At 49.9% G+C, this 72,089-nt stretch overlaps 1 protein-coding gene across 1 annotated transcript; it reads left to right on the top strand.

Annotated features, from left to right (window-relative positions):
• The first annotated feature begins 20,448 nt into the window (after positions 1–20,448).
• Positions 20,449–64,044, top strand: LOC140411502 (heme-binding protein 2-like). Its single transcript, XM_072500587.1, has 4 exons — positions 20,449–20,580; positions 42,484–42,613; positions 62,612–62,786; positions 63,747–64,044. The coding sequence occupies exons 1-4, from the start codon at positions 20,449–20,451 to the stop codon at positions 63,910–63,912; spliced, it is 603 nt and encodes a 200-aa protein (XP_072356688.1). The 3' UTR covers positions 63,913–64,044.
• Positions 64,045–72,089: the final 8,045 nt, after the last annotated feature.

Here is a 72,089-nt window from a genome sequence, read left to right as displayed (position 1 = left end):
CCAAAGTGAATCACCTCACACTTCTCTACATTAAACTCCATTTGCCACCTCTCAGCCCAGCACTGCAGCTTATCTATATCCCCCTGTAACCTGCTACTTCCTTCCACACTATCGACAACACCACCGACTTTAGTATCGTCTGCAAATTTACTCACCCACCCTTCTGCGCCTTCCTCTAGGTCATTGATAAAAATGACAAACAGCAACGGCCCCAGAACAGATCCTTGTGGTACTCCACTTGTGACTGAACTCCATTCTGAACATTTCCCATCAACCACCACCCTCTGTCTTCTTTCAGCTAGCCAAATTCTGATCCACATCTCTAAATCACCCTCAATCCCCAGCCTCCGTATTTTCTGCAATAGCCTACCGTGGGGAACCTTATCAAACGCTTTGCTGAAATCCATATACACCACATCAACTGCTCTACCCTCGTCTACCTGTTCAGTCACCTTCTCAAAGAACTCGATAAGGTTTGTGAGGCATGACCTACCCTTCACAAAGCCATGCTGACTATCCCTGATCATATTATTCCTATCTAGATGATTATAAATCTTGTCTCTTATAATCCCCTCCAAGACTTTACCCACTACAGACGTGAGGCTCACCGGTCTATAGTTGCCGGGGTTGTCTCTGCTCCCCTTTTTGAACAAAGGGACCACATTTGCTATCCTCCAGTCCTCTGGCACTATTCCTGTAGCCAATGATGACATAAAAATCAAAGCCAATGGTCCAGCAATCTCTTCCCTGGCCTCCCAGAGAATCCTAGGATAAATCACATCAGGTCCCGGGGACTTATCTATTTTCAGCCTGTCCAGAATTGCCAACACCTCTTCCCTACGTACCTCAATGCCATCTAATCTATTTACCTGGAGCTCAGCATTCTCCTCCACAACATTATCTTTTTCTTGAGTGAATACTGACGAAAAATATTCATTTAGTATCTCGCCTACCTCTTCAGACTCTACACACAACTTCCCATCCCTGTCCTTGACTGGTCCTACTCTTTCCCTAGTCATTCGCTTATTCCTGACATACCTATAGAAAGCTTTTGGGTTTTCCTTGATCCTTCCTGCCAAATACTTCTCATGTCCCCTCCTTGCTCGTCTTAGCTCTCTCTTTAGATCCTTCCTCGCTACCTTGTAACTATCCATCGCCCCAACTGAAACTTCACACCTCATCTTCACATAGGCCTCCTTCTTCCTCTTAACAAGAGATTCCACTTCTTTGGGAAACCACGGTTCCCTCGCTCGGCACCTTCCTCCCTGCCTGACCGGTACATACTTATCAAGAACACGCAGTAGCTGGTCCTTGAACAAGCTCCACTTATCCAGTGTGCCCAACACTTGCAGCCTACTTCTCCACCTTATCCCCCCCAAGTCACGTCTAATGGCATCATAATTTCCCTTCCCCCAGCTATAACTCTTGCCCTGCGGTGTATACTTATCCCTTTCCATCCTTAACGTAAACGTCACCGAATTGTGGTCACTGTCCCCAAAGTGCTCACTTACCTCCAAATCCAACACCTGGCCTGGTTCATTACCCAAAACCAAATCCAATGTGGCCTCGCCTCTTGTTGGCCTGTCAACAAACTGCGTCAGGAAACCCTCCTGCACACACTGTACAAAAAACGACCCATCTAATGTACTCGAACTATATCTTTTCCAGTCACTATTTGGAAAGTTAAAGTCTCCCATAATAACTACCCTGTTACTTTCGCTCTTATCCAGGATCATCCTCGCCATCCTTTCCTCTACATCCCTAGAACTATTTGGAGGCCTATAGAAGACTCCCAACAGTGTGACCTCTCCTTTCATGTTTCTAACCTCAGCCCATACTACCTCGGAAGAAGAGTCCCCATCTAGCATCCTCTCCGCCACCGTAATACTGCTCTTGACTAGCAGCGCCACACCTCCCCCTCTTTTGCCTCCTTCTCTGAGCTTACTAAAACACCTAAACCCCGGAACCTGCAACATCCATTCCAGTCCCTGCTCTATCCATGTCTCCGAAATGGCCACAACATCGAAGTCCCAGGTACCAACCCATGCTGCCAGTTCCCCTACCTTATTTCGTATACTCCTGGCATTGAAGTAGACACACTTCAAACCACCTACCTGAACACTGGCCCCCTCCTGCGACGTCAAATCTGAGCTCCTGACCTCTATACTCTCATTCTCCCTTACCCTAAAACTACAATCCAGGTTCCCATGCCCCTGCTGCATTAGTTTAAACCCCCCCAAAGAGCACTAACAAATCTCCCCCCCAGGATATTTGTGCCCCGCAGGTTCAGATGTAGACCATCCTGTCTGTAGAGGTCCCACCTTCCCCAGAAAGAGCCCCAGTTATCCAGAAATCTGAATCCCTCCCGCCTGCACCATCCCTGTAGCCACGTGTTTAATTGCTCCCTCTCCCTATTCCTCATCTCACTATCACGTGGCACGGGCAACAACCCAGAGATAACAACTCTGTTTGTTCTAGTTCTGAGCTTCCATCCTAGCTCCCTGAAAGCCTGCCTGACATCCTTATCCCCTTTCCTAACTATGTCGTTAGTGCCAATGTGGACCACGACTTGGGGCTGCTCCCCCTCCCCCTTAAGGACCCGGAAAACACGATCCGAGACATCACGTACCCTTGCACCTGGGAGGCAACATACCAAACGTGAGTCTCTCACGCTCCCACAAAATCTCCTATCTGTGCCCCTGACTATAGAGTCCCCAATTACTAATGCTCTGCTCCTCTCCCCCCTTCCCTTCTGAGCAACAGGGACAGACTCCGTGCCAGAGGCCCGTACCCCATGGCTTACCCCTGGTAAGTCCCCCCCCCCACAAGTTTCCAAAGTGGTATACTTGTTTCTCAGGGGAACGACCGCAGGGGAACCCTGCACTGACTGTTTTTTCCCAGTCCCTCTTACTGTTACCCATCTATCTCCAATCTTTGGTGTAACTAATTCCCTGAAGCTGCTATCTATGACCCCCTCTGCCTCCCGAATGATCCGAAGTTCTTCCAACTCCAGCTCCAGTTCCCTAACTCGGTCTTGGAGGAGCTGGAGATGGCAGCACTTCCTGCAGGTAAAATCAGCAGGGACACTAACGGCATCCCTCACCTCAAACATCCTGCAGGAGGAACATTGCACTCCCTTCCCTGCCATTCCTCTAACTTTCTGCCAAGATCTGGCTAACAACTAAATTAAATTTTTTTAATATAAAAAAAAATATTAATAACAATAATAAAATATGGTACTTACCCCACACCAATGGGTTTTATTATTAGGTTAGAGGAGGAGGGCGGGTGGGAGACACTACACGTGTAGTGTCTCGGGTTTCCTCTCCACCAAGCACGGAAAGCTTCATCCACCCCGATACGATAAGGCGCTGCTCCCTCGCGGTACACCCCGTTACCCAGAGAATCTCCCTGGCCTCTGGATCCCATTCCGTGGAAATCCGGGGGTACTGCATCGACACCCACACCATCCAGGGCGTAGAGTTCAGCAACTTCCGCCTCTATGTCCTCCCTAACCTCTGCGCTGCCCTATTACTCGGCCTGAACTTCCAGTGCAACCTCCAAAGTCTAACCCTGAAATTCGGCCGGCCCCTACAACCCCTCACCATATGCGGCCTCACGGCCCTTAAGGTCGACCTGCCTTCCCCGTTTGCAAACCTCACCCCGGATTGCAAACCCGTCGCCACCAGGTGCAGGTGGTACAGTGCCCAGGACAGGACCTTCCTCAGGTCTGAGATCCAGCGGCTGCTGCGGGAAGGCATCATCGAGGCCAGCAACAAGCCCTGGAGAGCCCAAGTGGTAGTAGTAAAGACTGGGGAGAAACACAGGATGGCCGTTGACTACAGTCAGACCATCAATCGGTACACGCAGCTCGACGCGTACCCCCTCCCACGCATATCTGACATGGTCAATCAGATTGCACAGTACCGGGTCTTCTCCACAGTGGATCTGAAATCTGCCTACCACCAGCTCCCCATCCGCAAGGCGGACCGCCAATACACTGCGTTCGAAGCAGATGGCCGCCTTTACCACTTCCTTAGGGTTCCTTTCGGCGTCACTAACGAGGTCTCGATCTTCCAATATGACATGGACCGAATGGTTGACTGGTAAGGACAGCAGGCCACCTTCCCGTACCTAGATAACGTCACCATCTGCGGCCATGACCAGCAGGACCACGACGCTAACCTCTTCAAATTTCTCCACACCGCTAAACTCCTTAACCTCACGTACCAAAAGGAGAAGTGCGTGTTCCGCACCAACCGCTTAGACATAGAAATCATAGAAATCATAGAATGTACAGTGCAGAAGGAGGCTATCTGGCCCATCGAGTCTGCACCGGCTCTTGGAAAGAGCACCCTACCCAAGGTCAACACCTCCACCCTATCCCCGTAACCCCACCCAACACTAAGGGCAATTTTGGACACTAAGGGCAATTTATCATTGGCCAATCCACCTAACCTGCACATCTTTGGACTGTGGGAGGAAACCGGAGCACCCGGAGGAAACCCACGCACACACGGGGAGGATGTGCAGACTCCACACAGACAGTGACCCAAGCCGGAATCGAACCTGGGACCCTGGAGCTGTGAAGCAATTGTGCTATCCACAATGCTACCGTGCTGCCCACATCCTTGGCTATGTTGTGGAAAATTGAGTTCTAGGGCCTGACCCTGACCCGCCCCCTCATGGAACTCCCCCTTCCCCACTGCCCCAAGGCGCTGAAACAATGCCTGAGGTTTTTCTCCTATTATGCCCAGTGGGACCCGAACTATGCGGACAACGCCCGCCCACTCATTCACTCCACAGTTTTTCCCCTGACGGCTGAGGCCTGCCAGGCCTTTAACCGCATCAAGGCAGACATCGCCAAGGCCACAATGCATGCGGTCGATGAGACCCTCCCCTTTCAGGTTGAGAGCGATGCATCGGACGTCGCTCTGGCCGCCACCCTCAACCAGGCAGGCAGACCCGTGGCATTCTTTTCCCGCACCCTCCATGCCTCCGAGATTCGCCACTCCTCAGCCGAAAAGGAGGCCAAGCCATCGTGGAAGCTGCGCGGCTTTGGAGGCATTACCTGGCCGGCAGGAGATTCACTCTCCTCACAGACCGACGGTCGGTTGCCTTCATGTTTGATAATATACAGCGGGGCAAGATTAAAAATGATAAAATCTTAAAGTGGAGGATCGAGCTCTCCACCTACAATTAGGAGATTTTGTATCGCCCCGGGAAGCTCAACGAGCCCCCCGATGCCCTATCCCGAGGTACATGTGCCAGTGCACAAGTGGACCGACTCCGGGCCTACACGATGGTCTCTGTCACCCAGGGGTCACCCTGTTCTTTCACTTCATAAAGGCCCGCAACCTGCCCTAATCCATTGCGGAGGCCAGGGCTGTCACCAGAGACTGCCAGGTCTGCGCGGAGTGCAAACCAGACTTCCGGCCAGACCAGGCGCACCTGGTGATGGCCTCCTGCCCCTTTGAACGCCTCAGCATGGACTTCAAAAGGCCCCTCCCCTCCATCGACCGAAACATGGTACTTCCTGAACATGGTCAATGAATACTCACGATTCCCCTTCACCATCCCATGCCCCGATGTGACATCTGCCACGGTCATTAAAGCACTCAACAGCATCTTCGCCCTGTTCGGTTTCCCGGCCGACATCCACAGCGACCGGGGATCCTCCTTTATGAGTGATGAGCTGCGTCAGTTCCTGCTCGGCAAGGGCATCGCCTCGAGCAGGACGACCAACTACAACCCCCAGGGAAACGGGCAGGTGGAGAGGGAGAATGGGTCAGTCTGGAAGGCCAACCTGCTGGCCCTGCGGTCTAAACATCTCCCGGTCTCCCGCTGGCAGGAGGTCCTCCCCGACGCGCTCCACTCCATTCGATCGCTACTCTGCACTGAACTAATGAAACCCTCCATGAACGTCTCCTTGCCTTCCCCAGGAAGTCCACCTCCGGGGTTTCACCCGCCCTCCTCCGCAAACACGTGCGGCTCCACAAGGCGGTCCCATTGGTCGAAAGGGTACAACTACTTCATGCGAACCGCAGTACGCCTATGTGGCGTACCCCGACGGCTGCCAGGACACAGTCTCCCTCAGAGACCTGGCACCAGCTGGATCCCCACCCACGGCCCACCACCACCTGATTCCCCCCCCCCTCCAATTGCCCCGGCGCCACTCACCCTCCCCCCAGCGCACCTCACTACAGCCCCCGCCCCAGGAGGATCCGTCCTCCCACTAGTTCCACCCGGGGATGAAGATGAGGACAGCACGCTCCTGGAGTCACAGGCGACCAAGTCGGCGCCTGTATCACCACCGGGACCGAGGCGCTCACAGCGGAGGATCAAAGCACCCGACCGGCTGAATTTGTAAATTTTCACCAGACCGTAAACTTAAAATTTTCACAAACTTGTAAATTTTTTTCATCCAGCCCCGCTGGACTCTTTTTTAACAGGGGGTGAATGTGGTAGTCACCACTGATTGTATAATAGTTGTTATTAGAGGTAATACAGTAAGGCTCCTGTACTACAGGGTAGATCCCTGCCTGCTGGCTCCACCCAGTAGGTGGAGTATACATATGTGTGCACACCGAGCTGCTCCCATTCTGGTAGCAGCTGCAGGAGGCCACACATCTCTGCTTAATCTCTGCAGCACGGTAGCATTGTGGATAGCACAATTGCTTCACAGCTCCAGGGTCCCAGGTTCGATTCCGGCTTGGGTCACTGACTGTGCGGAGTCTGCACATCCTCCCCATGTGTGCGTGGGTTTCCTCCGGGTGCTCCGGTTTCCTTCCACAGTCCAAAGATGTGCAGGTTAGGTGGGTTGGCCATGATAAATTGCCCTTAGTATCCAAAATTGCCCTTCGTGTTGGGTGGGGTTACTGGGTTATGGGGATAGGGTGGAGGTGTTGACCTTGGGTAGGGTGCTCTTTCCAAGAGCCGGTGCAGATTCGATGGGCCGAATGGCCTCCTTCTGCACTGTAAATTCTATGATCTAATAAAGCCTCAATTACTCTCTACTCTCATCTCGTCGTAATTAATAGTGCATCACAGTTGTAAGGCATTTTGATATTTTGTGTATTCCTGGCATGCTGGGAGACCTTTCTTTGCTTCTCTTCAATATGTAAAACACTTGTGTTAAATTGTAATCAGTTGTGAGGTGGACCAATGCCCTGAGCTCCAAACCGAGAGGGAGGAACACGGAGTCCGGGACAAAGGGAGAGGAATTCTGAACAATGACATTAACACTGAAGATTATATGGAACTTTTAAAAAATAAACACTGAACAATGGTATCGTCGGAGACACAGACATATCAGGACATGTCACTGGGGCATCACCAGACACCATGTCTACACAAACTGACCAAGAACAATTGCCTCTCAGGTATGTGGCCTGTAACATCCGGCTAGCAGCGGGAAGCAGTGGGCCACCGGTTTTAAACGAGAAATAAGCGCATTTACCTGCAACAGGGTGGATACTCAGAGGCTTTTTCCAAGGGTGGAAGTGTCAATTACAAGGGGGCACAGGTTCAAGGTGAGGGGGAACGTTTAAGGGAGATATGTGGGGTAGGTTTTTCATGCAGAGAGTGGTGGGTGCCTGGAACGTGCTGCCAGAGGCTGTGGTGGAAGCAGATACATTTGCAACATTGAAGAGGGATCTGGATGGATACATGAACAGGGAGGAAATAGAGGGATATGGGAAGATTATTTTTTTAGTTAGGGCATCATGATCGGCACAGGCTTGGTGGGCCGAAGGGCCTGTTCCGTGCTGTGCCTTTCTTTGTTCTTTTATCTTTCATTCTTTTAAAGTAATTTAAATTTTTTGTGATTAAAGGTGATTATTTATAAGTGGACATTGGTTTGGTTATTTGTTTTAAATCTGTGAAACTATTTAAATCCGCTCTATATTATTAAGTAGCTTCACACGTGGTATGCTTCATGTTTTAATTTAAGATTATAGTCTTAAGATTTTAAAAGCGCCCCAGAGTTTTTTGGTGTCGATGTCCTTGTAACATTATGTTTATAGAATCACTGTAGATGGAAGCCATTCGGCCCATCGAGTCTGCACTGACACTCCGAAAGAGCACCCTACCCAGGCCCACTGTCCCGCCCCATCCCCATAACCCACCTAACCTTTGGACACTAAGGGGCAATTTAGCAAGGCTCATCCACCTAACCTGCACATCTTTGGACTGTGAGAGGAAACAGACACACCCGGAGGAAATGGCAGCGGCACGGTGGCACAGTGTTTAGCACTGCTGCCTCACAGCGCCCAGGACCTGGGTTCAATTCCGGCCTTGGGTGACTGCCTGTGTGGACTTTGTACTTTCTCCACATGCTGCATCGGCTACCTCAGGGTGCTCTGGTTTCCTCCCACAGTCCAAAGGTGTGCAGGTTAGGTGGGTTGACCATGCTAAGTTGCCCCTTAGTGTCCAGGTATGTACACGGCAGCATAATCAAAGAACCCTCCCAGCCAGGTTATTCACTCCCCCAAACTCTTCCAACGTGCAGGAGATACAAAAGTCTGAGAACACGGACTAACATATTCAAACACAGCTTCTTCCCCACTGTTACCAGACTCCTGAATGACTCACCTATGGACTGAACTGATCTCTCTATTGAGTAGTACTATGTTCCGTATGCTTCACCCGGTGTCTATGCATTCACATTGTGTATTTATCCTATGTTATATGTTTTTTCATGTATGGGATGGTCTGTCTGGTCTGTACGCAGAACAATACCTATCACTATACCTTGGTACACATGAGAAGAAATTGTTGGGGGACATTTTCTGATACCGGACTATGATATAAATTAGAGTTGGCTCTGTAACTACATTTCTGCTCCTATATTACTTTTGGATGGTTCTGCTGAGACAAAAGGTACGCATTGGCTTAGATGCCTGTTTAGAAGAGGCAATTTGTAGGAATAGATAGTGTATACACAATGCTCGTTAATATCAGAAAGGACACAAAATGGCTGTTTGCTAAGATAGCAATACTAAAGACACAAAATGGTTGAACCAGCCCATTCCTGCACAATCCTTAGCTGGGTTAAGTTACAAACTGTGCGCATTAAATGAGAAACAGATGTGAGTATTTTTAGGGAGGGTTTCACCCTCCCTGATAACAGCTTCACAGGACAAAGAAATCTTTACTAGCTCAAGGTCTCACGACATAACCTTATGTTAGTTTTGAATGACTTTGGTATGAAGTTAGGGGCGGGTAGGACAACACCCACTTTAACCATATATGTGATGAACTGGGATGCTAAGAAAATTGATTGACTGCATGAAATGAATTGTGATGCGAATATAGTTGATTGATTGTATGTGAATGAGAATGCAACTAATTCAGCCCCTTGAATCTATATATTAGCCCAATGCGAAGCTTAGCTCAAGTGAGAAAGAGTATTGCGAGGCTGCGGAGTCTCTAAATCTTTCTCCCAGAGCTCTGATATAATAAACTGCTTCTTTACTCATCCAAAAAGGCCTACGTGTGAATAATTTCACCTCTATCAAATGGCGTAGTCTGGCAGGAGGTTGCTGAGCCGGACGCCAATCGAGCCGGTGGACAAGACGAGTAGTCAAACCTTTGACCGCTAGAAATTAGAGTCACACGGCGAGACGGATGGACGATGAAGCAACATCCAACGAATCTGGTATCAAGGCCAAGTGAGTAAAAGACTCAGTTTCAAATTTTTTGTTTTATTGATCTGCTATACCATTTAATATAGTAATAATTGGCTGCTCAAGGACCCATGCTGAGCCTGAATTAAGGGAGCAATTGAGCTCTCACGTGAAGGCCAGAGTTAGTTGGGAATCCGAGACGCACAGACTATTGAGTGTTAACGGTCGCGGAATTTGCCGTGACACAGTAACAAGCCAGGCCCGCCACCCTAAGGGTGTGGAAGATAGGTACAAGCCTCTGAGCACAGTCACCTAGTACACCGGATACGCGGTTGATAGAGACAACACTGTTAACACATCATGGAAACAAGAGGCACAAGGCCGCTTTTCACTGAGTCTGGCGTATGGACAAGAGCAAAATACTCTGGTACAAAAAAACCCCAATGATCAGAGATGGGTGGGATCCCGACGCAGCCCCCGTAGAACAAAGAAACTGGTGGGATAAACAAAAGCGATATATGGCAAAAAAAAATAAGGCAGGAGTCATCTTAGTTCACCAGTTAGAAGAAAAAATGACAGTAATTAAGTGCGCCCCCGTGCAGCGTTACGCTAATAATGTAAATGACAGAAAGAAAGCCTTCACACCGTTAGAAAAACAGGCTAAATTAAAGGAATTGAGCTCTCACTCTCCTACATTCACACAAAATCATTTTATGCATAGAAATAAAGCGAGAAAAGATAGCGGCAGTACAGATTGTGCCAACCGAAAGCTGAATCACAGGAAACTGTTACAAATATGGCTAAGGACTGTAGGGTAAAGAAAGGGAACTGTAAATATTGTGGCAAATCAGGCCCAGTCATAGTTGCTGGCATAAGAGAATGCGGGAAATCTAACTCAATTAGCCCAAACGGTCACGCAGCATTCTTCGAATGGGTCAAGGAGAGGGGAAAGAAACAGGCTCCCTGGGGAAGGACATTTTAAATTAACTAAAATTTAGACATGTCAAAAGGAAAAGAAAAAAAAATCAAATAAAGTAAAATCCAAAAGGTCAGAATTCGTGGTCATTGAGGAATGAGGAGGAGAAGGTACAATGTCCCTTTTCCTCACCCAAAAGCATTGCAACCCAATTGATAAAATGTGGAAGCCGGGTGGATTTCAATAGACACTCTGCTGCACAGTACCAAAAAAAAGAGTAAAGTAAATACAAAATTAAGGTTAGAAACTTAACAAATGGGTTCTTGTCTAGAAGAACTTCAGATCGTTTCAAATTTGCGAGATGGGATTTCAGTTTGAGATTAAGCCATTCAAACCGTCCAGATAAACTCAGCAGAAATTCAATTCATTTGAGTTAAAAAAACACCAGTAAGATCTCTTTCAAACACAGATTAAATAGCGAACATTGAAAATTGAAATCAGTTTAAAGAACAAGAATGACATTTGAGTAAAATTAAAGGAAAGAATAAATAAAGTTAGATCACGTAAAAGATGCAAATGGCATCATTCCAAGTTCTCCGCCCACTATAGAACCCTAGCCCTAAGCCTAGAACCCTTCGGTTCTGTACAAAATTTAACAGCAAGCAGTTGATCTGTAAAACCATATACGTCTCGAAGAATAGCTAATGCCTATAAAATCAATCAGTGGAAATTGACTTAGAACATAGAGAACATAGAACAATACAGCACAGTACAGGCCCTTCGGCCCACAATGTTGCACCGAAACAAAAGCCATCTAACCTACACTATACCATTATCATCCATATGTTTGTCCAATAAACTTTCAAATGCCCTCAATGTTGGCGAGTTCACTACTGTAGCAGGTAGGGCATTCCACGGCCTCACTACTCTTTGCGTAAAGAACCTACCTCTGACCTCTGTCCTATATCTATTACCCCTCAGTTTAAAGTTATGTCCCCTCGTGCCAGCCATTTCCATCCGCGGGAGAAGGCTCTCACTGTCCACCCTATCTAACCCCCTGATAATTTTGTATGCCTCTATTAAGTCTCCTCTTAACCTTCTTCTCTCCAACGAAAACAACCTCAAGTCCATCAGCCTTTCCTCATAAGATTTTCCCTCCATACCAGTCAACATCCTGGTAAATCTCCTCTGCACCCGCTCCAAAGCCTCCACGTCCTTCCTATAATGCGGTGACCAGAACTGTACGCAATACTCCAAATGCGGCCGTACCAGAGATCGGTACAGCTGCAACATGACCTCCCGACTCCGGAACTCAATCCCTCTACCAATAAAGGCCAACACACCATAGGCCTTCTTCACAACCCTATCAACCTGGGTGGCAACTTTCAGGGATCTATGTACATGGACACCTAGATCCCTCTGCTCATCCACACTTTCAAGAACTTTACCATTAGCCAAATATTCCGCATTCCTGTTATTCCTTCCAAAGTGAATCACCTCACACTTCTCTACATTAAACTCCATTTGCCACCTCTCAGCCCAGCTCTGCAGCTTATCTATATCCCTCTGTAACCTGCTACATCCTTTCACACTATCGACAACACCACCGACTTTAGTATCATCTGCAAATTTACTCACCCACCCTTCTGCGCCTTCCTCTAGGTCATTGATAAAAATGACAAACAGCAACGGCCCCAGAACAGATCCTTGTGGTACTCCACTTGTGACTGTACTCCATTCTGAACATTTCCCATCAACCACCACCCTCTGTCTTCTTTCAGCTAGCCAATTTCTGATCCACATCTCTAAATCACCCTCAATCCCCAGCCTCCGTATTTTCTGCAATAGCCTACCGTGGGGAACCTTATCAAACGCTTTGCTGAAATCCATATACACCACATCAACTGCTCTACCCTCATCTACCTGTTCAGTCACCTTCTCAAGGAACTCAATAAGGTTTGTGAGGCATGACCTACCCTTCACAAAGCCATGCTGACTATCTCTGATCATATTATTCCTATCTAGATGATTATAAATCTTGTCTCTTATAATCCCCTCCAAGACTTTACCCACTACAGACGTGAGACTCACCGGTTTATAGTTGCCGGGGTTGTCTCAGCTCCTCTTTTTGAACAAAGGGACCACATTTGCTGTCCTCCAGTCCTCTGGCACTATTCCTGTAGCCAATGATGACATAAAAATCAAAGCCAAAGGTCCAGCAATCTCTTCCCTGGCCTCCCAGAGAATCCTAGGATAAATCCCATCAGGTCCCGGGGACTTATCTATTTTAAGCCTGTCCAGAATTGCCAACACCTCTTCCCTACATACCTCAATGCCATCTATTCTATTAGCCTGGGGCTCAGCATTCTCCTCCACAACATTATCTTTTTCCTGAGTGAATACTGACGAAAAATATTCAATATGGCGAGTATGTCTTCTCGCCTATCTCTTCAGAATCCACACACAACTTCCCATCCCTGTCCTTGACTGGTCCTACTCTTTCCCTAGTCATTCGACTATTCCTGACATACCTATAGAAAGCTTTTGGGTTTTCCTTGATCCTTCCTGCCAAATACTTCTCATGTCCCCTCCTTGCTCGTCTTAGCTCTCTCTTTAGATCCTTCCTCACTACCTTGTAACTATCCATCGCCCCAACTGAAACTTCACACCTCATCTTCCACTTCCTTGGTAAACCACGGTTCCCTCGCTTGACGCCTTCCTCCCTGTCTGACCGGTACATACTTATCAAGAACACGCAGTAGCTGATCCTTGAACAAGCCCCACTTATCCAGTGTGCCCAACACTTACTTCTCCACCTTATCCCCCCCAAGTCACGTCTAATGGCATCATAATTGCCCTTCCCCCAGCTATAACTCTTGCCCTGCGGTGTATACTTATCCCTTTCCATCATTAACGTAAACGTCACCGAATTGTGGTCACAGTCCCCAAAGTGCTCTCCTACCTCCAAATCCAACACCTGGCCTGGTTCATTACCCAAAACCAAATCCAACGTGGCCTCGCCTCTTGTTGGCCTGTCAACATATTGTTTCAGGAAACCCTCCTGCACACACTGTACAAAAAACGACCCATCTATTGTACTCGAACTATATCTTTTCCAGTCAATATTTGGAAAGTTAAACTCTCCCATAATAACTACCCTGTTACTTTCGCTCTTATCCAGAATCATCTTCGCCATCCTTTCCTCTACATCCCTAGAACTATTAGGAGGCCTATAAAAAACTCCCAACAGGGTGACCTCTCCTTTCCTGTTTCTAACTTCAGTCCATACTACCTCGGAAGAAGAGTCCCCATCTAGCATTCTCTCCGCCACCGTAATACTGCTCTTGACTAGCAGCGCCACACCTCCCCCTCTTTTGCCTCCTTCTCTGAGCTTACTAAAACACCTAAACCCCGGAACCTGCAACATCCATTCCTGTCCCTGCTCTATCCATGTCTCCGAAATGGCCACAACATCGAAGTCCCAGGCACCAACCCATGCTGCCAGTTCCCCTACCTTGTTTCGTATACTCCTGGCATTGAAGTAGACACATTTCAAACCACCTACCTGAACACTGGCCCCCTCCTGCAACGTCAAATCTGTGCTCCTGACCTCTATACTCTCATTCTCCCTTACCCTAAAACTACAATCCAGGTTCCCATGCCCCTGCTGCATTAGTTTAAACCCCCCCAAAGAGCACTAACAAATCGCCCCCCCAGGATATTTGTGCCCCTCAGGTTCAGATGTAGACCATCCTGTCTGTAGAGGTCCCACCTTCCCCAGAAAGAGCCCCAGTTATCCAGAAATCTGAATCCCTCCCACCTGCACCATCCCTGTAGCCACGTGTTTAAATGCTCTCTCTCCCTATTCCTCATCTCACAATCACGTGGCACGGGCAACAACCCAGAGATAACAACTCTGTTTGTTCTAGTTCTGAGCTTCCATCCTCGCTCCCTGAAAGCCTGCCTGACATCCTTGTCCCCTTTCCTACCTATGTCGTTAGTGCCAATATGGACCACGACTTGGGGCTGCTCCCCCTCCCCCCTAAGGACCCGTAAAACACGATCCGAGACATCATGTACCCTTGCACATGGGAGGCAACATACCAAACGTGAGTCTCTCACGCTCCCACAAAATCTCCTATCTGTGCCCCTGACTATAGAGTCCCCAATTACTAATGCTCTGCTCCTCTCCCCCCTTCCCTTCTGAGCAACAGGGACAGACTCCATGCCAGAGGCCCGTACCCCATGGCTTACCCCTGGTAAGTCGTCCCTCCCACAAGTATCCAAAGCGGTATACTTGTTTCTCAGGGGAACGACCGCAGGGGATCCCTGCACTGACTGCTTTTTCCCAGTCCCTCTTACAGTTACCCATCTATCTCCAATCTTTGGTGTAACTAATTCCCTGAAGCTGCTATCTATGACCCCTTCTGCCTCCCGAATGATCCGAAGTTCTTCCAACTCCAGCTCCAGTTCCCTAGCTCGGTCTTGGAGGAGCTGGAGATGGCAGCACTTCCTGCAGGTAAAATCAGCAGGGACACTAACTGCATCCCTCACCTCAAACATCCTGCAGGAGGAACATTGCACTCCCTTCCCTGCCATTCCTCTAACTTTCTACCAAGATCTGGCTAACAACTAAATTAAATTTTTTCTAAAAAATAATAATATAATAAAATATGGTACTTACCTCAGACCACTTAAATGGAATAAAATAGATAAAGTTTTATGATGAAGGAGAATGGAGGATCTTGTTCAGTATTTTAATTAAGCAATTGTGAAATTGCTGTCTCTTTGAGAATCTGTAGCCATGAGAGAGGGCTAACAGTTAACTCTGATATTTGTGAGCTGTGAGAATGTGTGTTTGGTTTGTGAATGTTCATATATCTCTGTTAAGATTTATCTTCTGAGAAGTAACCTTGAGTTTACAATTTGGAACCTTAGAATAGGAACCATGAGGATTTTTATCTAACTAATTTTGGTTAAAGCACTGGAGTGCTAGGTTTTCTTTGTGAGCGTGGTGATATTTGTGTATCGTTTGACATTGTGATTTAAAGATCATAGTTTGAGTGGTTTGAGTGTAATTAACAAATTTTTCTTTTCAAAAGTTATCATTGACATTTCCAGAGTAATTTTGATACACGAGGAATTTTAATCAGGATACAAAATCACATATGTAAGAATAAGAAAATATATGTTTTAAAGGGTTCATTGGAAGTTAGGATAGTTGAAATACTTATGACCGATCTAGTGTTGGATTTGTCCAGGGTTATAACTTCCCTGACACAACGCAGATGTATTAATTCTGAGATTGCAGAATGAAGTGTAAAGGACAGGTGAAAAATAAAATATGTCCATGATCATGTTTTTTGTTTAAGCAAAAGGGTGGTGACAAAATGACATCTGGTAGAGAACTCTTACTCCACCCCTTTTCAAACAAGCAGAGAATTGACCCTTGCTTGTTCATGCCTGGATCTGGTATGTCTCTCTTGTGGGGACCATGAATTGGATTCAATTTGAATGTTTTTTGGGGGCAGGCAAGGAGCTGGGTTAGGGGTTTGCCCCTGTCCACACTCTGAGCTCAGACTTTGTAATTCTGATAAAGTAATTTTAAAAACAGCTGAAGATGTATTTTTAATAGGGAATTACAAATCTTAAATTTTGAATTGTCAGATATATCCAGATTAGTTAACCCACTCTGTCCCAAGCAGAGTGGATCTTTTGTGTTTTACTTGACAAATACCTGCAAGTGGAACAATATTTGCAGTAGCTTCAGGAATTTGACATAGTTGAGTTATTGCAAATTGGCTAACTAAACAGGCACAAGCAGATCAGGGTCAGGTTCAAGCGCAACAGAATCAGGTGCGTAACCACAAGGAAAATAGACATGAAAAGCTTGTAAAATATGAGAACTACTAACACCTGATAACAGACATGTTCGGCCCATACAGGAAAAGCTTTATACGGCCAACACCTAACACCTGGTGACAACCAGGACACTTTTCCACTTTTCCTTTAAATTTTTAGATTAAACGTTCAAAAAAGACTGGAACGACAGCAGCAGCTGTCCCGTAGGGAGACCGTATCTTGCCATCCGTCTTGGTGCGCGACGTAGGCGTACTGGGGGTTGGCGTGCAGCAGCTGGACCCTCTCGACCAGGGGGTCGGTCTTATGGCTCCTCGCATGCTTCCGGAGAAGATCAGGTCCCGGAGTTGTCAGCCAGGATGGAAGCGAGACACCGGAGATGGACTTCCTAGGGAAGACAAACAAACGGTCGTGAGGGGTCTCGTTCATGGCTGATACTGGACTGTGATATAAATTATAGTTGGCTCTGTAACTAAATTTTTGCTCTTATATTACTTTTGAATAGTTCTGCTGAGACAAAAGGTACTCATTGGCTTAGATACCTGTTTAGATGAGGCAATTTGTAGGAATAGATAGTGTATACACAATGCTTGTTATAACAGAAAGGACACAAAATCTAGCTGACATAGCAATACTAAAGACACAAAATGGCTGAACCAGCCCATTCCTGAACAATCGTTAGCTGGTTTAAGTTACAAACTGTGCGCATTAAATGAGAACCAGGCGTGGGTATTTTTAGGGAGAGTTTCACCCTCCCTTATAAAAGCTCCACAGGGCAAAGAAATCTTTACTAGCTCAAGGTCTCAGGACATAACCTTATGTTAGTTTTGAATGACTTCAGTATGAAGTTAGGGACGGGTAGAACAACACCCACTTTAACCAGAAATGTGATAAATGGGATGCTAAGAAAATTGATTGACTGCATGTAATGAATTGTGACGCGAATATAGTTGATTGATTGTATGCAAATGAGAATGCAACTAATTCCGCCCCTTGAATCTGTATATTAACCCAATGCGAACCTTAGCTCAAGTGAGAAAGAGTATTGCGAGGCTGCAAAGCGTCCAAATTAACTCCAGATCCAAAGGTTAGGAGGGATTATGGGGAGGTTGGCCTCCGGCGTAGGCAAGATGCTCTTCCAGAGCGTCCGTGCAGACTCAATGGGCCGAATGGCCTTCTTCTGCACTATAGGGATTCTATGCATGGTCATTGCCCCTTTGCCTGTCTTTAGTTTCTCAAATTGCTGGGAATGGATTCTTATATTAAAAAAGAGGATGATGCATCACAACATGTAGTGTCATAAAATCATGAGAGATGGAGAGGAGCTGGCCTATAATAATAATCTTTATTGTCACAAGTAGGCTTACATTAACACCGCTCTGAAGTTACTGTGAAAATCCCCTAGTTGCCACATTCCGGCTCCTGTTTGGGTACACAGAGGGAGAATTCAGAATGTTCAGTTCACCTAACAGAATGTCTTCTGTACTTGTGGGAGGAAACCGGAGCACCCGGAGGAAATTCAAGACACGGGGAGAAGGTGCAGACTCCGCACCGACAGTGACCCAAACCTGGAATCGAACTTGGGACCCTGCCGCTGTGAAGCAACAGTGTTAACCACTGTGCTACCGTGCCACCTAGTGGTGTTGTTACTGGACTAATAATCCAGAGACCCATGGTAATGCTCTGGGGACCCGGTGTTCAAATCCCACTCTGGCAGGTGGTGAAATTTGAGTTAAATTTATAAAAATCTGGAATTTAAAGTCCAATAATGACCATTGCCGATTGCCATAAAACCCCATCTGGTTCAGACAGCGATGCAGTTGACTGACTCTTAAGTGCCCCCCACTGAAGTGACTGAGCAAAAATGGCCGAGCAAGCTACTCAGCTCAAGGGGAATTAGGGATGGGCACCAAATGCTGGCCCAGCCAGTGACGCCCACATCCCAAGAATTAATAAAGAGAAGACTGGAGCTGGACCATGTGGTGATCTGCCTGTGGGCAATATCATAGATGGATGGTGTGCGACATCCAAACAGCAGGTGGTGGTGCAGACACACCATGCAGTCTCAAGACCATGGTCATGGGACCGCTACTCCCATATAAGGGGAGACACATCCGGCATCAGCAGATGGTTGCAGATAGTAATAAGACATATAGGTGAACAGCCGGTGCTAGGTGTAGTTCCAGAGGAGTAAAAAGGAGACTCTATGATAACGCGCTCTGTAACAGATTGCTATCTTACCACACGAGACTCAATGAAGATCCTGGTCTGCACAAGTCAAGATGTTTGGGGATTCCAAAAGGTGTTTGAAGACCAAACACAACAGAATAGATCATTCGGCCCCTCGAATCTGCTCCATCATTCGGTTAGATCATGACTGATCTGATTGTGGCCTTAACTCCACTTTCCTGCCGTCCCCATAACCCTCGACTCCCTTTCCCACCAAAAATCCATCTGACTCAGGCAGAGAGATCAATCCTGAGTGTGTGCACTGAACTCAGAAGTGAACTAGCTGCCCCGGGCTGTTCAGATTGCCCAGAAACCAGCACTCACAGAGTTAATGATTTCTAAATTCAAGGCTGGGACCAGGAAACATTTCCATAGTTAACTAGCTGGGGCATTTCTTCAACATCTAGAACATAGAACATAGAACAATACAGCGCAGTACAGGCCCTTCGGCCCACGATGTTGCACCGAAACAAAAGCCATCTAACCTACACTATGCCATTATCATCCATATGTTTATCCAATAAACTTTTAAATGCCCTCAATGTTGGCGAGTTCACTACTGTAGCAGGTAGGACATTCCACGGCCTCACTACTCTTTGCGTAAAGAACCTACCTCTGACCTCTGTCCTATATCTATTACCCCTCAGTTTAAAGTTATGTCCCCTCGTGCCAGCCATTTCCATCCGCGGGAGAAGGCTCTCACTGTCCACCCTATCCAACCCCCTGATCATTTTGTATGCCTCTATTAAGTCTCCTCTTAACCTTCTTCTCTCCAACGAAAAGAACCTCAAGTCCATCAGCCTTTCCTCATAAGATTTTCCCTCCATACCAGGCAACATCCTGGTAAATCTCCTCTGCACCCGCTCCAAAGCCTCCACATCCTTCCTGTAATGCGGTGACCAGAACTGTACGCAATACTCCAAATGCGTACCAGAGTTCTGTACAGCTGCAACATGACCTCCCGACTCCGGAACTCAATCCCTCTACCAATAAAGGCCAATACTCCATAGGCCTTCTTCACAACCCTATCAACCTGGGTGGCAACTTTCAGGGATCTATGTACATGGACACCTAGATCCCTCTGCTCATCCACACTTTCAAGAACTTTACCATTAGCCAAATATTCCGCATTCCTGTTATTCCTTCCAAAGTGAATCACCTCACACTTCTCTACATTAAACTCCATTTGCCACCTCTCAGCCCAGCTCTGCAGCTTATCTATATCCCTCTGTAACCTGCTACATCCTTCCACACTATCGACAACACCACTGACTTTAGTATCGTCTGCAAATTTACTCACCCACCCTTCTGCGCCTTCCTCTAGGTCATTGATAAAAATGACAAACAGCAACGGCCCCAGAACAGATCCTTGTGGTACTCCACTTGTGACTGTACTCCATTCTGAACATTTCTCATCAACCACCACCCTCTGTCTTCTTTCAGCTAGCCAATTTCTGATCCACTTCTCTAAATCACCCTCAATCCCCAGCCTCCGTATTTTCTGCAATAGCCTACCGTGGGGAACCTTCAGCTTTGCTGAAATCCATATACACCACATCAACTGCTCTACCCTCATCTACCTGTTCAGTCACCTTCTCAAAGAACTCAATAAGGTTTGTGAGGCATGACCTACCCTTCACAAAGCCATGCTGACTATCCCTGATCATATTATCTGATGTTCCTGTAGCTAAACTTTATTCAAAATCATCTCCCGAAAACAGTCTAAAAATCTCTGAGCTCTCTGCTCAAACTGCAGATCGAGCTGAAGGTGCTGAGAGTCATTCAGTGGATTCACCAGTGATCTGAGCCGACACCAAGATGCTGAGAATCTTCTTAACCGTGTCTGTCCTCTTCTGGAACCAACTCGCTGCACAGAATGCGGTAAAAGAGATGATCGAACTCTGTGAACAAGATGACTGCCCTGAACCCGCAGTAGTCATTGAGGACAAGGTCAGTATAGTTCAGAGTTTACTGCATTCTGTAATGTTTGTACCAGTGGAAATGATTTAATGCCTGTATTTTTGGGAAGAAAACCCTTTGCCCTCTTTACTGACAAAAATATGTCTGATTCAAGCAGGGAGGGTTGTCAATCCGGAGTGTGTGAACTGGAATTGATGCACTATCAATTACGACGAGACGAGAGTAGAGAGTAATCGAGGCTTTATTACACAGAGATGTGTGGCCTCCTACAGCTGCTGCCAAATTGGCTGCAGCTCGGTGAGCACACACATTTATGCCCCGTACCTGTAGTACAGGAGCCTTACCCTATTACATCTCATATGTGTACAATACACAAACAGTGGTGACTACCACATTCACCCCGTTAAAAAAAGAATCCAGCGGGGGTGGTGGAGCATTTTTGTAAGTGAGCATTTTTAAAGTGTACAGTTCTGGAAAAGTTCACAAATTCAACCGGTCGGGTTTTCACAAATTCAGACGGTCGGGGCCTTGATCTTCCGTTGTGAGTGTCGCAGTCCCGGGGGCGATGCAGGCGTCAGCTTGGTCACCGGTGACTCCGGGAGCGTGTAGTCCTCATCTTCATCCCCGGGTGGAACCAATGGGAGGACGGATCGTCCTGGAGCGGAGGCTGTGGTGAGGTGTGCTGGGGGGAGGATGGGTGGCGCCAGGCAGATGGGGATGGGAGGGACCCAGCTGGTGCCAGGTCCCTGAGGGAGACTGTGTCCTGGCAGCCATCGGGGCTAGGCGTACTGCGGGTTTGCATGGAGTAGATGTACCCTCTTGACCAACGGGTCTGCCTTGTGGAGCAGCACGTGCTTGCGGAGGAGAATGGGTCCTGGAGCTGCCAGCCACGTTGGGAGCGAAACCCCGGAGGTGGACTTCCTAGGGAAGGCAAGGAGACGTTCATGGGGGGTTGCATTAGTCGCAGTGCAAAGTAGCGATCGGATGGAGTGGAGGGCGTCGAGGAGGACCTCCTGCCAGCGGGAAACCGGGAGATTTTTAGACTGTAGGGCCAACAGGACGGCCTTCCAGACCGTGCCATTCTCCCTCTCCACCTGCCCGTTTCCCCGGGAGTTGTAGCTGGTCGTCCTGCTCGAGGCAATGCTCTTGCTGAGCAGGAATTGACGCAGCTCATCACTCATAAAGGAGGATCCCTGGTCGCTGTGGATGTAAGCGGGGAAACCGAACAGAGTGAAGATGTTATTGAGGGCTTTGATGACTGTGGCAGACATCATACCGGGGCATGGAATGGCGAAGGGGAATCTGGAGTATTCATCGACCACGTTAAGGAAGTACGTGTTTCGGTCGGAGGAGGGGAGGGGCCCTTTGAAGTCCATGCTGAGGCGTTCAAAGTGGCGGGAGGCCTTCACCAGGTGCGCCTGGTCTGGCCGGTAGAATTGCGGTTTGCACTCCGCGCAGACCTAACAGTCTCTGGTGACGGCCCTGACCTCCGCAATGGAGTAGGGTAGGTTGCGGGCCTTTATGAAGTGAAAGAACCGGGTGACCCCTGGGTGACAGAGACCATCGTGTAGGGCCCGGAGTCGGTCCACTTGTGCGCTGGCACATGTATCTCGGGATAGGGCATCGGGGGGCTCGTTGAGCTTACCGGGGCGATACAAAATCTCGTAATTGTAGGTGGAGAGCTCGATCCTCCACCTCAAGATCTTATCAATTTTGATCTTGCCCCGCTGTGTGATATTGAACATGAAGGCAACCGACCGTTGGTCAGTGAGGAGAGTGAATCTCCTGCCGGCAAGGAAATGCCTCCAATGCCGCACAGCTTCAATGGAGGCTTGGGCCTCCTTTTTGACGGAGGAGTGCCCAGTTTCGGAGGCGTGGAGGGTGCGGGAAAAGAATGCCACGGGTCTGCCTGTCTGGTTGAGGTTGGGGCCAGAACGACGTCTGATGCATCGCTCTCGACCTGAAAGGGGAGGGTCTCGTCGACCACGTGCATCGCGGCCTTGGCGATGTCGGCCTTGATATGGTTGAAGGCCTGGTGAGCCTCGGCCGTCAGGGGGAAAACGGTGGAGTGAATGAGTGGGCGTGTCGTGTCCGCATAGTTAGGGACCCACTGGGCATAGTATGAGAATGACCCCAGGCATCGTTTGAGGGCCTTGGGGCAAAGGGGGCGGGGGAGTTCCATGAGGGGGCACATGCGATCGGGGTCGGGCCCTAGAACTCCATTTTGCACCACAAAGCCAACGATGGCTAAGCGGTTGGTGCGGAACACGCACTTCTCCTTGTTATACGTTAGGTTCAGGAGTTTGGCGGTGTGGGGAAATTTAGAAAGGTTAGCGTCGTGGTCCTGCTGGTCATGGCCACAGATGGTGACGTTATCCAGGTACGGGAAGGTGGCTCGCAGTCCGTACCGGTCAACCATTCGGTCCATCTCCCGCTGGAAGACCGAGACCCTATTAGCAACGCCGAAGGGAACCCTAAGGAAGTGGTAAAGGCGGCCGTCTGCTTCGAACGCAGTATATTGGCGGTCCGCCTTGCAGATGGGGAGCTGGTGGTAGGCAGATTTCAGGTCCACTGTAGAGAAGACCCGGTACTGTGCAATCTGATTGACCTAATAAGATATGCGTGGGAGGGGTTATGCGTTGAGCTGCGTGTACCGATTGATGGTCTGACTGTAGACAATGACTATCCTGTGTTTCTCCCCAGTCTTTACAACTACCACTTGGGCTCTCCAGGGGCTGTTGCTGGCCTCGATAATGCCTTCCCGCAGCAGCCGCTGGACCTCCGACCTGATGAAGGTCCTGTCCTGGGCGCTGTACCGTCTGCTCCGGGTGGCGACGGGTTTGCAATCCGGAGTGAGGTTCGCAAACAGGGAAGGTGGGTTGACCTTAAGGGTCGTGAGGCTGCATATAGTAAGGGGTGGTAGGGGCCTGCCGAATTTCAGAGTTAGACTTTGGAAGTTGCACTGGAAGTCCAGGCCGAGTAGCAAGGCAGCGCAGAGGTTGGGGAGGACGTAGAGCCGGATGTTGCTGAACTCTACGCCCTGGACGGTGAGAGTGGCGGTGCAGTACCCCTGGATCTCCATGGAGTGTGTTTTTGAAAAGTCACCACTATTCTTAGAATTCCCCCTATACCAAAAAGGGCCAACATTCTAAATGGTGATCAGGGATTCTCACTCCCCGAATCCGATACAGGCTTCAGTGGTTGCTATTCAGGTCAAACTATGTTTTCAAGTTATCCCCCTGTATAACCCATACCTTCACCGAAGATTTCATCTACTTACCACTTAGTAGCATCGATCCTGGTCCCGCATTGCTAAGTAAGTAAAGTAGACTAATAACCACTGTTTCAGGTTAAAACTTTTAAGTTATTTTATTGTTCTATATTTTTTTCTCTTTTTAAAAGATGCAATCACTGTCTTTACAGAAAAGTAAAAAGATCTTGCTCCTGGATCCTTCTGGTTGGTTGAAAGGACCTTCAGGCCCAACTTGACAATCAATCTTCTTTAAAGTCTGGTCTTCTTTAGATGTATTCACTGGTTAGCTCAGTTGCTGTGTCCTATCTTTCCCATGTACAGAGCTGTGAGAGCTATCTCTGAGCTGACTCTGAGCTGAATCTGGCTACTCTTTAAATTCTAGTCTTCCTTAGATGTACTTAGCTATTTTAGCTCTGCTGCTCAGCCCTGTCTCTTTCCCATGGCCGAGCTGACTGTAATCTGACTCTGAGCTGCTTGTATCTTTCTGCTTCTCTCTCTCTCTCTGAGTTCTGGTTCTGGTTGCCCTGGTCTCGAGGTTTATATTCTAACAGTTACGTTTTTATGACGTTATTGTAAAGTAACTCTTATTTTCTTTGATTGTAAAAAGTATCTTTTGATCTAAACCTTCTAATCCAACTAAGTATTCATTTTGACATGACTTCATCTCATAGATCTGATTACATTGTGTCCTTTGTGATGTTCAAAATGCTTTGACTTCAAGGGGTGTTACTTTTAATTCCTGTCATTTCTATAGTTTTATTTTCCAATTGTGTCCTCAGCTCATAATTTTGACTTTGATTTTGGCTTTGAATTATGTTTCTCGTAGACTGATAGCCTCCAGTTTTCTTTAATTTACCTGGTATTAGCAAATTTTCACACTTAGAATTCTCACCAAATTCTACTGAACCTCATCCATTCTTTTCCAGATCCTTACTAAGTTAGTTACTTTCAATGAAGGTGTGAGCCATTGTTTTTGGCTTCATTCAAAATCCTGTTTGTCTTGTTTGCTAAGCCTGCTTGACCAAGGCTATCTGCATTTTACAATCCTTCCCTGGCAGCTGCTGTTAACCCTTTGTGGGATCTTTCCCTGTATTCTCTCGTGTTTCTCTCAGACCAGATATTGCCAGACTTCCATGTTTCAAATGACACATCTTTCCATATTTTCAATAACAAGTGGGATCCGGAGGCCAGGGAGATTTGTTAGATAATGGGGTGTACCGCGAGGGAGCAGCGCCTTACCGTATTGGGGTGGATGAAGCTCTCCGTGCTCCCGGAGTTGAGGAGGCAAGGTGTCTTGTGGCCATCGACTTTCACCGTCATTGTCGTGGTTGCGAGGTTGTGTGGCCGGGACTGGTCGAGCGTGATGGAGGCGAACTGCGGCTGGTGTTGGTGGGCCCCAGGCTGGTCAGCGGCGGTTGCGGGCTGTGAGTGGCCTAATGAGGTGCCCGACGAGCAGGGGTCCTGAGGCGCCGTCAAAAATGGTGCAAGGATGGCGGCGCCCATGGGGCGCACGTGGCGGGCGGCCTTAAAGATGGCGGCACCCACAGGCCGCACGAGGTCTGATGGGGGGGAGAAGATGGCGGCGCCCACGGGCCGCACGAGGTCTGATGAGGGGAAGATGTCAGCACCCACGGGTCGCACGTGGGGGTGCTGGAACAATGGGGCTGGTTACAGCGGCGATCGACCGGGCCTGGCATCGGTACCGCAGCAAAATGTCCTTTCTTCCCGCAGGCCTTGCAGAGCGCACTCCGCGCCGGGCAGCGCTGGTGGGGGTGCTTTGTCTGCACACAGAAATGGCACTTGGGCCCCCCGGGGTTGGCTGGCTGCCGCGCGGCACAGGCTTGAGGTTGGCTGGGGGCGGTCGCTGGTGGGGCCCACGGTGTCCAGGATGGGGGTCGCCGTGCGGTCGGGGGCATACGCTTGTACATTACAGGAGGCTACCGTTAGCAAGGTCGCGAGTTTCTTGATCGCCGTGAGGTCCCCTTCTAAGAGGCACTGGCGGATGAACGCCGACCCTATGCCCGTAACGAAAGCGTCCCTGATTAGGAATTCGGAATGTTCAACGGCTGAAACTGCCTGGCAATCACAGTTCTTCACCAGGGCGCGCAGGGAATGCCAGAAATCTTCCAATGACTCACCGGGGAGTTGTTGCCGCGTAGATGGCTGGTGCCTGGCAGAGAGTTTGTTGATCGGCCGTGTTTGGTTCTTTTTCAGGAGCGCCATGGCCACAGTGTAGTTGGGCGCATCCCGGATAAGAGGAAAAATATCGGAGCTCAACCGTGTGTACTGGATTTTGAGTTTCTGTGCCTCTGAGGGTTGTTCTGTCGCTGATCCGATGTAGGCTGCAAAGCAAGCTAGCCAGTGGTCGAAGGCCGACGTGGAGTTGTCTGCTTGAGGGTGCAGCTGCAGGCGATCTGGCTTGATGCGAAGGTCCATTGTTGTAAAATCTCTGCGTAATAAATTGATGCACTATCAATTACGACGAATAGAGAGTAATCGAGGCTTTATTACGCAGAGATGTGCTGCCTTCTACAGCTGCTGCCGAAATGGCTGCAGCTCGGTGAGCACACACATTTATACTCCGCCTACTGGGCGGAGCCAGCAGGCAAGGATCTACCCCCGTGTCTGTAGTACAGGAGCCTTACCGTATCACATCTCATATGTGTACTATACAGAAACAGTAGTGACTACCACAGGAATAAATAGTGAAATAACTGCCCCGGGCTGTTCAGACATCCTGGGGACCGACACTCACAGAATTAATTTTTTCCAAATTCAAGGTTGGGACAAAGAAAGAATTCTGAGGGGCAGAATATATCTGCACTTTAGACACGGATTAATCAGGGATAGTCAGCATGGATTTGTGAAGGAAAGGTCTTTCTTGACAAAGGTAACCAGGAGTGTTGTTGAGGATAATACATTTGAAGTGGTCTATATGGACTTTAGCAAGGCTTTTGATAAGGTCCCTCGTGGCAGACTGATCAAGAAAGTCAGGGACCAGGGACCATGGGATCCAAGGCAAAGTGACACATTGGATCCAAAATTGGCTGAGAGGCAGGAAGCTGAGGGTAATGGTCGAGGGATGATTCTGTGACTGGACGGGCTGGATTCTCCATCTGGGATGCCTGAATGTGTTCTCTGAACGGATGGAGAATCAGGAGTGAACAGGTTCCACGCCGCACGCCAGGAAGAGCAAGTACATAAATGAAAATTGGTCGATGACCCATGTGCTCCGCCCTCCCATGATTCCCTGGTCCCCGCGGTCGGGAGTCACATAGGCGCGGTTCACTTGTGGCCTCTACAATTGTGGCCCTGGTGTGCTGGATCTCACAGTGGGCCAAGGGGGCAATGGTTGCCATGGCAGCCGTTGATACCATTCGAGTATCTTCTGCCTGATCCGCCGTTGAGAACTCGTTTTAAATTGCGCTTTGTCTGGTTCCTCCCACCCAACCTTATCATCATGGGTGACCCTGTCAGGAGCTTAAGACGCCCGATGACATTGCTCTTGTGATTAACAGAATGTTCAAGCCTCTCCACTACTGCAAGGAGCAATCCAAGGACAGGAGTGCGAGAATCCTGGAGTCTTGTTCCAATTTGACAAGTCTTTGCTGAGACCACACCTGGAGAATTGCGGGCAGTTTTCATCTCCTTGTGTAAATTTCTCTGATTCGCGGCAATGGAAACACGAACAGGGCTCAGCCAGACAATGGGCGTCCAGCCAAAATCGAGGTCAATTCGGGGGGGATACTCCGCTCCTTCGCTGGTGGCGATTTACTGCAGGTATTTGCAAACAGGGACTGTGTGCCATGTCTACTGAAGGGGAGAGAGAAGGTAAGCAAAGTTGGAAAAACTGTTCAACATTGTACCACTTGCTGGGGGGTGTAGGGGAATAGCAGGACCGACTTCCTGACAGCTCCGTGGATTTGGGGTGTCCCCCTCGGGATCGGGGTGGCCTGGCTCAGGCCGCCATTGCTGCAGTATTTGTTTGAAACGCACCCATTTGGTACAAGTTCCAGGCCCCTGGCTGCTCACTCTGCTGACTGCTCACTCTGTCCTGTAAATGTTCACAGAGCCTCGGGTCATTTGGGAGCCCACCCAGGCCACCCCTCTGGAAACCCTCAGACCCCAGCTGACCCGTCACCGGGATGGGCGTGGCCAAGCTCAATCAGTGTCACACCAGGTGATGTGACCATCAATTCACATGAAACCAGGAGTAGAAGTAAACTGTGGCTTTAATCGAATAGAACCGTGCCTGTCTGTGACTGATCTGTTAGTGGGAGCCGCCTACAGGGTGACTGCTCTTTATACCTCCCCTCAAGAGGTGGAGCAAGGTGCGGAGCCCTCACAGGCCCCAACATGCTACATCATAGGTAATACCTTACAATGGTCCATAGGTGGAGCCCACATGGGCAACAGCGTAATACAGATATGCACATGGTGAATTGTTACAGCAATACATTCACCCCTTGTTAAAAAAATGAAGTCCAGTGGGGGCGAAGGGTTCATAAGTTCAGCCTGTACAGCGCACGGATTGTGCACTGTGATCGCCGAAGCTCTGGTATCACAGCTGGCCCGGGCGTGAAACTCAACCGTGCTGGCATGGGTAGTGAAGTCGCCGGTGCGGGCACAGACGGGGACTCCGGGGCGTGTCTTCTGGGGCTTCATTCCTGTGGGTCGGTGAAGGGGGAATGCTGGGCGGGAGGGGGTGCGGGTGCCATGTAGGTTGGGCAGGGTAAGATGGGGTGGCGGTGGCAGTGGAACCTGCGGGTGCCAGGTCCCAGAGGGAGACCGTATCCTGTCGGCCGTCGGGGTGTTCGATGTATGCGTACTGGGGGTTGGAGTGTAGGAGGTGGATCCTCTCGACTAGGGGACTTATGGCTCCTGACGTGTTTGCGGAGCAGGACGGGCCCCGGTGTCTTCAGCCAGGGCAGAAGCGAGGCCCCGGGGGTGGATTTCCTGGGGAAAACGAATAGGCGAACATGGAGCATCTCGTTTGTGGCCGTGCAAAGTAGGGACCTAATAGAGTGGTGCGTCGGGGAGGACCTCCTGCCAGTGGGGAACTGGGGGATTCCTAGACCGTAGGGCCAGGAGGACGGTCTTCCAGACCGTATCGTTCTCCCTCTCCACCTGCCCGTTTACCCGGGGGTTATAACTGGTAGTCCTGCTCGAGGCGATGCCCTTACTGAGCAGGTACTGACGCAGTTCGTCGCTCATGAACAACGAGCCCAGGTCACTGTGAATGTACGTGGGGAAACCAAACAGGGTGAAGACACTATGTAGGGCTTTAATGACGGTGGCCGCGGTCATGTCGGGGCAAGGGTTTGCAAAGGGGAAGCGGGAAAACTCATCGATGATGTTGAGGAAATATGTGTTGCGGTTGTTGGAGGGGAGGGGCCCTTTGAAATCGATACTGAGGCGCTCAAAGGGCCGGGATGCCTTTACCAGTCGATAGAAGTAAGGCTTACGCTCCGCACAGATCTGGCAGTCCCTGGTCATGGCTCGGCTCAGTGGAGTAGGGCAAGTTGCGGGCCTTGATGTAGTGGAGAAGCCGGGTGACTCCCGGGTGACAGAGGTCATTGTGGATAGCCCGGAGTCGGTCATCTTGCGCGCTGGCGCATGTGCCGCGGGACAGGGCATTTGGAGGTTCGTTGAGCTTCCCAGGACGATATTTTCTTTATCGTAATTATTGGTTGGAGAGTTTGATCCTCCACCTCAAGATCTTATCATTCCTGATCTTGCCTCGCAGTGTATTATCGAACATGAAGGCTACCGATCGTTGGTCGGTGACGAGGGTAAAACTCCTACCAGCGAGGTAGTGCCTCCAATGCCGCACGGCTTCCACAATTGCTTGGGCTTCCTTTTCGACTGAGAAGTGTCGAATTTCAGAGATGGTGAGAGTTCGTGAAAAAAACGCTACTGGCCTGCCTGCCTGATTGAGGGTAGCGGCGAGGGCGACCTCTGATGCGTCGCTCTCCACCTGGAAGGGGACGGACTCGTCCACCGCACGCATCGCGGCTTTGGCCTGTCGGGCCTCAGCCGCCAGTGGGAAGATGGTGGCTTTGATTAGTGGGCAGGCTTTGTCCGCAAAGTTGGGGACCCACTGGGCGTAATATGAAAAGAACCCGAGGCACCTTTTCAGGGCCTTGGGGCAGTGGGGAAGGGGGAGTTGCAGGAGGGGGCGCATACGGTCGGGGTCGGGTCCGAGAACCCCGTGTTCCACGACGTAGCCGAGGATGGCTAGTCTGGTTGTGCAGAAAACGCATTTCTCCTTGTAAGTGAGGTTAAGGGTTCGGGCGGTTTGGAGAAATCTCTCGAGGTTGGCATCGTGGTCCTGCTGATCATAGCCGCAGATGGTGACGTTGTCCAAGTACGGAAATGTGGCCCGCAGCCCGTACTGGTCCACCATTCGGTCCATCGTTCTTTGGAAGACCGAGACCCCGTTCGTGACGCCAAAGGGGACCCGGAGAAAGTGGAAAAGGCGGCCGTCTGCCTCAAAAGCCATGTAGTGGCGGTCCCCCGGGTGGATTGGGAGCTGGTGGTACTCAGACTTCATATCCACCGCGGAGAACACCCGGTAGTGCGCGATCTGATTAACCATGTCTGCGATCCGGGGAGAGGGTACGCATCGAGGTGCATGTACCGGTTTATGGTTTGGCTGTAATCTACAACCATCCGGTTCTTTTCCCCAGTCCTGTCGACCACCACCTGGGCTCTCCAGGGGCTATTGCTGGCCTCGATGACTCCCTCCCGCAAGAGTCGCTGGACCTCGGACCTGATAAAAGTCCTGTCCTGGATGCTGTACCGCCTGCTTCTGGTGGCGACTGGTTTGCAGTCGGCGGTGAGGCTTGCAAAGAGCGGGGGAGGGTCGACCTTTAGGGTCGCGAGGCTACATATGGTGAGTGGGGGTAGGGGCCCGCCGAACTTCAGGGTTCGGCTCCTGAGGTTACATTGGAAATCCAGTCCCAATAGAAGAGGAGCGCAGATGTTGGGGAGTATGTATAATTTAAAGTTGGCGTACTCGGCGCCCTGTATTGCGATGTTGCGGTAGTGCACCCCGGACCTGCACCGAGTGCGACCCGGAGGCGAGGGAGATGGTTTGATGGGAAGATTGGGAGCGAGCGGCGTCTTGCCATGTCTGGATTAATGAAGCTCTCTGTGCTCCCGGAGTCGAAGAGGCAGAGCGTTTTGTGTCCGTTTACCCGGACGGTCATCATAGAGCTCCGGAGGTGTTTGGGTCGCGACTGGTCAAGGGTGACCGCGCTGAGTTGCGGGTACCTGGCGTGGTCGGAGGTGCTGGTGCAGTTCCAAGGTGGCTGCCCCCGTCGATCGCACGTGTCAGGCGGCGTTGCAGATGGCGGACCCCGTCGATCGCACGTGTCGGGCGGTGAGGAAGGTGGCGTCCAAGATGGTGGCCCCCATGAATCGCATGTGGCGGGCCGTGTGGGCGAGGATGGCAAAGATGGCGGCCCCTGTGAGTCGCTCACGCTGTGCAGGCTGGAAGATGGCTGCCCCCACGGACAACACAAGGCCGATGACGCATCCGGTGGGGGGGCGGGTGGGGGGGGGGGGGTGCGGAGCCGGCAGGCACGCTGCCACACTGCGGGATCTGAGGGCCTGTGAATCTGAAGATCGGGCCTGGGATTTAGAGTTTTTGGACCTGGCCAGGCAAACTTTAGCAAAATGTCCTTTTCTCCCGCAATCGCTGCAGTTCGCGTTCGGGGCCGGGCACGCTGCCGGGGGTGTTGAGGCTGGCCGCAGAAATAACAGGGTAGCCCCCCATGGTGGACAGGCAGCTGCGCAGCACAGGCCTGGGGTATTCTTTGGTCGGGGGTCCACGAGCAGGTCGCGTGATCGGACGGGAACGCATTAAGGATTTGGAACGCTCCTTCCAGAGAGGAGGCTAATTTTACCGTCTCTTCCAGGTCTAAGGCACCTTCTTTGAGTAGGTCCTGTCTCACATAGTTGGATCTGACTCCAGTCACGTAGGTGTCCCGGATGGCAAGGTCCACATGTTCAGTGGCCGTAACGGCCTGGTAATTACATCTTCATGCAAGGGCTTTGAGGTCGCGTAGGTACTCTTCCAGCGATTCCCCAGGACGCTGGCGGCAAGTGGTGAGGTGAACTTATACCTCGTTCACGGGCCTTACGTAGAGGCGCTCTAGCATCGCGAGGGCATCTGCGTAGGTGGAAGCTTCCTCGATTGAACAGAGATTCGATGGCTCACCCGTGCGTGGAGGAGACTCAGCATCAGTTCGTCAGTGACGGAAGGCGAGGAGGAGGCCTTGAAACAGTGGAGCCAGTGCGAAAAAATCTCTTTTGCCTCCGCTGCCTGCGGATCGAGTTCCAGTTGGTCAGGTTTCAGGGCCGATTCCATAGTGGCGTTGTAGTTGATTAAATTGATGCGACCGTCAATTCACACGAAACCAGGAGTAGAAGTAAACTGTGGCTTTAATCAACTAGAACAGTGCCTGCCTGCGACTGATCTGTTAGTGGGAGTTGCCTACAGGGTGACTGCTCTTATACCTCCCCTCAAGGGGAGGAGCCTGGGGCGGAGCCCACACAGGCCCAAACGTGCTACATCATAGGTAATACCTTACAATGGTCCATAGGTGGAGCCCACATGGGCAATAGAGTAATACAGATATGCACATGGTGAATTGTTACAGCAATACATTCACCACATCAGGTGCTGGCACTCCTCATGATAATAATAACCTTTTATTGTCACAAGTCGGCTTACATTAACAGTGCAATGAAATTACTGTGAAACGCCCCTAGTCGCCACATTCCAGTGCCTGTTCGGGTAGAGGGAGAATTCAGAACATCCAAATGACCTAACAGCATGGGCGGGATTCTCCGCTGGCGGGATGCTCCGTTTTGCCGGTGCCCGGGGGTTTCCTGACGGCGTGGGGCTGCCCCACAATGGGAAACCCCATTGGCCGGCCGGCGTAACGGAGAAGCCCGACAGTGGGTCGATGCAGAAATATGGCGCGGCGGGGCCGAGAATCCAGACCCATGTCTTTCGGGGCTTGTGGGAGGAAACCGGAGCACCCGGAGGAAACCCATGCAGACACAGGGAGAACGTGCAGACTCCCCATATACAGTGACCCAAGCCGGGAATCGAACCTAGGACCATGGCACTGTGAAGCAACAGTGCTAACCACTGTACTACCATGCTGCCCCATAGTGCACTCATCGGACGTGCAATCCCACTGCAGGGGAAGCAGGGGAATAGCAGAGCTCACCCCAAACAAAGGACACATGTACCGTGGCCTTTGGCACCCTCCCTGGCACACTGACCCTCTCAGGGCAGAGGCCTCACCAGTGACAGTATCGGCTAGCCCACTCTGCAGGACCAGCAGCGTCTCCAACCCCTGCCTGTCCACCGCGCCCCTGCTCCCATCCATCCTGCCCCTGGACAGATTGTCACAACCTGTCTGTCACACCCAGGACCCACATCACACTGCAGCTACACTCCCAGCAGACACACTTCCCTGCCTCACTTCCATCTGTAGGACCTGCCCACACACGCGCCTCTGACATGGGGGTGATTGGTGGCACACCGTTACCCTCTCCCCTGCACAACCAGGTGCCACCCTGCTGTCAGGATAAGATACAGCTCACCCAACGAGGACCCTGACCGTAAACCCCACTGAGATAGGACAGGGCTGCAGAGCCTATTGCTGACATGTGTTGTGGCAGCCACCGGTACCCCTGTGGACCGGGATGGGTGGTGAGGATAGAAGCTCCCCGGAGCCACTCACTGCTGGGGACAGGAGTGCAGTGTGAAAGGCAACATATCGGGGGGGAACGGCTGGGGGTAGGGGTAGGATTGTGGGGGGGCATTTTGAAGGGTGGTCAATCCACCTAACCTGCACGTCTTTGGACTGTGGGAGGAAACTGGAGCACCCGGAGGAAACCTTCAGAGAATGAATTTCGACCAGGAATGCTTGCTATCTACCTGGCCGCAGCGGCCATTACAGATGCACAGAGGCTGGAGGCTCAGGGCCTGCTCGGGGAGGACCCTGCACAAGAGGTGCCTGCCCTAGAAGAGCAGGTACCAGCTGCTGAAGCTCAAGTGTAGGCCGTCCAACAGGCCGAGGGGGAGGTGCGAAGGAGGTGTCGAATCAGGGCAGCTGTATACCGTCAGTGCCTATCCTTCGAGGAAATGCCGGACCGCCTCTGCCGCCAAAGAATTTGGCTAACCAAGGAGGCCGTGCGTCACCTGTGCTAGATGGGTAAGCTGGCCTGCAAGGCAGCCTCACACGTCTAGCTCTGTTCCCTGCCATCTCTAAGGGTGACCCCAGGTGGAACATTCAGTTGATTCAGCCCTACCCCATGCCATCCTCCAACACCCACACCACCAACCCCCCACACTCCCCACCCGGCACACCCTCTACACCCAGCCCGGCCCATCCCACACACCCTTCAGACAGAGGGGTGAGGCAGGTTGTAATGTTGGTGAAAAGGTGTTTAGTAGTGACTATAGACATTATTGTGCCCTGGCAACTCACCTCTAACCTTAGCTGCACCCTGGCCAAATTAACTGGTGTCTTACTTTTTTGAATTACATGGCCTACCGCTCCTATGAAGTGTGACCCAGACAGCACCTCAGACGTGGAGGCAGCCTACTGTGTATCTTGCCCTCTGACTGGTGAGATCCGGAGCCTCCACCGTCACCTGGCACTGCCAGGTCTGCAGGCCCGCACTCTTCTCATCCAGGATCTCGCTGCCCTCAAACATGCATCACAGAGAACAAAGAACAATACACCACAGTAACAGGGCCTTCGGCCCTCCAAGTCTGTACCACCCTCGACCAAAACCCTCAGCACTCCCTAGTGCTGTGTCCCTCTATACCCATCCGACTCATGGATTTTTCGAGATGCCTCTTGAACATCGTTGTCCCATGTCCCTCTGCGTTTCAGCCATGTCCCTCTAAGATTTGCCCAGGTAGTCAGCGCCCGGCCAATGCTCTCGACGCCCTCAGCCATGATGCTTTGTGATTGGACCAAGCTCTGGAATACCGCAGCAATGTCCATGTGTGCCCGGTACATCTTGTCACATTTATGGGCTGTCTTTTCCTAAGGGACAATAAAGGACAGAGTGAGATGCATGGAGGCGTGTTACAGAGGGTGGAGGGGGTGGGGGCTGTTCTGTAGCTGGCGTTTTGTGTGTGCAAGGCTCCTGGCACCTGGCCAAAGAGGGCAAGGCAGATGTTGGGCGTTTGGTGCAGGGTGGGACGTGAGGGAGATGCGGGCAGGTGAGTATTGATTGTGCTCAATGGGAGTGGGGGTGTGGTGCAGGGAGTGAAGGGCAGGAGTGATGCCAGGGAAACAGAGGTGGTGACTCACCCGAGCTGCCCTAAGGAGCTCACTCATTTTCTTGCGGCACTGCATGCCCGTGCCCCTGGTGAGGGTCACAGCGCTAACCACCTCGGCCATCTCTGCCCAGGCCCGGTTGATAACTGCAGGCGGTAGCCTCCTGCACAACCTGGGGAAGAGGGTGTCCCGCCTATCTTCCACCGCATCCAACATTCCATCAAGCTCCGTGTCCGTGAAGTATGGTGCTACTCTTCATGGATCCATCTTCTTGGTTGGAATGAGAGTGGGGGGAGTGGAGCGCTGATAAGCAGCTCCAGCTTGTCAAGCTCTCCTGCGCCAATTCCGGACTCAGTGAATCAGAAGCGGGCGGGAATGAGAATTGATTCAGATTCACGTGGGCAGAGTGCTGACACATTAGCATGTCCTGACTCACTTTCTAAATAGTGCACCCAATGGGATGGTAAATCGGACGCAATTCAGTCCCAGCGTCAACATTAGTCTCCCAAACGGAGAATTTCACACCTGATCTAAAACAGGATGTACATTCCTTGGAGATGATGCGGTGAAGATTCACTGGATTGATTCCTGGGTTACAGAGTTGTCCAATGCTGAAAGGAATCATATTGTTGCGTACTCTCTGGAATTTAGGAGAATGAGAGTGATCTCATTGAATCATACACGCTGACAAGGTAGGAAGGTTGTTTCCCCTGGCTGGGGCATCGAGAAAAGGGCAGCACAGATTCAGGAGAAAGGAGAAAGATTCAATAGGACTGAGATGGGGAGAAATTTCTTGACTCAAAGGGTTATGAAATGAAATGAAAATCGCTTATTGTCACAAGTAGGCTTCAAATGAAGTTACTGTGAAAAGCCCCTAGTCGCTACATTCTGGCGCCTGTTTTGGGAGGCTGGTACGGGAATTGAACCGTTCTGCTGGCCTGCCTTGGTCTGCTTTCAAAGCCAGCGATTTAGCCCTGTGCTAAACAGCTAAATCTTTGGAATTCTCTAACCCATTATGGAAGCTTCATGATTGAGTATATTGAAGGCTAAGATAGCTAGGATGTAGGATTCTTGGTTCATCGCAGGCGTAGTATAATGGAGGATACTGTGGTGATCTCTGTATGTGAAGTCCTGTGAAGGGTTAAGCCTGTGATGTCATTGGCAGGAAGTGACATACACTCGTGATCTGAGAGTAGAACAGAAAGCAGCATGAAAAGAAGCTTGTGTAGGGGAATGTTGTCAAAACTGTAAATGTGTTACAATAGAGTTTGAATGTCTGCAGCCAGCAGTCTTTGGGAATTATGGAAACTTCTCCAACCCAACAACACAATAGAACATAGAAAATACAGCACAGAACAGGCCCTTCGGCCCACGATGTTGTGCCGAACCTTTGTCCTAGATTAATCATAGATTATCATTGAATTTACAGTGCAGAAGGAGGCCATTCGGCCCATTGAGTCTGCACCGGCTCCTGGAAAGAGCACCCTACCCAAACTCAACACCTCCACCCAACACCAAGGGCAATTTTGGACATTAAGGGCAATTTATCATTGGCCAATTCACCTAACCTGCACATCTTTGGACTGTGGGAGGAAACCGGAGCACCCGGAGGAAACCCACGCAGACACGGGGAGGACGTGCAGACTCCGCACAGACAGTGACCCAAGCCGGAATCGAACCTGGGACCCTGGAGCTGTGAAGCATTGTGCTATCCACAATGCTACCGTGCTGCCCTTAAGAACAAATAAATCTACACTATATCATTTTACCGTAATCCATGTACCTATCCAATAGCTGCTTGAAGGTCCCTAATGTTTCCGACTCAACTACTTCCACAGGCAGTGCATTCCATGCCCCCACTACTCTCTGGGTAAAGAACCTACCTCTGATATCCCTCCTATATCTTCCACCTTTCACCTTAAATTTATGTCCCCTTGTAATGGTTTGTTCCACCCGGGGAAAAAGTCTCTGACTGTCTACTCTATCTATTCCCCTGATCATCTTATAAACCTCTATCAAGTCGCCCCTCATCCTTCTCCGTTCTAATGAGAAAAGGCCCAGCACCCTCAACCTTTCCTCGTAAGACCTACTCTCCATTCCAGGCAACATCCTGGTAAATCTCTTTGCACCTTTTCCAAAGCTTCCACGTCCTTCCTAAAATGAGGCGACCAGAACTGTACACAGTACTCCAAAAGTGGCCTTACCAAAGTTTTGTACAGCTGCATCATCACCTCACGGCTCTTAAATTCAATCCCTCTGTTAATGAACGCGAGCACACCATAGGCCTTCTTCACAGCTCTATCCACTTGAGTGGCAACTTTCAAAGATGTATGAACATAGACCCCAAGATCTCTCTGCTCCTCCACATTGCCAAGAACTCTACCGTTAACCCTGTATTCCGCATTCATATTTGTCCTTCCAAAATGGACAACCTCACACTTTTCAGGGTTAAACTCCATCTGCCACTTCTCAGCCCAGCTCTGCATCCTATCTATGTCTCTTTGCAGCCGACAACAGCCCTCCTCACTATCCACAACTCCACCAATCTTCGTATCGTCTGCAAATTTACTGACCCACCCTTCAACTCCCTCATCCAAGTCATTAATGAAAATCACAAACAGCAGAGGACCCAGAACTGATCCCTGCGGCACGCCACTGGTAACTGGGATCCAGGCTGAATATTTACCATCCACCACCACTCTCTGACTTCTATCCGTTAGCCAGTTCGTTATCCAACTGGCCAAATTTCCCACTATCCCATGCCTCCTTACTTTCTGCATAAGCTTACCATGGGGAACCTTATCAAATGCCTTACTAAAATCCATGTACACTACATCCACTGCTTTACCTTCATCCACATGCTTGGTCGCCTCCTCAAAGAATTCAATAAGACTTGTAAGGCAAGACCTACCCCTCACAAATCCGTGCTGACTATCCCTAATCAAGCAGTGTCTTTCCAGATGCTCAGAAATCCTATCCTTCAGTACCCTTTCCATTACTTTGCCTACCACCTAAGTAAGACTAACTGGTCTGTAATTCCCAGGGTTATCCCTAGTCCCTTTTTTGAACAGGGGCACGGCATTCGCCACTCTCCAATCCCCTGGTACCACCCCTGTTGACAGTGAGGACGAAAAGATCATTGCCAACGGCTCTGCAATTTCATCTCTTGCTTCCCATAGAATCCTTGGATATATGCCGTCAGGCCCGGGGGACTTGTCTATCCTCAAGTTTTTCAAAATGCCCAACACATCTTCCTTCCTAACAAGTATTTCCTCGAGCTTACCAATCTGTTTCACACTGTCCTCTCCAACAATATCGCCCCTCTCATTTGTAAATACAGAAGAAAAGTACTCGTTCAAGACCTCTCCTATCTCTTCAGACTCAATACACAATCTCCCGCTACTGTCCTTGATCGGACCTACCCTCGCTCTAGTCATTCTCATATTTCTCACATATGTGTAAAAGGCCTTGGGGCTTTCCTTGATCCTACCCGCCAAAGATTGTTCATGCCCTCTCTTAGCTCTCCTAATCCCTTTCTTCAGTTCCCTCCTGACTATCTTGTATCCCTCCAATGCCCTGTCTGAACCTTGTTTCCTCAGCCTTACATAAGTCTCCTTTTTCCTCTTAACAAGACATTCAACCTCTCTTGTCAACCATGGTTCCCTCACTCGACCATCTCTTCCCTGCCTGACAGGGACATACATATCAAGGACACGTAGCACCTGTTCCTTGAACAAGTTCCACATTTCACTTGTGTCCTTCCCTGCCAGCCTATGTTCCCAACTTATGCACTTCAATTCTTGTCTGACAACATCGTATTTACCCTTCCCCCAATTGTAAACCTTGCCCTGTTGCACGTACCTATCCCTCTCCATTACTAAAGTGAAAGTCACAGAATTGTGGTCACTATCTCCAAAATGCTCCCCCACTAACAAATCTATCACTTGCCCTGGTTCATTACCCAGTACTAAATCCAATATTGCCCCTCCTCTGGTCGGACAATCTACATACTGTGTTAGAAAAGCTTCCTGGACACACTGCACAAACACCACCCCATCCAAACTATTTGATCTAAAGAGTTTCCACTCAATATTTGGGAAGTTAAAGTCGCCCATGACTACTACCCTATGACTTCTGCACCTTTCCAAAATCTGTTTCCCAATCTGTTCCTCCACATCTCTGTTACTATTGGGGGGCCTATAGAAAACTCCTAACAAGGTGACTGCTCCTTTCCTATTTCTGACTTCAACCCATACTACCTCAATAGGGTGATACTCCTCGAACTGCCTTTCTGCAGCTGTTATACTATCTCTAATTAATAATGCCACCCCCCCCACCTCTTTTACCACCCTCCCTAATCTTATTGAAACATCTATAACCAGGGACCTCCAACAACCATTTCTGCCCCTCTTCTATCCAAGTTTCCGTGATGGCCACCACATCGTAGACCCAAGTACCGATCCATGCCTTAAGTTCACCCACCTTATTCCTGATGCTTCTTGCGTTGAGGTATACACACTTCAACCCATCTCCGTGCCTGCAAGTACTCTCCTTTGTCAGTGTTCCCTTCCCCACTGCCTCACTACATGCTTTGGCGTCCTTAATATCGGCTACCTTAGTTGCTGGACTACAAATCCGGTTCCCATTCCCCTGCCAAATTAGTTTAAAACCTCCCGAAGAGTACTAGAAAACCTCCCTCCCAGGATATTGGTGCCCCTCTGGTTCAGATGCAACCCGTCCTGCTTGTACAGGTCCCACCTTCCCCAGAATGCGCTCCAATTATCCAAATACCTGAAGCCCTCCCTCCTACACCATTCCTGCAGCCACGTGTTCAGCTGCACTCTCTCCCTATTCCAAACCAGAGATGACAACTCTGTCTGTCCTGGCTTTTAACTTCCAGCCTAACTCCCTAAACTTGTTTATTACCTCCACACCCCTTTTCCTACCTATGTCGTTGGTACCAATGTGCACCACGACTTCTGGCTGCTCCCCCTCCCCCTTAAGGATCCTGAAGACACGATCCGAGACATCCCTGGCCCTGGCACCCGGGAGGCAACATACCTTCCGGGAGCCTCGCTCGCGACCACAGAATCTCCTATCTATTCCCCTAACCATTGAATCTCCTACAACTATTGCTTTTCTATTCTCCCCCCTTCCCTTCTGAGCCCCAGAGCCAGACTCAGTGCCAGAGACCTGGCCACTAGGGCCTTCCCCTGGTAGGTCATCCCCCCCAACAGCATCCAAAACGGTACACTTGTTTTGAAGGGGAACGGCCACGAGGGATCCCTGCACTGTCTGCCTGTTTGTTTTTTTCCCCCTGACTGTAACCCAGCTATTCTTGTCCTGTACCTTGGGTGTGGTTACCTCCTTGTAACTCTTCTCAATCACCCCCTCTGCCTCCCGGATGATCCGAAGTTCATCCAGCTTCAGCTCCAGTTCCCTAACACGGTCTTTGAGGAGCTGAAGTTCGGTGCACTTCCCGCAGGTATAGTCAGCGGGGACACCGGTGGTATCCCTCACCACCCACATCCTACAGGAGGAGCATGCAACTGGCCTAGCCTCCATCCCTTCTTACCTGACAAGAATATAGCTGCCCTGTGGACTAACTAGATCTCCGCCCTCCGACTCTGCTCCCAGTCAGCTACACTTTCTGTAAACTCCTGGCTCTCTTCGCACTCTTTGCGGAAATGTCGGAAACAAAATGAAAGGAGCACCTTACTCCCTCCTCACCTAACTCCCTCGGTCACCAAACTCTTACTATAGCACTCAAATGCACCAAATTCAGCACTCCCTCGGTCACCAAACTCTTACTATAGCACTCAAAAAGCACCAAATTCAGCACTCAGTGCAAACAAAGTCTGCACTGTAGGGGATCACTTTTATACTGTGAATCTAGCCTCTGAAAACTGGCCTAATCCAATTAACTAATTAACAAGCTCCAGCTGCAAGTGCCTACAAGTAGAAGCCTGTTTAAAGCTTATTGAAAATTCACCTTCTTCTAAACCAAACAGCAACTTTTAAGTTAATTAACTAAATAAAAGAAAGACTAAACTTTAGGTAAAAATGAAGCCTTATACTCCCTCGGTCACCAAACTCTCACTATAGCACTCAAAAAGCACCAAATTCAGCACTCAGTGCAAACAATGTAACATGTGGGGATTGCGTGGGGCAAGTAGAGTTGAGGTTAAAGGTGAGGCATGAGGTGTGGCGGGAGCCCGGCAAACCACGCACATATGTTTTGGGCGTGCCCGGCACTGGAAGGGTATTGGAAGGGAGTGACGGGAGTGATTTCGCGGGTGGTGAAGGCCCGGGTCAAACCAGGCTGGGGGTTAGCTCTATTTGGAGTTGCGGAAGAGCCGGGAGTGCAGGAGGCGAAAGAGGCCGACGTTGTGGCCTTTGCGTCCCTAGTAGCCCGGCGCAGGATCCTACTCATGTGGAAGGAGGCGAAACCCCCCGGACTGGAGGCCTGGGTAAATGATATGGCGGGGTTCATTAAACTGGAGCAGATAAAGTTTGCCCTGAGAGGATCGGCTCAAGGGTTCACCAGGCGGTGGCAGCCATTTCTCGACTACCTAGGGGAACGTTAGAGGGAAGACAGATGACCAGCAGCAGCAACCCAGGGGGAAGGGGGGGGCAGGGGGGAGGGTTTAGTTTAGTTTAGGTCAAAGATAAAGGGGTTTTGTTACTTGTGTATTATTAAAAATTTCTGTATTGTTATTGTTGCGTTTGCTTTGTAAGAGGAAAAATTGTTGTTTGGGAAAAAAATTTCAATAAAACATATTTTTTTTAAAAAAAGGTGAGGCATGATGTCGTTGATTAGTGGAGCAGGCTTGAGGACCTACTCCAGCTCCTATTTCTTATGGTCCAATGACATTTTCTAATTTTGGCTTGAGGACCTACTCCAGCTCCTATTTCTTATGGTCCAATGACATTTTTTTATTTTCATTCTGGATTAGTGCCTGGTTACGAGGACCAATTTCTAACCCATTGAAACTTCTCTGCTTAAATAATGTGGTAAAACTCCCAAAGGGAAACACAATTACTGGACATGATTAAGTGTAGATGGCCTTCAATAACATTCCCGATATTTGTTTTAATTGAAAACCCATGGGGAAGGAGTGAGGCCCATTGTGCAGGACATCTCTAACATTGAGAGTGCATGGAAAATAAGGAAAATAAATCTGGAAGTGGTGATGCCAAGATTTTCATCTAAAACTCCAAACTCTTTCACAAGGTCAGTCCATCCAGGACATGAATACTGCTCCCACACCTGGGAACCGAGGACAGTCCTCTCAACACTGAGGTGTTTTGGTGCTCATTCAGTTGTGTCATATGCTGATAGATTTTATTTTCTTGTTTCAGAATTATGAGGAGATGGAATATAGATTTCGCCAATGGATTCAAACTGAGGTTCATGCAGTGAATTTTAAAAGTGCGATGGAGATCGGCCTGGGGAAACTTTTCAATTATTCACGTTGTGGTAATGTTGCAGGTATGTCAGATGTTCCTTCAAAGTAACAACAGAATATAAAACAACCATTCACTCTTTCACGTTTGAAACTTTCTGTACTGACTGACACACTGACAAAAGAATTCCACCATTGTCAATCCCAGAGCGTTCCTCGTTCACATGTGACTAGTGGGTTGAAGGGCCATTTGGGCTACTTTATTTTTATTTATTTTTAAAATAAGTTTAGAATACCCAATTCATTTTTCCAATTAAGGGGCAATTTAGTATGGCCAATCCATCTATCCTGCGCACCTTTTGGGTTGTGGGGCCGAAACCCATGCAAACACAGGGAGAATGTGCAAACTCCACACGGACAGTGACCCGGGGCCGGGATCAAACCTGGGACTTCAGTGCCATGAGGCAGCTGTGCCAACCACTGTGCCACTTCTGTACTGGGCTACTTCTTTATTACCTGCAGACTTTTTCCTTCCAGAATCTGGGAAAGTTACCCACATGTGCTGCGAGTGAGATTCCGAAGTCATGCTCTGACTCCAGCTGTGGCTGTTGAATTTTCCGAGTATAATAAAGGATCTTTGTCAGGCATGAATCCCACTATTGGAGTCGACATGAACCCTTGTGGAAGCTGATAAACTGCGTCTCTCTCAGCTTACTGGATGCTGCGGGAATGCTGGCTCCTGACTGAGACTCAGTGGCAGGAAATTCTGTCTTGTTAAAGAGAAATTGGCTGGGATTCTCCGATTGCCGACGCTGAAATCGCGTTCGGCGATTGGCCGGAGAATCTGGTTTTACGCCGAAATCGGAGGGCAGCGACCTTTTTCGGATGCTCCGTCCCCTCAAAAATGGCATACTGGAGGAGTACACCACATGCCGTTGGGATGGCCATAGGCCGAAACCTGAAGCTCTCCCCCGATGCTCAGCCCCCGATGGGTCGACTTGCCGACGGCGTCGGTCGCATGTCCTCTCAGTTTTCGGAGACCTCGCTTGGCGGTTGTGGACTGTGTGCAGTGCCGACACAATCGCGGGGGGGGGGGGGGAGCCATTCCGCTAGCAGGGGGGGGGGTTTCGGGGGGGACATTATCTGGCAGGCCAGGTTCGCGCGCTGCCGGGCCATGTTGTAAGGCGCTGCCGCTGCAGGCAGCCTCCGAGCGGCTCATCCGTGTCCCGGTCATGTGTGCCCTGTGCAGCACCTTAAACTGTATGAGGCTGAGCCTCGCGCACGAAGAGGAAGAGTTCACCCTCCCGAGGGCATCTGCCCACGTCCCCTCTTCGATCTCCTCTCCCAACTCCTCCTCCCACTTACCCTTCACCTCCACCACCGAGGCCTCCTCCTCCTCCTGCATCACCTGGTAAGTTTCCGAGATCTCCCCCCCCCCCCCCCCCCCCCCCCCCCCCCTCCCCTCGAGAGCATCCTGTACTGTGCGTGGCAGCAGCTGCGGGAATTCCATCACTTGCTGCCTGGCAAACGCCCTCACCTGTAAGTACCTGAAGGTGTTCCCCGGGGGGGAGCCCGTACTTCTCCTCCAACTCACCCAGGCTCGCGAACTTCCCATCCACAAACAGGTCCCCCAACCTTCTTATCCCTGCCCTGCACCACCCCGAAAACCCTCCATCTATTCTCCCTGGGACAAACCGGTGGTTCCCCCGTATCGGGGTCCACACCGAGGCCCCAACTTCCCCCCTGTGCAACCTCCACTGCCCCCAGATTTTGAGGGCAGCCGCCACTACCGGGCTGGTGGTATGCCTCCTTGGAGAGAGCGGCAGCGGCGCCGTTGCCAGCGCCCCCAGATTCGTACCCCCACAGGATGCCGTCTCCAGCCCCCACCCCCTCCATCACCCTCTTGCGCACCATCGTCGCATTGGCGGCCCAGTAGTACCCACAGAGGTTGGGCAGCGCCAGCCCCCACCTATCTCTACTCCGCTCCAAGAACACCCTTCTCACCCTCGGAGTCCCTCGCGCCCACACAAACCCCATTATGCTCCTGTTGACCCGCCTAAAAAAGGCCTTCGGGATAAACACGGGGAGGCACTGGAACAGGAACAAAAACCTTGGGAGCACCGTCATTTTGACTGACTGCACCCTACCCGCCAAGGACAGCGGCAACGCGTCCCACCTCTTGAACTCCTCCTCCATTTGCTCCACCAGCCTTGTGAAATTAAGCCTATGTAGGGGCCCCAGCTCCTGGCCACCTGGACCCCCAAATACCTGAAGCTCCTCTCTGCCCTTTTTAGTGGGAGCTCGCTGTAGCGCACAAAGACTCCATGAGACGAATAGAGTGAAGTCGATGAGGCTTTATTAAGCGTGTCTGTTCCCCAGCAGCCCGATAGTAAACTGGCCTGCGGGGGAAGGCACCGGCTTCTTATACTTCGCCTTCAGGGCGGAGCTTGAGGTCAACGGCCAACCAGGACCCGGGATCTGTCAGCCAATGACATTAGAGCTTCCAGTCCCACATGACCCCCAATACATACTACCACACTCGCCAATCCCCCTCTCCTGGTCCCCTGGCTGAAACACAAACAACTCGCTCTTCCTCATGTTGAGCTTGTACGCTGAGAAATCCCCGAACTCCCTGAGGATCCTCATTACCTCTGGCATTCCCCCCACCGGGTCCGCCACATATAACAGCAAGTCGTCCGCATAGAGCGACACCTTATGCTCCTCCCCACCCCTCACAAACCCCCTCCAGTTCCTCGACTCCCTCAGTGCCATAGCCAGGGGTTCAATCGCCAGCGCGAAGAGCAGGGGGGACAGGGGACACCCCTGCCTCGTCCCTCGGTGCAACCAAAAGTACTCAGACCTCCTGCTGTTCGTGGCCACACTCGCCATCGGGACCTCGTACAACAGCCTAACCCACCTGACAAACCCCTCCCCAAACCCAAACCTCTTCAGCACCTCCCACAAGTACCCCCACTCTACTCTATCGAAGGCTTTCTCAGCGTCCATCGCCGCCACTATCTCCACCTCCCCCTCCCTCGCCGGCATCATAATAACGTTCAGGAGCCTCCGCACATTCGCGTTCAACTGCCTCCCCTTCACGAACCCTGTCTGGCCTTCGTGGATGACCTGCGGCACACAATCCTCAATCCTCGTGGCTAAGACCTTCGCCAGTACCTTGGCATTTAGGTTTAGCAACGAAATCGGCCTGTAAGACCCTTACTGCAGGTCCTCCTAGCTACTTTACTCCCGCTTCAGGATCAAGGAGATCAGTGCCCGGGACATTGTCGAGGGCAAAACCCCGCCTCCTCCCTTGCATCATTAAAGGTCCTAACTAGCAACGGGCCCAACAGGTCCATATATTTTTTGTAGAATTCGACCGGGAAACCATCCGGCCCCGGTGCCTTCCCCACCTGCATGCTCCCTATCCCTTTAGTCAGCTCCTCCAGCCCATTTGGGGCCCCCAATCCCACCACCAGTCCACCTTCGGAAACCTCAATTGGTCCAGATAGCGGCCCATCCCTCCCTCCTCCAGTGGGGGCTCGGACCGATACAATTCCTCATAAAAGTCCCTGAAGACCCCATTGATGCCAACCTCACTCCACACCACACTCCCTCTCCTGTTCTTAACTCCCCCGATCTCCCTAGCTGCGTCCCGCTTCCGAAGCTGATGCACCAGCATCCGACTTGCCTTTTCCCCATACTCATAAATCGCCCCCTGGTCCTTCCTCCACTGCACCTCCGCCTTCCTGGTGGTCACCAGGTTGAATTCGGCCTGGAGGCTACGCCTCTTCCTCAACAGTCCTTCCTCAGGCACCTCCGCATACCTCCTGTCCACCCTCACCATCTCCCCCACCACCCTCTCCCTCTCCCCCCGCTCCCTCCGCTCCTTGTGGGCCCTAATGGAGATCAGCTCTCCCCTAACCACCACCTTCAGTGCCTCCCATACCATCCCCACTCGGACTTCCCCGTTATCGTTGGCCTCCAGGTACCTCTCTATGCTTCCTCGGACCCGCTCGCTCACCTCCTCGTCCGCCAACAGCCCCACTTCCAAACGCCACAACGGGCGCTGGTCCCTCTCCTCCCCCAGCTCTAAGTCCACCCAATGCGGGGCGTGATCCGAAATGGCTATCGCCGAGTACTCGGTATCCTCTACTCTCTCTATCAGCGCCCTGCTCAAAATGAAAAGGTCGATCCGAGAGTAAGCCTTATGGACATGTGAGAAGAATGAAAATTCCCTAGCCCCCGGCCTTGCAAATCTCCAAGGGTCCACCCCTCCCATCTGGTCCATAAACCCCCTCAGCACCTTAGCCACCACCGGCTTCCTACCCGTCCTAGACCTGGGGCGATCCAGTGCCGGATCCAACACTGTGTTAAAGTCTCCCCCCATTATCAGGCCCCCCACTTCCATATCTGGGATCCGGCCCAACATACGCCACATAAAACCCGCATCGTCCCAGTTCGGGGCATACACATTGACCAGTACCACCCTCTCTCCCTGCAGCTTACCACTAACCATTACGTACCTACCGCCATTGTCTGCCACAATGCTCGATGCCTCGAACGACACCTTCATTCCCACCAAGATCGCCACCCCTCGATTTTTGGCATCCAGCCCCGAATGAAACACCTGACCTTCCCACCCTTCCTCAATCTTACGTGGTCTGCCACCTTCAGGTGTGTCTCCTGGAGCATGACCACATCCGCGTTCAGCCCCTTCAGGTGCGCGAACACGCGGGCCCGCTGGACCGGCCCGTTCAGTCCCCTTACATTCCAGGTTATCAGCCGGATCAGGGGTCTACCCGCCCCCCTCCCGCACCGACTAGCCATAACTCCTCCTCGGCCAGCCACGCGCCCGCACCTCATGCCCAGCCCGTTCCCCACGGCTGCAGACCCCCGTCTCGACCCCCCACTCGCTCCAGCTCCCCCTTGACCATAGCAGCAGCAACTCGATTCGCCCCCACCCACCCCCATCCCCCCCGGCTAGGACCCCTCCTAGCTACTTTACTCCCCCCATTGCACTTCCGCAAGTCAGCTGACTCCGGCTGACCCCGGCCTCTCCCGCCTCTCCTTCAACTCCTCCCATTGTGTGACACACCCTCCTCTTCCATTCCCCATCCGCAGGCTCTCCACCTCCCCCTTCCATCCCAAGCGCGGGAAACAACCATCGCTTCCCCGCCCCCTCCAGTCTTCAGCGCGGGAAAAAGCCCGCGCTTACCACCTGCCCGGCCCCGCCACCTCTGACGCAGCTCCTTTTACAGGCCCAGTCCCCTCACCCCCGACTCGGGCCTCCCTCTCCCCTGTGGGGCCCCATCTCACCGCAAGCCATCCACACCTGTTCCATTTGCTTACCCCCCTCCAAGAGCCCCCCCCGACCAACCCAACCAGAACAGTGCCCAACCCGCCCTAACCACCCTCACCAAACCAGAAAGAAAAAAACAAGAGCAAAGAACCCCCCCCCCTCAAAAAGTAACATATCAACCGCAATCCCCAAACTCCCATCCCGATTCTCAATCTGTGTCCAACGTCTCGGCCTGAACAAAGGCCCACGTCTCCTCCGGAGACTCAAAATAATGGTGCCGGTCCTTGTAGGTGACCCACAGTCGCGCCAGCTGCAACATGCCAAACTTCACCCCCTTCCTGTGCAGCACCGCCTTTGCTCAATTGTACCCGGCCCTCCTCTTCGCCACCTCCACACTCCAGTCCTGGTATATTCGAACCTCCGCGTTCTCCCACCTGCTGCTCCTCTCCTTCTTGGCCCAATTGAGCATACACTCCCGATCAGCGAACCGATGAAACCGCACCAGCACCGCCCGCGGAGGCTCGTTAGCCTTGGACCTCCTCGCCAGCACTCGTCCTCGCCAGTACTGGGCTAATGGTAAGATTCTTGGCAGTGTGGATGAGCAGAGAGATCTCGGTGTCCATGTACATAGATCCCTCAAAGTTGTCACCCAGGTTGAGAGGGTTGTTAAGAAGGCGTACGGTGTGCTAGCTTTTATTGGTAGAGGGATTGAGTTTAGGAGCCATGAGGTCATGTTGCAGCTGTACAAAACACTGGTGTGGCCGCATTTGGAGTATTGCGTGCAATTCTGGTCGCCGCATTTTCAGAAGGATGTGGAAGCATTGGAAAGGGTGCAGAGGAGATTTACCAGAATGTTGCCTGGTATGGAGGGAAAATCTTATGAGGAAAGGCTGAGGGACTTGAGGCTGTTTTCGTTAGAGAGAAGAATGTTAAGAGGTGACTTAATTGTTTAATTGAGGCATACAAGATGATCAGAGGATTGGATAGGGTGGACAGTGAGAGCCTTTTTCCTCGGATGGTGATGTCTAGCACGAGGGGACATAGCTTTAAATTGAGGGGAGATAGATATAAGACAGATGTCAGAGGTAGGTTCTTTACTCAGAGAGTAGTAAGGGCGTGGAATGCCCTGCCTGCAACAGTAGTGGACTCACCAACACTAAGGACATTCAAATGGTCATTGGATAGACATATGGACAATAAGGGAATAGTGTAGATGGGCTTTAGAGTGGTTTCACAGGTCGGCTAAACATTGAGGGCCGAAGGGCCTGTACTGCGCTGTAATGTTCTATGTTCTATGGGCCCCTTCCAGCTCCAGGGGCCCCCGAAGGACCCCGCTCCCATCAGCGAGTTCAACATGGTGATTAACATAGAATTTACAGTGCAGAAGGAGGCCATTCGGCCCATCGAGACTGCACCGGCTCTTGGAAAGAGCACCCTTCCCAAGGTCAACACCTCCACCCGATCCCCATAACCCAGTAACCCCACCACATAGGCTCCCACATCCGGCCCCTCCAGCCCCTCTGGGAGGCCCAGAATTCGCAAGTTCATCCGCCTCGACCGATTCTCCATCTCCTCGAACCGCTCCTGCCATTTCTTGTGGAGCGCCTCGTGCGCCTCCACCTTTACCGCAAGGCCCAAGATCTCGTCCTCGTTGTCGGAGATCTTTTGTCGGGCCTCGCGGATCGCCACGCCCTGGGCCGTCTGTGTCTCCAGCAGCTTGTCGATAGAAGCCTTCATTGGCTCCAGCAGGTCCGTTTTAATCTCCCTAAAGCAGCGCTGGATAACCTCCTGTTGCTCCTGCACCCACTGCATCCACACTGCCTGGTCCCCGCCTGCCGCCATTTTGTTCTTCTTCCCTCGCACCTTCTTCGGGTCCACCACCACCTTTTTAGTCGCCACGCTCCTGGTAAAAGCCATATACTGTCGGGGAACTATTGTACTCTCCTTCCCACAGCGGGAAACGTCGAAAAAATTCCGTTGGGGGCCCTGAAAAGAGCCCAAAAGTCATTTTTTTGCGGGAGCTGCCGAATGTGCGACTTAGCTCCGCATAGCCGCAACCGTAAGTAAATTACTATATTTATAACAGACTGTTAGCAATATTGAAACTCATGCGATGGAAGGGATTGGCAGCATGGAGACAGAATGGAACCAGTGACAGAAAGCAGAGAATCGTGGTGAACAGTTGTTTTTCAGACTGGGGAAGTAGACAGTGATGTTCCCCAGAGTCCGGTATTAGGACGATTACACATTTGGTGAATATTATTCATATAGTTATGGCTAAGCAAGTTATAATGTCAACAAATACCAAGAATCAAGATGTTGGGAAAAGTAGTCATCAATAAGGAAGTTCCTAGCAGGAAAACCAGTGTTATGATCCGACAGATGGTAGCTGCCAGGCTTCTCAAATCCCAAACGGAAACTTGGGAGAAGCTATCACAACAATTTGCAATTTGTATTATATAATTGGATTTGTTTATTGTCGTGTGTACCGAGGTACAGTGAAAAGTATTTTTCTGCGAGCAGCTCAAACAGATCATTTAGTACATGAAAATAAAATAAAATAGAAAGAAAATACACAAGGTCCACAATGTAAATACATAGACGGGGCTGTTTAGCACAGGGCTAAATCGCTGGCTTTGAAAGCAGACTAAGGCAGGCCAGCAGCACGGTTCAATTCCCGTATCAGCCTCCCCGAACAGGCGCCGGAATGTGGCGACTAGGGGCTTTTCATAGTAACTTCATTTGAAGCCTACTTGTGACAATAAGCGATTTACATTACATTTACATTACACCAGCATCGGGTGAAGCATACAGGAATGTAATATTCATCAGGTCAGTCCATAAGAGGGTTGTTTAGGAGTCTGGTAATAGTGGGGAAGAAGGTGTTTTTGAATCTGTTTGATCGTGTTCTCAGATTTTTGTACCTCCTGCCCGATGGAAGATGTTAGAAGAGTGAGTAATGAGAAGGTACCTGCACTGAAGTCAGGAGCACAAATTTTAAACTACTTATAGAGATTGTAAATTTTAGAAAGAAAACTTAATTTTCAAAAACTTATACATGCATGATTACAGTTAAATAATTAATAATAAGTCTGAAAAACGATTTCTGCTTGTTAAACTCAAAGTTAAACACCCCTTTTAGGCAAGAGTCCTCACAGACTTTCTATATAAAAGCACCAGTAAAAGTACCACAGGCATCCCCTGGGTCTCTGAGGGTGGCTGTAAGCTGCTTTCTTCACAGGTCTGGATTCTGCACACATGCTCTTCAAGATCACAAGGCAACACCATAGACCACAGAACCATAGATATGATACAGCACAGAAGGGGCCATTCGAACTATCTTGTTCATGCTAACCCAAAGACATCCAGGTGTCCTTTTTAATCCCATCTTCCTGCACATTGTCCATTGCCCTGCACTTAAGGTGTAAATTCAGGTACTTTTTAAAATAGTATGAGGTCTCTGCCTCCATCAATAACTCAAGCAGTGAATTCCAGATACCCAACACCCTCTGCATAAAGAGATTTTCCTCATGTCCCCTCGAATCCTTCTGCCACTTAGCTTGAATCGATGACCCATGGGTTTTGAACTCTCAGCCAATGGAAAGAGGTTCTTCCTGTCTACTCGATCTCTATCCCTTACAAGTTTGCAACCTGAATCAAGTCACCCCTCAGCCTTCTCTGTTCCAAGGAAAACAAACCCAACCTATCCAATCTCTCCTCCTAGTTATAATTCTTCAGCCCTGGCAACATTTTAGTAAATTGCCTCGAGGCTCTCTTCAGAACACTGAGCAAACTAGAACGACCGACACGCCAGGAACTTAGGCACCTTCAAGTCAAGAACTTCCTTCGCAAGGAAATGACAGGATATCACAGGGACCCGCGATACACTCTATCAGAGGAACTGCTAAACATGGACAGTAAGGAAGGGGGGAACTGCGGGAACATCTACGTACAGTTACTGGACAGGGCAAGACTACCACTGGACGAAGCCAGGCAAAAATGGGAGGACAAACTGGGGACGGAAGTGGGATCAGGACTCTGGAGCGAAGCACTGAGCAGGGCCAACTCCACCTCCTCCTGCGCAAGGCTCGGCCCCATGCAGTTTAAAGTGGTGCACAGAACGCACCTGACCAGAACCTGAATGAACAGGTTCTCCCCGGAGGTGGAAGATAAATATGAACGGTGCCAGGGAAGCCCGGCCAACCACACCTACATGTTCTGGGGCTGCCCCAGACTTGTGGGTTCTTGGCATCCTTCTTCGAGGCAATGTCCAAGATTCTGGGGTAAGGGTGGAGCCGTACCCAAGAATGGCAGTGTTCAGGATATCGGACAGCCAGAACTACATATGGGGGAGGGGTCGATGCCCTTGCATTCCCTTCCCTAATCGCACGCCGAACAATCCTGCTCGGCTGGTCATTAGCAGCACGATCCACAGCTGCAGACGGGCTGGCAGAATTTCTCCATCTGTAGAAGATCAAATGCACCATCCAAGAGTCGGGCAGCACGGTAGCATTGTGGATAGCACAATTGCTTCACAGCTCCAGGGTCCCAGGTTCGATTCCGGCTCGGGTGACTGTCTGTGCGGAGTCTGCACATCCTCCCCGTCTGTGCGTGGGTTTCCTCCGGGTGCTCCGGTTTCCTCCCACAGCCCAAAGATGTGCAGGTTAGGTGGATTGGCCATGATAAATTGCCCTTGGTGTCCAAAATTGCCCTTAGTGTTGGGTGGGGTTACTGGGTTATGGGGATAGGGTGGAGGTGTTGACCTTGGGTAGGGCGCTCTTTCCAAGAGCCAGTGCAGACTCGATGGGCCGAATGGCCTCCTTCTGCACTGTAAATTCTATGATAAGCTCTGATAAGCCAGCCTGCACAATCGTGAGGGCAATTCGTCGACCTGTTCGAGGCCAACAGCGATTAGGGAAAGAGGGAGAGATGGGGGAGAGCAGACAAGAACACACAATACAAGGAGGTACAAAGAGGGAAGGGGGGGGGAGGAAACGAGATGGGGAACCACAAGGAGGAGCATGGAGGGGGGGGGGAAGGGGAGGCGAGCAGGCAAGAAACCCCCACCCCACAAGGCCTGCAACTAAAACTACAGAAGGGGAGGGAAAAAGAAAAAAAAGAACAGGAGCTCAGCGATAGAACACCCATGTCGGAAGAGGGGGATACCAAGCAGGGGGCAGGGTGGGGAGCAGAGAGGGGGAAAGTTAGGAGGGGGAGAAGACATACCAAGAAAGGTGTCTGTAAATAAGAAATTGTAAATACCGGACTCAAAAGTTTAATCTGTTAAATTGAAAATGTCAATAAAAACATTTCAAATTGCCAAAACAAACGAGAAGACAGTGCCTTTGTGAATAATCTCAGCTGGAACAGGAATTGAACCCAAGCTGTTGGCCTTGTTCTGCATCATGAACCTGCTGTCTAGCCAGGTGACCTAACTGGGTACTGGTAGTCTATAGCTCTGCCAATGAAGGAGAGCATTGCATATGCCTTTACAACCTTATCTACTTGTATTGCTCCTTTTAGGCACCTGTGCACTTGCATGCCAAGATCGCTCACTTCATCTACCCCTTGTTGTGTTATGCTGCTTCGGATAACACAGGCTGCTACTTGATGCAGTCTTACCTAAAGGATGCTCCAGACTCTGAAATGAGTTCAACGTGTTTATTGAACTATTAACACAGTTCTCAAATGAGTTTGACCCTCTGCTAATCTAACTGTAGTAACTCAGTCTAACTGTACCAGCTTGCTCTAAGCCACCTGCTGGGGTGCGATGCTGCTGATCAACCCTGTCTAACTCTCTAGATGTCTGTCTGGAATGAGGCAGGATGTGAGTGCCTCATCCCTTTTATAGTGTTTATGTCATGCCTCCTTGTGGTGCTGCCACCGCTGAGTGTCCTGACTGCCTATTGGTTGTGTCCTATTCTGAGTGCTCATTGGTTGCATGTTTGCATATCATGACACCCCTGTCCGTACCTTCCCGTTTATTGTGAATTCCCGTTTACTGTTTGACCTCCCTAAATGTATTACCTTACACTTATCAGAGTTGAACTCCATCTGCCACTTTCTTGCTCACTCCACTAACCCATCTATAACATTTTGGCACTCTTAGCCAAATTCGCAGATGACACAAAAATAGATGTTGTAATGAGGAAATAAGAATCTTACAAGTGGATATAGATGGGTTAGGAGAATGGGCCAAATGTGGCAAATGGAGTTTAATGGTGATAAGTGTGAGGTCATGCATTTTGGTCAAAATAATGGGAAGGGAACTTATTATCGAAATGGGGAGAGATATTGGGGTGCAGAGGGATCTAGGTGTCATGCATGAGGCAGGAATAGAAAAGACATATAAAAAAGGCAATAATATTGGGGGACTTGAACATGCAGGTGAACTAGGAAAATCAGGTTGGTAGTGCATCCCAAGAAAAGGAATTTGTGGAATGTCGAAGAGGTTTTTTTTTGGAACAAATTATGACTAACCTACTAGGGAACAGGCAATTCTGGTTTGGTGATGCATAATGAGGCAGACTTGATTTGGGAACTTAAGGTGATGATGCCCCTTTGGAGGCAATGACCACAATATGATAGAATTTACCCTGCAGTTTGAGAGGGAGAACATAAGAACATAAGAACTAGGAACAGGAGTAGGCCATCTGGCCCCTCGAGCCTGCTCCGCCATTTAATGAGATCATGGCTGATCTTTGTGGTCTCAGCTCCACTCTCCGGCCTGTACACCATATCCCCGAATCCCTTTATTCTTTAGAAAGGCATCTAGAAGGTGGTGTTAGATGTAACGGTATTACAATGAAATAAGGGTACTACAAAGACATGAGGGAGGAACTGGTCAGAGTTGATTGGAAGGGGATCCTAGCAGGGAAGACAGTGGAACAGCAATGGCAGGGGTTTTTGGGGGTTATTCGGGAGGCACAGCAGAAATTCATCCCAAGGAGGAGGAAACATGCTAAGGGGAGGATGAGATATCCATGGCTGATGAGGGAAGTCAGGGACAGCATAAAAGAAAAAGAAAAAGCATACAAAGAGGTGAGGGTTAGTGGGAAACCAGAGGATTGGGAAGCCTTTAAAAGTGACCACAGTACATCTAAAAAAGCAATAAGTGGGGAGAAGATGAAATATGAGTGTAAGCTCGCTCGTAATATGAAAGAAAACAAGAAGAGTTTTTTCAAGATATAAAAGGTAAGAGCGAGGCAAGAATAGATATTGAACCACTACAAAATGAGGCTGGAGAAGTAGTAATAGGATATAAAGAAATGGCAGAGTAACTGAATAGTTATTTTGCAACCAAAGAGAAAATGCTGGAAAATCTCAGCAGGTCTGGCAGCATCTGTAGGGAGAGAAAAGAGCTAATGTCTCAAGTCCAGATGACCCTTTGTCAAAGTTACTTTGCATCAGGCTTCACAGTGGCAGCCAACAATGGGAAACCAGAGCTCCAGGAGAGTCAGGGGGCAGAAGGAGAAGATTCTGGGGAAACTGAAGGTGGATAAATCACCTGGACTGGATGGACTACACCCCAGGGTTCTAAAAGAGATAGCTGAGGAGGTTGTGGAGACATTGGTGGTGATCTTTCAGGAATCACTGGAGGCAGGGAGGGTCCCAGAGGACTGGAAAGTGGCTATGTAACACCCCTGTTTAAGAAGAGATGGAGGCAGAAGACAGGAAATTAAAGGCCGATTAGCCTGACTTCGGTCATTGGTAAGATTTTAGAGTCCATTATTAAAAGTGAAATCGCGGAGTACTTGGAAGTGCATGATAAAATACGACTGAGTTAGCACGGCTTCGTCAAGGGGAGGGCATGTCTGACAAATTTGTTAGAGTTCGTTGATGAAGTAACAAAGAAGTGAGATGAAGGAGAACTAACGAAAATGATTTATTTAGATTTCAAGAAGACCTTTGACAAGGTACCACATAGGAGACTGTTAAATAAGTTAAGACCCCATGGTGTTAAGGGTAAGATCCTGGCATGGATAGAGGATTGGCTGACTGGCAGAAGGCAGAGAGTGGGAATAAAGGGTGACAGGCAGCTGGTGACTAATGGTGTGCCTGAGGGGTCGGTGCTGGGACCACAACTTTTCAATGAAATGAAAATCGCTTATTGTCTCAAGTAGGCTTCAAATGAAGTTACTGTGAAAAGGCCCTAGTCCCCACATTCCGGCACCTGTTCGGGGAGGCTGGTACGTTTAACAATCTGGAAGAAAAAACTGAAGGCACTGTTGTTAAGTTTGCAGATGATGCAAAGATATGCAGAGGGACAAGTAGTATTGAGAAATCAGGGGGGCTGCAGAAGGACTTGGACAGACTAGGCGAGTGGGCAAAAAAGTGGCATATGGAATACAATGTGGAAAAGTGTGAGGTTATGCACTTTGGATAGAAGTATGGAGGCATAGACTATTTTCTAAATGGTGAAATGTTTACGAAATCAGAAGCACAAAGGGACTTAGGAGTCCTTGCTAAAGATTCTCTTAAGGCTAGTGTGGCAGATCATTCAGCAGTTAGGAAGGCAAATGCAATGTTAGCATTCATGTCGAGAGGGCTAGAATACAAGACCAGGGATGTACTTCTGAGCCTGTATAAGGCTCTGGTCAGATCTCATTTGGAGTATTGTGAGCAGTTTTAGGAACCATATCAAAGGAAAGATATGCTGGCCTTGGTAAACGTCCAGAGGAGGTTCACAAGAATGATCCCTGGAGGGCACCATGGCGGTGCAGTGGTTAGCACTGGTGCCTCAACGCCGATGTCTCAGGTTCGAACCTGGCTCTGAGTCACTGTCCATGTGGAATTTGTACATTCACCCCAATTTGCATGAGTTTTGCCCGCACAACCCAAAGATGTGCAGGGTAGCTGGATTGGTCACGCTAAATTGTCCCATAATTGGAACAAATGAATTGGATACTCTAAAAAAAATGTTTTAATGATCCCTGGAATGGAGAACTTGTCGTAAGAGGAACGGTTCAGGATCCTGGGTCTTTACTCGTTGGAGTTTAGAAGGATGAGGGGGGATCTTATTGAAACTTACAGGGTACTGCGAGGCCTGGCTAGAGTGGACGTGGAGGGGATGTTTCCACTTGTAGGAAAAACTAGAAGCAGAGGACACCATCTCAAACTAAAGGGACGATCCTTTAAAGCAGGGGTGAGGAGGAATTTATTCAGCTAGAGGGTGGTTAATCTGTGGAACTCTTTGCCGCACAAGGCTGTGGAGGCCAAATCGCTGAGTGTCTGTAAGACATAGACAGGTAGGTTCTTGATTAATAAGGAGATCAGGGGTTATCAGGAGAATGCAAGAGAATGGGGATGAGAAAGAGATCAGCTATGATTTGATTGGTGGAGCAGACTCGATGGGCTGAGTGGCCTAATTCTGTTCCTATGTCTTATGTTCTTAAAAAACTACCAAGCAGGTGCAGCATGTAATAAAGAAAACAAATGGAATGTTGGAATTTATAGCTAAAGGAATTGAACTTAAAGGTAAGGAAGTGTTGTTGCAACTAGACAAGGCTTTGGTGAGTCCACACCGGGAGTATTGTGCACAGTTTTGGTCTTCTTATTTGAGGAAAGACGTCGTGGCATTTGAGGCAGGTCGGAGGAGGTTCACGCGATTGATTCCAGAGATGAGGGATTTGTCGCATGAGAAGACATTGAACAATTTAGGCCTTTATTCTCGAGAGTTTAGAAGAATGATGGGAGATCAAATTGAGGTATACAAGATGCTAAAATGGATAAAGTAGTCTTGGATCAGATGCTTCCTCTTTTAGGGCATTCCAGAACGAGAGGTCATAGTGTCAGGATAAGGGATAGCAAATGTTAACCAGAGTTGAGGAGAAACTACTTCTCCCAAAGGGTTGTGAATCTGTGGAATTTGTTACCCCAGAGTGGGGGATGCTGGGAGAGTGAGTAAATTTAAGGAGGAGTTAGACAGATTTTTAATTGGTAATGGGGTTGAAGGGTTATGGAGAACGGGCAGAATAGTGGAGTTGAGGTCACTAGCCCTGATATGGTCGCCCACAATGACTTCACCCACTTGCTCATCTTCATTTCCCAAGAGTAAATCTAGAATTATGTCTCCTCTCGTTGGGCTTGACATGTATTGTTTTACAACAATTCCCTGGACACAGTACATTAATTTTTCACCTTCAGTCCCGTTATATTGTTTGAAAACCAGTTGATGCTGGGATAGTGAAAGTCTCCTGCTATAATTGCGCTCTTATTCTGACAGGTAGAAATTTGTCTACATATATCTTCTTCTATTTCCCTCTCTATTTAGGGGTACCCAACTATTTAGGGGCCTGTAGAATATCCTAGTAGTGTGACTGCCCTTTTTTTATTCCAACCAAGGGATGAGAGTCATGTCTTGGGTTGTTGAGGGGTGAATCAAGTCAGGAGGGGAGAGGGGGAAACCTGCACTGATGGGGGTTCAGACGGTTGTGGGAATCCCCTTGAGGTGGATGGGGGGTGGCAACACTGATATGGGGGGGTTTGGGGATGTGGGAGTTGTCGGGAGTATGGACAATGTCGGGGTGTGGGGGTATTGGGAGGATGGGCTGATGTTGGGATATTGGGCATGTCGAGCATATAGGGGATGTCTGGGATATGGGGGATGTCAGGGATATGGGGGATGTCGGGTATATAGGGAATGACGGGGATATAAGGGATGTCGGGGATATGGGGGATGTCGGGGATATGGGGATGTTGGGTATATAGGGAATGTCGGGGATATGGGGGATGTCGGGGATATAGGGGATGTCGGGGATATAGGGGATGTCGGGGATGTCGGGGATATGGGGGATGTCGGGGATATGGAAGATGTCGGGGATATGGGGAATGTCGGGGATATGGGGGATGTCGGGGATATAGGGGATGTCGGGGATATGGGGGATGTCGGAGATATGGGGGATGTCGGGGATATGGGGGATGTTGGGGATATGGGGATGTTGGGGATATGGGGGATGTCGGGGATATGGGGGATGTCGGGGATATGGGGGATGTCGGGGATATGGGGGATGTCGGGGATATGGGGGATGTCGGTGATATGGGGGATGTCGGGGATATGGGGGATGTCGGGGATATGGGGGATGTCGGGGATATGGGGGATGTCGGGGATATGGGGATGTCGGGGATATGGGGGATGTCGGGGATATGGGGAATGTCGGGGATATGGGGGATGTCGGGGATATGGGGATGTCGGTGATATGTGGGATGTCGGGGATATGGGGGATGTCGGGGATATGGGGATGTCGGGGATATGGGGATGTCGGGGATATAGGGGATGTCAGGGATATGGGGGATGTCGGGGATATGGAGGATGTTGGGGATATAGGGAATGTCGGTGATATGGGGATGTCGGGGATATGGGGGATGTCGGAGATATGGGGGATGTCGGGGATATGGGGGATGTCGGGGATATGGGGGATGTTGGGGATATGGAGGATGTTGGGGATATAGGGGATGACGGGGATATAGGGGATGTCGGGGATGTGGGGGATGTCGGGGATATGGAGGATGTTGGGGATATAGGGGATGTCGGGGATATGGGGGATGTCGGGGATATGGGGGATGTCGGGGATATTGGGGATGTCGGGGATATGGGGATGTCGGGGATATGGGTGATGTCGGGGATATAGGGGATGTCGGGGATATGGGGGATGTCGGGGATATGGGGGATGTCGGGGATATGGGGATGTCGGGGATATGGGGGATGTCGGGGATATGGAGGATGTCGGGGATATAGGGGATGTCGGGGATATAGGGGATGTCGGGGATATGGGGGATGTCGGGGATATGGGGGATGTCGGGGATATGGGGGATGTCGGGGATATGGGGAATGTCGGGGATATGGGGGATGTCGGGATATGGGGGATGTCGGGGATATGGGGGATGTCGGGGATATGGGGGATGTCGGGGATATGGGGGATGTCGGGGATATGGGGGATGTGGGGGATATGGAGGATGTCGGTGATATGGGGGATGTAGGGAGTAAGGGGGATGTCAGAGCGTGGGGAGTGTCCCATGCCAGGAACAATCGTGTTGTTTAAAGTAGTTACGCAAAAGTTAGAAGAGGTTTTATTACAACTGAGCTTTTCGAAGTTCCTATTTTCACCGGGAGATAGTATTGTCTACTGTACTAGTAATCGCAGGGCTCAGGGTCATGTTCTGGGGAGCCGGGGTCACTTCCCACCACGACAGATGGTGTAAAAAAGACTGAGATTTAAAGTTTAATGATGGCCATGAAACTGTTATAAACTCATCTGGTTAACTAAATCCCTGTTGTGAAGGAAATCTGCCAGTGTTACCTGGTCTGGCCAATATGTCATATCCACTGCAACCTGGTTGACCCTTCAATGCCCTCAGCTTTTTAAGAATTCATTTACAGGGTGTGGCTGTCGCTGGCTAGTCCGGCATGTATTGGCCATCGATCACGCCGAGCACATTCTGCACCCTTACCATCCTCAGTGGTTCCTCCAAGTGCTGAAGGGCAAATAGGGATGGTCCAGCCAACGATGCCCACAATCAATGAATAAAATAGCAAATAATAATAATCACTTATTGTCACAATTAGGCTTCAATGAAGTTGCTGCGAAAAGCCCCTTGTCGCCACATTCCGGTGCCTGTTCGGGAAGGTCGGTATTGGAACAACGCTGCTGGCATTGTTCTGCAACCAGCTGGTTATCCCACTGTGCCCCTGGTGAGCAAAACCCTGCGGAATGCAGAAGGAAACGTTTGCGATTTCAATTGCTTTGTTGGATAGCTCACAGCTCAGAAGCACTTCACGACAATTGCAAATGCTTAACTTGGGAAGCTCCGAGAGTCATTCCCCAGCATATTTTTGGAGTATGCTCTCCAAATCCAACTCTGGGGAGAACGGAAGTCACGGCAATGATCTGCTTGAACTGGAAGCAAATGCAAGACTAAATTTCAAAAGAGAAATGTTTAGAACATAAGAACATAAGAACTAGGAGCAGGAGTAGGCCATCTGGCCCCTCGAGCCTGCTCCACCATTCAATGAGATCATGGCTGATCTTTTGTGGACTCAGCTCCACCTTCCGGCCTGAACACCATAACCCTTAATCCCTTTATTCTTCAAAAAACTATCTTTATCTTAAAAACATTTAATGAAGGAGCTTCTACTGCTTCACTGGGCAAGGAATTCCATAGATTCACATAGGGAAAGTGTGTCGGTCTGTGGGAAAAGAGCGGGACAGTGAAATTAAATGGATAAATCCAATCGAGGAATGAGACCAACCTCACACACAGCTCTGTTAAACTAGGGGCACAATTCTCCCAATTCTCTTAGTGCCGGGCGGATGCGGTGAATCTGGTGGGAGGTAAAATGTCGAACACCCGCTGGTGTAAAACTACGTTGTAATTCTCCCAATGGTGTGTTAATGGTGGCTCAGTAAATCCGCTGGCAGGTGGCGTAAATGTAATTCCATTCATTTGCATCTCATACATGGTCATTAAAACAGCTGCCCACACCGGTATCCCATCAAGCTTTCCAATATTGCGTCACATCAGTGGCAAAGCACAAACCTGAGTGATTAAGGCTGACGTGATCAGCGATCCCGGCTCCGGGTCACTGTCTGTGTGGAGTTGGCATATTCTCCCCTTGTCTGCGTGGGTTTCACCCCCACAACCCAACGATTTGCAGGGTAGGCGGAATGGCCACGCTAAATTGCCCCTTAATTGGAAAACAATAATTGGTACTCTACATTTATTTTTCAGAAAGGCTGGAGGGTTTAAGATGGCCCGCGGTTCACCAGAGATTATGAGGTGAATGGAACACTGCCAGAGTGCTGCACTGCTCCTGATGCACTGTTCACCACTCTGCCGGGGCAGACCAGTTCCTGCCCTCCAACTCCATGCCGAGCTGGTCTCCATGGACAGCACCGTGCTGCTGGGCCCATCGACACTCCTGTGTCACCATTTCCGGTTCAGTACTGTGCCTGGGCTTGGCGAGTACAGGGGTCTCCTTCTCCCCCCCCCCCACCACCCCCCTTCCGCCGGTGCCACACACCAGTGTCTATCTGGACAGCTCTGTGCTGTGGGACTCATGCAGCCAATGCATCAAAAGTACAAAATTTGCCCAGGGCTGGAGCAAGGTGAGTTGTGGGGTCAGGGGGGGTGTTCTGATGGCTTGACGAAGACAAGAGGGGAAGGAGGGTTGTGCAAGGGATGGGGATGGTAGGGGGAGGGCTGATGATTTCAGGCGGAGGGACAAGGAGGAGGATGAAGAAAACGAACAATAGAAGGCAGAGGGAAGACCAAGGGAAGGGAACCTGGAGCCTGATAAGGCTGCATGAGAAGCTCATAAACAATGGGGTCAAAGGGATACCACACAATTTACTGGCAGGCGATGCACAAAGATGCCAGAGGCTGTGGGTGGAGATCCATGTGGGGCATGGGCACCTCATAGGTGATGGGCTCGGGGGAGAGGGTGGTTGGATTGAGGAACAGACTTTCTCTTGAGGCTGCTAGACTTTTCCAACTGTGTTGTGAACATGCTGCACAGTCTGGTGAAGAGAGGTGGGCTGCAGAGAGTGATATGAGTCTGCTGGACTGGTATTTAAATATGGCGTCAGGAGGCACACTACGAGTGTGACCATGCTGGTCACATGCTGCTCTACATCCTGGCTACTTGTTCATTTGCATATTCCTTAAAGTGATATCACAACTTTTCCACATCTCAGCAAAGTCACCCTGTCCCCTCACCTGGAACCTTTGACACCCCATCAGCTGATCACCTAGTTAAATGCTGTAACAGGTGTTTCTCTGTCTGCAGGTACCGTTGTTCCTGTCTCCGGCCCTTGGGGAGTTTTTGGATACTTGCAAAATGGCGAAATACAACAGAGATTCACAGTGTATCTTCTGATAGTTTCTGAAGTCATCGATCCACCTGAACCAACAGATCCAACAGTTAAAATAGTATTCGCACCTCCTGTTTGGTACTTTGCCAGGTGAGTTTAATGACTGATATATTGTGATTAATGTTTCTTTCTGTCAGCTCTTGTATCAACATCACTCAATCTGGGCCAGAATTCTCCCATTTTGAGACTAAGTGCTGTGGTGTGGACAGGAACGTGGAGTGTTTTCTGCTGTGGCGGCTTTCCGGAAAACACTCCGAATCTTCCCACCCATCCTCATTAATTATTCACCTGGGTGTTTTACGTTGGTTTCAGTAGTGGGTCAGGCCTGGATGGTGTGTAGTCCGCCGTCATGTCTGGGTGTCATATTGAAAAGATGTCCAACAACACTGGCCCACCGTTGAAAAAAGGATGACCTCCTGAAAATAAAGATCGATCTCCAGGAACATTGCTAGGTCTTCCTCCAGGACACCAAATCTGGAAGGCCAAGTATACATGTTACCCTAACCCACTGGTGTGGTGTTCCAGGGTTGTGGGTGGTCTTCACCCTGAGCTCTGTAGGCAGCGCCACACATCCTGACTTTGGCACACCAAATTGTGAAAAATGTTTCTCACACTGGTGTATTTTCCCGCCGTAACGGCACAGAATCTACCATGGGAGTGAGGGTCAGTTGTCCCTCAATATCCATTACCGGATGTAAATGATGTTCTTGCCGGCCTCTTGTTGGTTTTCCCTTCCAGTCATGGTGGCACCCTGAAGTCCCTCTGTTGCTGCATGCTCTTTAGAACTGTGTCATTAAGTCTATCTCTCCATCCTGTCTACGAAATACATCACCTCACATTTCTCTGTATTAAACTCTGTCACTTGTCTGTCCATTTGGCGAGCTTCTCTATGATGTCACTACAGCTGTGGACTAACTGAATGGTGGAGGCGGCTCAATGGGCTGAATGGTCAACTCCTGTTCCTGTTGTCCTGACAACCAACTTGGTTTCCAAACAGGTTTTGTCAGGAAGAATAAAATTTTAATCCCCCTGTTCTTAATTCTGTTACAGGGATTTTGACAAGAAAGTTGATGAACAACAAATTGAGGAACGTGTGATTCAATTCCAGAAGGACTTGGAACAAGACAATCAACCCTTCAATCGGACATTTTTTGTCATTGCTTTTTTTAACACACATGGGCTAATCGGAATAGGTTTTGAAAAGGCAGGAGAATGAAGGCTTTCTGGAAGGTTCTGTTACCTTTCCAGACATCAAACAGTGAGATGTGCTTAACTACTTTAAAACTGTTTCATTTTCCATGAGGTTTAACCTGGAATACTGAGCATAGTTTAAAAAAAAAAAATTTAGAGTACCCAATTCGTTTTTTCCAATTAAGGAGCAATTTAGCATGGCCAATCCACCTACCCTGCACATCTGTGGGTGTGGGGGCAAAACCCACGCAAACACGGGAAAAAGTGCAAACTCCACACGGGAAGTGACCCAGAGTCGGGATCAAACCTGGGACCTTAGCGCCGTGAGACAGCAGTGCTAACCACTCTGCCACCATGCTGCCCTTTAGTTTTAATCTCCTTACCTCAATAAGGATATATTTACCTTTGAGGGAAGGTAATGTCTGTTCATCGGACAGATTATGTATATGTGTCAACATTGGGATTTTACCAATAATTCCACCAATGTCCCATCACTCAATCCCTGTGACCCTGTTTATAAATATTGCCCTCTACTGGCAGTTAGTAATTTTGACTCCCACACACACTGCAGCATTTATTCTGGATTCAAAATTATTCAGCCACATTAATATCAACAGTGAACATTTCTTCTTCATTTACACACACTGTTCCCATTAATTGTTTCGCTCAATGATTCTGAACAATGTTTTTTTCTTGATGTCCCGTTCAGTTTGTCTCCACATTGTCCTGTATCAGACAGACCTTGCTTCTCACCAGGGGCTGGACCTTGTTGGCTTTCCCAAAATTAAATAAAAACAGAGACTCTTCAAGTCGCTCCCCATTCAGTAAGATCATGGCTGATCTTCAACTTTAACTCCATCTTCCCACACAGTCCCTCGAGTGTGTAATCTGTCTAATAAACAGGTAATGAAGTCCCACTAAACTCGGTTCATCCATCCTTAACTAAGGAGACCAAACAACACTACATAATACTCTACCTGCCATGTTCCTAACCACTCACTTAACCAACTAAATATGGAGAAAACACAGGATCATCTATCCACACATTAAACATACGTGTGACAGGGTAGCACAGTGGTTAGCATTGCTGCCTATAGCGCTGAGGACCAAGGTTCGAATCCAGGCCCTGGGTCACTGTCCGTGTAGAGTTTGCACATTCTCCCCGTGTCTATGTGGGTTTCACCCCCACAACCCAAAAGATGTGCAGGGTAGGTGGATTGGCCATGCTAAATTGTCCCTTAATTGGAAAAAATAAATGGGTACTGTAACTTTATATTTTTAAAAAACATCCATGTGACTCCAGCCCTGACATATTTGCATGTCCCTGAGTCCTGGCTGCTCTTTTTCCTTTAATATTGTTTGCAATGAGGTTTCCCTCAAACGTCTCAAATTCATTGCTGAACACGTCTCCACACTGCACCCACACAGGGCTAAACTCAATTGTACAGGGTGGTGGGCCCTCTATTGGGTAACGGGGATTAATCACTGCAGTAATTCGCTTTTTCTGTAATCTTGCTTTAAATGAATTGTGCACAGACTGAGACTGAGATGGTCCGAGTGTCAGACATAGTTCCGGAATTTTCTATCTTCACACAGCGATGGAATATGTTCATATTTATCCATCATACTGACCAGAATGTTTAAAGTTGATGTGAAGATTTAATTGAAATTGGGACTTGTTACAGAGCACAGAGTATTGAAGCTGTTAAATGTGAAATCATGGAGTGTTCAGATGTGGGATTGTCCCTGGGCTCTCTCACTCGGAGTTAGTTCCAGATGTAATTATTTAATTACAAGGGAATGTTTAAATTGTAAAGAGACAGTGTGTTCACCATTTGTAAAATACTGAGATTTCATCACATCATCTGGAAGAATTTCCTTCAATGTTTGAATAGTTCTGTCCCCTGTGCTCTGAAATATAATGGGAATGGGCCATAGAACAGACTGTGTGGAAGAGACACTGTACACTGTAGGAAGAACAGGACACTCACTGGAGAAACCTGCTAATGGGAACTCCCTGTATGGGGAGTAAAGTATTCCCTTTTCCTGTCATTCCTGATAATCAAACGCTGGACATTGTGTTGGGGATGATTAAAAAGCTTGGGCGAAATTCTCCGTTATCGGCGCAAAGTCCGCCGATCGGCGCAAAAAACGGCGCAAATCCGACTTGCGTCACGTTGGAAAAATGGGTCAAAAGTCTCTGGCCCGAAATGGGCTAGCAGCGACGTAACGGGATCCGCGCTTGTGCAGTGGTTCACGCCGTGCAGCGTCATACGCGCTGCACGGCGTGACGGCTCATAAGGCCGCGCTGCTCCCCCCCACCCGACCGGAACACCCGACCGGAACACCCGACTGGATGGCTGGCCGCCGCTCAGCCCCGAGGTTCGAGTCACGGGATGTGGAGGCGCTCCTGGACGCAGTGGAGCAGAGGAGGGACGCCCTGTATCCCGGGCACGGCCGCAGAGTTGCCCCACGCCACAGCCGGCGTCTGTGGAGGGAGGTGGCAGAGGCCGTCACCGCTGCAGCCCTGACACCACGGACAGGCACCCAGTGCCACAAGAAGGTGAACGACCTCGTCAGAGCAGGCAGGGTGAGCCTCCCCCATATCCCCCCTCCCCCATATCCCCCCTCCCCATATCCCCCATATCCCCGCTCCCCCATATCCCCCATAACCCCCCCATATACCCCCTCCCCATATCCCCCCTCCCCCATATACCCCCTCCCCCATATCCCCCCTTCCCATTATCCCCCCCTCCCCCATATCCCCCATATCCCCCCTCCCCCATATCCCCCCTCCCCCATATCCCCCATATCCCCGCTCCCTCATATCCCCCATAACCCCCCATATCCCCCCTCCCCCATATCCCCCTCCCCCATATCCCCCCTCCCCATATCCCCCCTCCCCCATATCCCCCTCCCCCATATCCCCCCTCCCCCATATCCCCCCTCCCCATATCCCCCTCCCCATATCCCCCCTCCCCATATCCATCTCCCCCATAGCCCCCCTCCCCATATCCCCCCTCCCCATATCCCCCCTCCCCCATATCCCCCTCCCCATATCCCCCCTCCCCATATCCCCCATATCCCCCCTCACCCATATCCCCCCTCCCCCATATTCCTCCTCCCCATATCCCCCCTCCCCATACCCCCATATCCCCCTCCCCATATCCCCCATAACCCCCCTCCCCCATATCCCCCCTCCCCATACCCCCATATCCCCCCTCCCCATATTCCCCATAACCCCCCTCCCCCATATCCGCCCTCCCCCATATCCCCCATATCCCCCCTCCCCCATATGCCCCCTCCCCCTTATCCCCCCTCCCCCATATCCCCCCTCCCCATATCCCCATCCCCCATATCCCCCCTCCCCCATATCCCCCCTCCCCCATATCCCCCCTCCCCTATATCCCCCCTCCCCCATATCCCCCTCCCCATATCCCCCTCCCCATATCCCCCTCCCCATATCCCCCTCCCCCATATCCCCCCTCCCCATATCCCCCCTCCCCATATCCCCCTCCACCATATCCCCCCTCCCCCATATCCCCCCTCCCCCATATCCCCCTCCCCATATCCCCCCTCCCCCATATCCATCTCCCCCATAGCCCCCCTCCCCCATATCCCCCCTCCCCCATATCCCTCACCCCATATCCCCCCTCCCCATATCCCCCATATCCCCCCTCACACATATCCCCCCTCCCCCATATTCCCCCTCCCCATATCCCCCCTCCCCATACCCCCATATCACCCTCCCCATATCCCCCATAACCCCCCTCCCCCATATCCCCCCTCCCCATACCCCCATATCCCCCCTCCCCATATTCCCCATAACCCCCCTCCCCCATATCCGCCCTCCCCCATATCCCCCATATCCCCCTCCCCCATATGCCCCCTCCCCCTTATCCCCCCTCCCCATATCCCCATCCCCCATATCCCCCCTCCCCCATATCCCCCCTCCCCCATATCCCCCCTCCCCTATATCCCCCCTCCCCCATATCCCCCTCCCCATATCCCCCTCCCCATATCTTCCTCCCCCATATTCCCCCCCCCATATCCCCCCTCCCCCATATCCCCCCTCCCCATATCCCCCATAACACCCCTCCCCCATATCCCCCCTCCCCCATATCCCCCCTCCCCCATATCCCCTCGCCCCCATATTCCCCCCTCCCCCATATCCCCCATATCCCCCCTCCCCCATATCCCCCACATCCCCTAGTGAATCCAGCCCTAACCTTAACCTCTGCAATGCACGCGCAACCGATGGCGTGCATTCATATACCTGCCTAACAGTGTTGCCTTTTACCCCCCCCCCCACCCCCGCCCCCCCACAGGAGAAGCACGCACACAACAATAGGGAGCATGTGAGGACTGGAGGAGGCCCCGCTGATGAGAGGCCACTGACCGAACACGAGGAAAGGGCCCTGGAACTGGCTGGCGGACCTGAGGACCGGGAGGTTGCTGATGCAGAGGTCGGGGGCGTACTAGCAAGTGAGCCACCGACAGCCCGTCCCCATATCCCCCCTCCACTGTGAAATAAAGAGGGTGATGCATTTACACATTTGGTCTCGTGTTAGATTCTTCCTCAGAAATAAATCTGGGTCAATGATCACATCACTAGTTTCATATTCGATAAACTCCACATTTCAGTGAAATGGTTCTGTTAAAACATTGAGGTGTAAAATTAAAGAATGAGAAAGAATGAAGAGACAGGGAGTAATTTATTGAGAGATGTAACACTTGGAGAGTGAGCTCCATATTGGTCAGGTGACAGCTCACATCCCCGTGCAGCCCGACACTTCAATCTGTCAAACTCCACTCTGAACAGTCTTTCTAACTCTGTCAATGGGACAGCAATGAGACAAAAGCAGGATAATGTCATCGATTGGGATTGCTGTCAGTATTATCAGGAGAGATTAAGGAAACTGGACCTGTATTCTCTCGAGTTTCGAAGAGTGAGAGGTGAACCTGTGCCCCCTTGTAGCTGACACTTCCGCCCTCGGAAAAAGCCTCTGACTATCCACCCTGTCTATGCCTCTCATAATTTTGTAGACTTCCATCAGGTCTCCGCTCAGGCTCCGTCTTTCTAGTGAAAATAATCCTAGTTTATTCAACCTCTCCTCATAGCGAACACCCTCGAGACCAGGTAACATCCTGGTGAACCTTTTTTACACTCTCTCCAAAGCTTCGTAACAAGAACTGTATACAATACTCCAAATGCGGCCTAACCAAGGTTTTATATAGCTGCAACATGATTTCTCAACTCCTGTACTCAGTGCCCCGACTGATGAAGGCAAGCATGCCATGTGGCTTCTTAATCACCTTGGACACCTCTGTTGCCACTTTTAGGGAACTGTGGACCTGCACGCCCAGATCCCTCTGTATGTTAATGTTCCTAAGGGTTCTGCATATACAGTATAATTCATACCTAGATTTGGTCCTCCAAAATGCATCACCTCACATTTGAAATGAAAAATGAAATGAAAATCGCTTATTGTCACAAGTAGGCTTCAATGAAGTTACTGTGAAAAGCCCCTAGTCGCCACATTCCGGTGCCTGTTCAGGTAGGCTGGTACGGGCTGGTACATTTATCTGGATTAAACTCCAGCTGCCATTTCTGTGCCCAAGTCTCCAATCTATCTATGTCCTGTTGTAACCTCTGACAATCCTCGGCACTATCAGCAACTCTGCCAATCTTTGTGTCATCCGCAAACTTAATAATCAGACAGCTCACATTTCCCCCCAGATCATTTATAAATGCTACAAACAACAGAGGTCCCAGCACTGATCCCTGCGGAACACCACTAGCTACAGATCTCCATTCTGAAAACACCCTTCCACTACTCATCTCTGTCTTCTGGAACCAAGCCACTTTTGTATCCATCCAGCCAGCCCACCCCGAATCCCATGTGATTTTAGATTTGTCCCAGTCTGCCATGTGGGTCCTTGGCCTGAGTGTCACAGTCACAGGCAGGGGGCTGACAAATGATTTTAGAGCGAAAGTTTCACGCATTCAAATGCCCACGAAACTCAAAGAGCTTCAGTCAATCTTAGGATTGTTAAATTATGCGAAGGCATTCATCCCAAATTATTCTGCATTAGCTAAACCTCTTTATGACAGATGTTCACCAAAAAACAATCCATTCATTTTCACCCATGAGGATTATCAATCCCTCGGGAAACTAATGGATGCTGTGCAAAAGGCCATCGATTTGAATACAGGAAATAGCATTCTGCAATTGATCCTTCGAATTAAAATTGGATCAAAGACAGGGATAGCGATCGCCTACAACAAGGGTGAAATAATTCCAGTAGCTTTCTATTCCTACAATTTTACATCCACCGAACAGCGGTATAATGCTACTGAGCGAACCCTGACTTTTATCTTACAAGTTTTAATTAAAGTCAGGCCTTGGCAAGGAGAGAAGCCAATTCTAATACAGACTGCTTGTCATGCTTTGAAAGATTTAAACAGGCTGCTAGAGAATGAAAGAAAGGCGACAGCCATTAGATGTGGTAAGTGGTTCTCCACGACCATACACTTGAGTGGGAAGTCACTCCAGAGAAATTTGATTGACAATTCCTTCCTCAAATGGAAGATGGAGTCCCAGAGAGTGAGAGAGAGAATGTACCCCAACACAACCTAGCAGACTACAAAGAAGTCTGGTATTGTGACGGCTCTTCAATGAACTACTTCAACCAGATGGATTAATTAAATCCTCTGCAGGGATAGGACTAATCAAAGGACAATTTCAGGAGGCCAGATATATCCCAGAACAAAGCATTGTGATCCTTCTAGGACCTCACACTGCACAATATGCAGAAACAATGGCATTAAAAGAAGCAATGCAACGGGCAGATTCTAAAAATCCAATACTAATATGTACTGATTCAGCATATGCGAGAAATGCATATGAGAGAGACCTCTCCATATGGGAAAGAACTAAATGGAAGACAATAGAAATAGATCATAGAATTTACAATGCAAAAGGAGGCCATTCGGCCCGTCGAGTCTGCACCGGCTCTTGGAACCCTACCCAAGGTCAACACCCCCACCCTATCCCCATAACCCAGTAACCCCACCCAACACCAAGGGCAATTTTGGACACTAAGGGCAATTTATCATGGCCAATCCACCTAACCTGCACATCTTTGGACTGTGGGAGGAAACCGGAGCACCCGGAGGAAACCCACGCACACACGGAGAGGATGTGCAGACTCCGCACAGACAGTGACCCAAGCCGGAATCGAACCTGGGACCCTGGAGCTGTGAAGCAATTGTGCTATCCACAATGCTACCCGTGCTGCCCGTAAATAAGATTGTCAATCATAAGTCCATATGGCAAACAGTAGCTATGTTGAGAACAGACAAGCCAAACATACAGGTATTACACATCCCTGGACACACCAAGGGCCAGCAGCACAGCTACGGAAATAACTTAGCAGACGAGCAAGCAAAACAAGCTGTAGGGATGTACCTAACTGAGGTTAGGGAGGCCAGGGTCAATGTCCAGAAATTTCTCTGTGACAACCTGGATGGCTGACTAGCAAGGATGCTCGACGCATGGCATGGGTATCTAATAACTTCTCCATTTATGATTGGAAACCTGCTAATCATTCTAGTCACACCATTCAGGCCGTCTACTCCATAGGATGGTATTTTTAACAGAATCCCTCAGTCAAACGGACTGATTTATTTTAAAATCTTCTTGTATTTCCCCCTGAGCAATCCATCGAAATCGTAAAGTAAATTATACTCATAGACTGCAAGGATGCTTACGCAGCTATCCTAACTGTGGAAATAGTACCTCACCAATCAACAGTAAGCAGGAATCATTTCTGATTTCTCTACTAGAGGCTCCACCATCTTTTAGGGTCATAATGAGAAATGACACTTGGCAGAATTTTGTCACCCCTAAATCGAAGAAACCAAATACATCGTATTTGGTACCACGCTCCGCCCATCAAAGACGGAGGCCGGTGAGTGTACAATTAAAAAACACTAAACTTCTAACCTCAGCTACCTCTTCAGTCGTACAAACCTTAGAAATATTCTCGCAGTGGTTAAGTGAGACCACTTCGAATCTAAAAAACATATCTTCATATGTCACTACAATGACGAGTCTGACTACGGACTCACTGGTAGTACTTCGAGATCAAACATTGGCAAATAATGATCTCGTTAAAGCTAACGATATGGCCGAAGCA

Source organism: Scyliorhinus torazame, chromosome 4 (genome assembly GCF_047496885.1).
Source record: "Scyliorhinus torazame isolate Kashiwa2021f chromosome 4, sScyTor2.1, whole genome shotgun sequence".
In the NCBI taxonomy this organism is placed as follows: Eukaryota; Metazoa; Chordata; class Chondrichthyes; order Carcharhiniformes; family Scyliorhinidae; genus Scyliorhinus; species Scyliorhinus torazame.
This window is presented reverse-complemented; position numbering and strand designations above follow the sequence as displayed.

Excerpts from the sequence above, each read along its gene's own strand:
- LOC140411502 (XM_072500587.1), top strand. The coding sequence starts at position 20,449 with ATGCTGAGAATCTTCTTAACCGTGTCTGTCCTCTTCTGGAACCAACTC. Across the intron at positions 20,581-42,483 it reads CAGTAGTCATTGAGGACAAG|AATTATGAGGAGATGGAATA; the intron begins GTCAGTATAGTT and ends TTCTTGTTTCAG. Across the intron at positions 62,787-63,746 it reads CCTGTTTGGTACTTTGCCAG|GGATTTTGACAAGAAAGTTG; the intron begins GTGAGTTTAATG and ends ATTCTGTTACAG.